Here is a 72,089-nt window from a genome sequence, read left to right as displayed (position 1 = left end):
TTTTTATTTGCAAAGCCGTTTTCTAGATTTATAATTCCCTTTGAAGAACCTGAAGACACATCGTATTTTTATTCCTTCACAGTTAGCAAGCAAATATTGACCATCTAATGTAAAGATGTGTTATTTTACCTTCAGTCTTCCTCTCCCCTCCCCCCCCCATATACTACATTCACACATGTAACACACGAGCAAAGATTATCTCTCAGGACACCCACACAACTCCCCATTTCAGTTCTCAAGTCTCTTCTAAGTTGTCACTTTCCAATAAGACCTCCTGTCTTAATATAATCCTGCTACTATAACAAGAAAAGGATGCATGGTGTCCCTTATATGTGGAAGCTAGATTTAACTTAAAAACTTATACATAAATAAATTGGGTAGTATACAAGTATACATAAACAGAATAACTGAAATATGGTAGATTCAAAGGAGAACTGAAATAGTGTAATTTCTTAGATAGGCAAAGTCAAAATTCAATAAAAATAAACCAGGAAATGGGTTGAAAATGGTGGTGTGGAGTCAAAGGGTAAGGGGTAGACAAATGAAGAGGAGAAGAGGGAGAGAGTGCAGTCATGAATTCAATGTCTATCCTACAAAATTAAGAAGAGTGAGGGAAGGGGCGGTAGTTCAGGGATGGGTGAGAACGTTGAAGGAGGTGACATTTTTCAAGACATATTGTATTCATAAACTGCTTTGTTAAATGGCATCTCCTTTGTGCAACTAATTAGATATACTTTTTTAAAATACCTTAAGATAAGAATATCTTTGCATAATAGAAATGTATTTCCCATAGTTCTGGAAGCTAGAAAGTCCCAGATCAGGGCACCAGCATCATGGGAGGCTTGCTCTGCCTCCAAAATTAGGCCTTGTTGCTGCATCCTTACATGGTGGGAAGAATAGAAGAGGAAAGGGCCTAGTTATCTCCCTCCAGCCAGGGTGTGTGGGTGTGTTTGTGTGTATGTGTGAGAGAGACAGAGAGACAGACAGAAAGAAAGACCCAATAGCTATACATATTTATAGGATTAGTGGGACATTTTAATACATCAAATTATGAATTTTGGAAGGACAACCTATAGCACCTTTTGAGCCATTGTTTCTAAAAGCACAACTTTTCTTCCCAGTCTAATAATTCATTATGCTCTATGCTTCATTTTTCTCCTCACACTCACCACTGTCTGAACCATTCTGTGTTCTACTTTATTTTCTCTATTTATTGTCCTTATTGATCACTAAAATGTAAGTGAATGAGAATTCTGTTTAATCTATTTTTGTTCATGGTTATTTTGCCAGCATCTGAAACAATGTCTAATGTATCATAGGCATTTAGCATATTTATGGAAAAAAATAGGAAATAAGCACTCTGAGATAGGCATCATTGTTACCATGTTTCCAATCATAAAACAAGTTCAGAGGGCTGGGAAGGTGGCTCAGTGGTAGAGCACTTGCCTTGCATGCCTGAGGCCCTGGGTTTGATTCCTCAGCACCACATAAGCAAAAAGAAAAAAGCCGGAAGTGGCACTGTGGCTCAAGTGGTAGAGTGCTAGCCTCGAGCTGAAGAGCTAAGGGACAGCGCCTAGGCCCAGAGTTCAGGCCCCATTACCGGACCCCAAAAAAAAAAAAAAAACAAGTTCAGAGAGGTTGGGTAATTTTTTTCAAGGTCAGAACTCCCCCTACCAAGATATGAGGAAAAATGAAGAAAAAATACTTTTAAAATACTTATAATAATTTGAATGTAGATCCAAGTTGTAGATCACAGATACATTGTTCTTTATATATATATATCTCACAAGAGTCTGATCACATGCTTAGGATGTGTTCTTGGACTGGGTTAAATATTTTGTGACTAGAATTGTTCCTCTAATGATCTGTCTGTATTGTATATCTTAATTAAAAAGACAATAGCAAATATATTCCAGGTAAACAAAAATCATTTTCAGTTCATTTAACTTCATAAAATCAACCCCTTGTGTTTATATAGCTCTTAACACTTTTTTGGTGAGCTTTCACATAGATTTAATTTTCACCTTGGTAATATGAGTTGTACCATCATTTTATCATCGGGAAAACAGAATATCAAAGCAGACACATACTCTGATCAAAACCACACACATCAATTGATAGCCCTCATGGAATATAGAAGCTGGAACTGAGAAAATCACTTAAGCCTAGAACTCAAATCAGACATCTGGATTCACACTTGTACCTCACCTCTTCCAGCTGTGTGACTAGGAAGATTATTTATCTTCTCTGTGTCTGTTTTTTGTCCTATATAAAAAAAAAAAAGGAAAACCCTCTCCAGTCACAAGGCTCTTATGGGAAGTAAATGACAGACAGCCTGTCCCTATGTCAGGGACAAAATGGGAGCACCCAGAATTACTCCTCACCCCCGTCCCTGACCCTGTCCTTGCATTTTCCCCTGCTTCTACTGAAAGCTCTTCCAACAGCACCACTATATAACTCACGATGGAGACACATATTTTTATGGACTTATTTTAAAGGCTAGTTCACATTTCTGTGAATTTATCAGTAACTCGGTCAGAGAATTCAAGGCCCAGTAGGGTATTTCACAGTCTAAATGCCAGATGTACTTATAAGAGAGCAAAGCATGTGTGATTAGAGTTGGGAGCAGCTACTGACTCTCCCAAATAAAAATCTAAGATTCTGTGGTTTAGTTGAAGGCCTCCTGTGGGGAGTATTTTTCACAATAAAGACGCAGTTCTTTGGTAGCTGGTTACAATAGTCTTAATGTACTCCAAAAGAACAGCCAGCTCTACAGCTCATTGAGCAGATTCATTTTGGTATTAATTGGTGTTTTCTCATTTTTCATCTACAATGTTTATATGCACAGTATACCTCTCAATAAAGCATGCTTAACAACATGGATCTGGTATTACAGCACTGCTAACAGTGTTTAGTCAAAAACATAGTTTGTTATAAGCACATAGTATAATTGGGTGGTTAAAAAAAAAACTTAGGCCATTTTGAAAAGCCAAAGGACTCCCATAATGGTTTCCAAAGTCTGATTCCAGGATTAAATTCCAAGAAATGCTCTTTGTGTCTCTGTCCCCAGTACTGAGCTGTGTGTTTCTATCAGCACTCAGTTTACACACTCAGTATACAGTGTACACATGATACCATTGACTCTGTCTATGGGGATTTTAGTAGCCAATAGTCATAACAAATAAACTGGTATCATTTTATCACTTTTCTAAAAACTTAATTATATCACTGCTATGGTCTGATTATGAATGTCCCTACATTTATGCTGAAATTTAACCTGCACATAAAGTATTAGAGGATAATAACTTAATCTGATGATGGAGTCTGGAAATAGATCCTTCAGGAGATGATTGGGCCTATACAAGATGCTCAGAAGGAATCTCCTGTGACTGAATACTGACAGAGAAAGAGAAAGAGATAAGAGTCAAAGAGACAGAGAACGGCAGCGAGAGAGAGGAAGAAGAAGCTATAGACACAGATGTGTGTTTCTTGCTTTTGCCATATGATGACCTGTCAAGCCATGCCAATACTACCCATAAGAAGGCCATCAAAACTACCAGAAGAAGGCCATCTCTAAATGAACTCCTTGGCTTTGAACTTCCACATCAGAGAGCTCAATAAATGTCTTCCTTTCACATATGTCTGGCTTGAGATATGTTATTACAGTAACAAAAATGCATCACATGAAATTGCTATAACTACAACACTAATTATAGCCCCCAAGAGAATAACTTTGTTAAGAAAGGAAAGTTTCTTTTACTATCGTCTTCTGGTTAAACCTTAACTTTTTCTAATAAACACCGATGAGCCTGCTCAGACTTGTGCTTCACAAACACAGTAGGCCTCTTTTCCTAAGACAATTGGATCTAGAATTCCCTCTCTGTATCCTGCTTGAACTCCCTCTCTGTATCCTGTTTTTTTCTATCTCAAGTCCATGTCCACCTCATGAGTCTGATTGCAAAAGTATCCTGCCTTGACTTTGCCATTATTGCAATGTGTGAGCAAGTCGTAGTGACCTTCCTCAGCAGTTTTTAGCAACTCTTCCCTCAACTTCCCCAAGTCCTCTTCTTTCCACAGTCTCCACATAGAAGTTACTGTGAGAGATAACAGTAATACTAGCCAAGGTGATTGTTGTAGAGGAAGAGAGGAGTTAGATTGTGTGTATTGGAGTTTAAAGATAGACCCCCACATACTTTTAGATGTTCACAATCATATATTAATTTTTTTGCCGGTCCTGGAACTTGAATTCAAGGCCTGGGCACTGTCCTTGAGCCTCTCTGTGCTCAAGGCTAGCACTCTACCACTTGAGCTACAGCACCACTTCTGGCTTTTTCTGTTTCTGTGGTGCTGAGGAATTGAACCCAGGGCTTCATGCATGTGAGGTAAGCACTCTACCACTAAGCCATATGTTAATATTTAAATAAGCTGGAAACAGCCCCTGGGTTAGCACTGAAATTATATGCCTTTCTGATGCATGTAATTGGGGAAAAGAAAGGGATAGAGTACACTGGATTTTGGTATAATATACTGGTTGTATCTATGAAAATGCATCCAACACTTAAATCTCATCCATGATGCAGGTCAAGGCAGAAGCAGAGGAGGCGGGGGGGTAGGGAGTGACTGAGACCTTCACTGTTGACCAACACATGGCCAGAAATAGCCATTTGGGTATAGCCCAGCTTCAGCCTTCCACAGTCAAATTAGCTAAATTCCTTAGGGACTTTTCCCATTTTAATCAGGGTCTCAACATGATATACATTTTCACCGATCAGAGACAGTTACTTGCTCCTCTACTCCTTGTCCCACACTTCCTGGTCTCCTCTTTCTTGGGGTCTCCTTACATTTAGACTTCATTTGTGGCTTCATATTTAGTTGTCTATAGGAAGGAAGTTCCTATTTGGAAAATCTAGCCTCACATGTTTGTTTACTACCCTCACGGGCTACTAGAAACACACCTGGGGAAACAAGGCTTAGTCCAGTGGGATGGGCATGTGGGAGGAGGGTGTGGAGGTTAAGCAGAGTCTGGGAAATGTCTATGTGAGATGCCCCCCAACTCTGACTGACTCATTCTCTTTAGGCGTCACAGCATTAGGCACTGGGGGCTGGGAAGGCAAGTGGCAAAGAGCCTTGTAGTCTATTCATTCAGAGACTCTTCTTTAAGAAATGAGCTGACAAAAGATATCCAGTACCAAGATTTATGCTAGTGAGAAACAGTAATGCATTTCAATGAGAAATGATATATCCCAAAACATCTCTTTTTTCATTACACTGAGGTACAAAGTTACTATATTTATTAGATTTTTTTTCAAGCCATAAACCATTTAGAGCCATTATCTTACAGACAGATTTGGAAATGTCATACAAGGCTTCCATAGGTATAAATTAATACACAATCTTCACTTCAAATAAAACTTTTTAGGCTCCCCAATGAGTACCAAAGTCATATTTTAACAGAATACCACATAGATTTCAAAATGTCCTGGTTTCTCCTCACTAGAGTTGCCATTTTTCACCCAGACCAGAACATAATTCTTTGGCAATAAAGGGAATGAAAACACAGTCTCTCTGCATACCCTTATAACGTGCGAATGCAGTATGGTCATTTGGATCTATCTGTACTTACAGGATTGCACTTAATCCTATGACAACTCTCCTGGAGATATCATTATCCCCATTTCACACAGCAAAGATGCTGAGGCTGACAGAATTTACAGAAATTGGTAAGGGCCTGGAAGAGATAATACAAGGTAGACTTCGTGCAGAACCCAGGATCATATGGCTCTAAACCCGCGTCTTAGGTAATTCAGAATTCAATATATTTATTTTGTAATTTGCAATTTAAACAATCTGCAATCGTTTAAATAAATAGCTTTAACAGCCCTTAATAGAAGCAACACAATTTCCCTAAATCCCCTGGACAGCTGATGGCCTCTACAGAAAGCTAAACAAGGTATCTTCTCTTTGTTCCTCCAGGTTTACTTTCCACCTTGTGCTTTGCCCCAGGAAGCTGACTTTCCTTTGCCCTCTGCCTTCCATTAGATTTGGCCAAGGAGGAGCCCAAGCAAGAGACCAGCAGAGGGAAGGAGAACCTGAGATACTTGTTCTATTCTTTCCTCTACAGGGTCGTTCCAGATATTCTTCATTCCTCAGATGAATCCTTCACTGATTAGACTGACAAACTCCACCAACCTCCCCTTCTAGCCTAAGCTCAGAAGCAACTGGCCTAGGTCTCTGTACTAGCCAAGTAATTTCTCAACATCCTGGTCCCACTTCCCTCAATAATTCTTTTATTAACCTCTCCACCAATTATCCAATTAAACTATGCCATCTGTTTCATGCTGAGACCCTCTGTAACACAAGGTGGCTTATCACTGATTTTCCTATCATATTAGGGATTCATGGGTAAATTCTCCTGGAAAATATTGCTCCTCTTAGGAGAAAACCAAACTGATAGTGATGTTGAAGAAATGAAGACAGATAGGGGAGCAATCATGGAAGCTTCACTGATGTGGAGAGTCCAGAAAGGATATCACTAATGGAGAGCAGGGTCACTTGATCACCTGTAGGGTGATCTAAACATGGGCAGCTGACTGCACAATCCCTGGCTATCTTTTAGTCTGGCCTTGTCTACATGTCTAGAGCAAATTAGATGAATATCTTCTACTGGTAACAATACTAATATGTATAGTCTCTATATCAACAACTCACTCACAAACCTCATAGTTAACATGTCATAATTAGAGAAACTGAGAATCAGAGTGAAGGAACTTGATCGTGGTCATACACTATCCAGAAGAAAAGCAAGGATTTAAACCCAGTTCAGTCTATTAGGATGCTTAGTGGAGACAGCTTCCAAGTGCTAGACTGTCCCAGAACTGCCTTTTACTATGTGGATTTTGGTTTGGTTCATGTTTTGGACACTGCTTCCCAGCCTGGAAAGATTCCTGATCCGTATTTGCCTCTTGGTCCTCATTCTCTACTAAAGCAGCTTTAATTCTTCTCAGTAATCATAATATTCCCATTTCACTCAGCTCAGTTCTACATTTTCCTGAAATATAGTATCTAGGAGTTTTTCTTAAATTTATTTTTTCTGTCAACATTGTTAAAGCCCATCCATTAAGACTTAAATCATGTTTCTTTTATTGTTATTGTAAAGGTGATGCACAGAGGAGTTACAGTTATGTAAGTCAGGTAATGAGTACGTGTCCTTTTTTAAACAATATCATCTCTTTCCTTGTTTTCTCCACATTTTCCTTCCTGGACTTCTTCCCCACAAGTTGTAAGGTTCATTTTCAACGTAGTGTCTAGTGAGTATCACCGCTGCATTTGTTTACCTTTTGTTCTGTCTTTTCTGTGCTCCCTCTTACCCTCCCCTAAACTTGCATACCAGATAAAAGGTACTGAAATCAAAACCATCGACAAAGGAGAGGGAAAAAACAAGGAGCCAAATAACATAAAACCTCTTGCTTCCATTCTTGGAGTTCATTTCAATAAACATCATTTTATATGATCATAAGTCCACAGCTATTGAATGTTTGTGATCCTCTCCTAAGAATGTCCTCCTTTGTTCCCACTCTGTGTGACTGTCTAGAGTCCTGTATAATTTATCATGTCCAAATGTATTTTTTGTCTTTTACCATTCAGTGTGTTTATTTGTAGATTATGAGGCACATTCTAGTTACAAGGAAACCATGCAACATATGTTTCTTTGCATTTGGCTTACTTCACTTAATATTATTTTTTCCAAGTCTTTCCATTTCCTTATGAATGGTGCCATATCATTCTTTCTGAAAGAAGCATAGAATTCTATACCACATTTTCTTGATCCATTCAGCTGGTGAGGGGAATCTGGATTGATTCCATAGCTTGGCCATACTGCAATGAACATGTTTATGCAGGGAGCTTTAGTGTGGGTGTGGCCTTGTTTGTGTTTATGAGATATACGCCCAGGAGTGGAATTTCTAGGTCATAAGGAAGCTCTATGTTTAGTCCTTTGGGGAACCTCCATACTGGTTTCCACAGTGGATGAACAAGTATACATTCTCACCAAAAGTGTAGTGGCCTTCCCATTTGTCCACATCTCTGCCAGCATCTTGTTTTTCTTTTTTGTAGGTTTTTATTATAAAAATGCTGTACAGAGGAGTTACAGTTACATGAGCAAGGTTATGAATACATTTCCCATTGAGCATTGTTGCCTCCTCCTTTGTTTTCCCCCTACCATCCCTTCCCTCCCACCTCCACAACTATCCCCCCCTCTCCCACGGAAGTTGTAAAGTTCATTTTCAACATAGTATCTTGTATATCTCATTGTTACAATGAGTGAACCTGTATCCTTATTTAAGCATTTTGTTTTTTTCCCTTCTCCTCCTCAAATTATAAAAATGTATATATAATATGCAGGGCACCTACTTCAAATATAGTGAAAATAGGGGTTATACCCGGGGGAGGAACAGACAAAGCAACAAAAAATCACATGGTACATTATAAATACATTAGAAACAATAGCAAGAAAAAAAAAGATATTTGTGTCCCTATCTTGGGGTTCATTTTGCTTAACATCATCGTATATGGTCATATGTACATAGCTTTTGGCCTTTTCTGCTTGTCCTACACTATTTATTCCAAATAAGGGAAATCATGGGACCTATATTTCATTGGGCCTGGTGTGTGTGTGTGTGTGTGTGTGTGTGTGTGTGTGTGTGTGTGTGTGTGTGTGTGTATATATATATATCACATTTTCTTGATCCATTCATCTACTGAGGGGCATCCGGGTTGGTGAAACAACTGCCCAATAAATAAGTGGATTAAAGACTTAACGAGAGACTTCTCTGAAGAGGAAATAAGAATGGCCAATAGACACATGAAGAAATGTTCAACCTCTCTAGCCATAAAAGCAATGCAAATCAAAACAACATTGAGATTCCACCTCACCCCAGTTAGAATGGCTATAATCAAGAACTCTAATAACAACAGATGCTGGAGGGGATGTCGCCAGAAGGGGAAAAAAAGTGCTAAACTCACTAACCCTGTACCTCATTCTAAGGAGTGTCCATAGACATGTACCCATGGAAGTTCATAAACAAATGCATAAATAAGCCAGACAGTTCTGCACTAGGTGCAGAGTACATACTGCACAACTTATAAATGGCATTTTAACAAAGTGCCAACTTTCCTAGGCTTCTCCTTTTATTCCTGTGACAAAAGCTAAGCTATGCTGTTCCTCTGATGTATTACTCACATGAATAAAAGATGTTCCTTGACATTAATTCACCCTGCCTCTGAGACTGCCCACTATGCCCTCTGCATTTGTCTGGAGAGTGGGTGGTGAGCTTTTGAAGAGCTATGCACCCTCAACCAAACTCCATTGATCACACTGTTCAGGGGCACCTCATTAAATAGTTGATACGGCCTGATATTGCAGCATTTAAGTTCCAGTTAATGGCTGTCATTTTGGGGTGGTTTTTTTTGTTTTTTTATTTTTTTGTTTTAGTTTAGCAGCAGGACATTCTTGCTTTCTCTCAAGCTTAAAGCACTAAAATTCAGTTTCTGAGAATGTTTATGCAACTGAATGAAGAATACCTATGTAAGTGAGAGAAATCCACAATTCTCTCTCATGCTTTCCTCAAGCTGGCACTAATTAACCAATAACCAGGGGTTAGACAGAAAGCTCTGCTTCTTCTTCCAAGGGTGAAAGGTTAAAAATAGAATAAAGAGAACTAGACTGAGCTCGACATACTTGAGTTTCTACTCAGCTCTCCCTCTAACTGCGTTTCTGGGATAAGGTACTTTATGCCTTTGATCTTCAGTTTCCAGTTTATAGAAACAGATGCTTACATTAGGTCATTTTTCATGGTAACACGCTTCTATAATTTATGTCCTCTCTTGGGCTTAATTTTATGCTGTTTTTTAATGCATCCTTTGAGGTATCACTGACAGGTGATATGGAGATACTATTGGTTCAATATCAGTCATCTTTCAACAGCATCAGCATGAGATTGTTTGATTTCCAGTTGCATTTACAATGTGTAGAAACATCTTCTAAACGGCACTCTGATGAACTATACGGTTGTTTAGTATTGATAGCTTTGCTAATGATCATTTATTTTACAAATGTAAAATTGCTATTTTTATTCATTAGTCTAAAAGCCATCTTGGGAACAGAAGGATAGATTATAAATTGGGAGGATAACATACCTTCAAAAAATGACTCTCTATTCCTTCCCATCCATCTTATTCATCTCAGCGTTCATCCCAAATTACAGCTAATTCCTAAGAAAATTCACTGGCAATATTATTTCTCAAGATGACTGTAGATGCAAATCACATAAGCAAGACATAAAATGGTCTGGCCTGGCAACTAGCCCCATGTTGAGACACCAATGTGCACTCTGTCAGTATGGATTGATTGATCAATTGATCAATTGATTCATTGACTAACTGATGAGTGAGTGAGTGAGTGAATGCTAGGGATCTTTATTGTCATGTCCAAGTGTGTTGAAAAGCCATGCTTCTGATGCTTTCCACTCAAATGATCTGTCTTCTCTCCCTGAGTCATAAAGTCCAGGTGACAGCATTTACTTCTAACACCTTCCCCAGATTTTCCCAGAAACTAATAGGATCATGGTTTTGAGCTGTTCCTAGTTCTCTCCAAAAGGCATAACACCCACAGAAAGACCATGTGTTTTGGAAGTATTTATGCATGCAATGGAGGTCACCATTTCCTGGGAACTGCCTCAGGAAATCAGAGAGCCAAATACTCAAACAAGCAAGAGTACACTGGAGGAGGTTCATGCATTATGGATTTCTGACCAGCTATGAATAATACATTGCTCAAATTTTAAAAGGCAATGAGTAAACTACTAGGTGCTATTAATATTATGTACATAAATATTTTTAAAACCCCATGTAAATATCCCAGTAGTCACTTTGGTTAATTGTTATCAGAGAAACACATGTCTCACATCTACACTAAGCAATGCAGGTAGTTTGGGGAAACAGAAGAATGAATGAATTGAAGAGCAATGGCAAGCTCCTGGATCTTTTGTATTTTACTAATTTAGCTCTGATTTGGATGACTCACAAAAAGCACTTAAATATTTCCAGAAGGAAATTACAAAAATAAGGCTACAGTATCAATTCAGACTCTTTAGTTTGGTCTATACCATACAAAAGTTGTTTGAGAAGTTGAAAAGTAGCTACAGACTTTCACAAGAGCAAGGCCGGAAATACCCTCATATGCACAAAGCAATTTTCCAGAGAGCACTGTCTTCTTCTCGTGGATCAAAAAGTAGGAGTCCACAGTTAATTAATTCATCTAACTCCTGAGTCTTCAACTTCACATGCAAAATTTAGTGTTTCTGTGAGAATCAGACTCACAGTCACCTACTTAAACAAGTAAAGCTCCTAAGAAACTATTACATGCAACCAAAAGGGTAACATAATTTTATGATAAAAAAGATAACGATGAAAGAGATGACATTGGTCAAGATACATTGTATTGGTATACTGCTTTGTTGAATAGCAATTCTTTTACGCCACTATTTAAAGATAATTTTTAAAGAAAATATATCTATTCATCAGGTTGGACATTTGCATTGGTCTAACTCATGTATTCTACTCCTATAGGAAAAGTAAAATATTAGAAATTTGCTTAGTGGTCTGGGACGAAGACTGACAAACTTTTTGCAATAAAGGCAAGATGAAAATGTTTTAGTCTCTGTGGGTAATGTAGTTTGTAACTTCTTAACTTCAAGCCCACCTTTGACCTAAAGGCCAAAATTTGAAGATTTTATCTAGAGAAAAGGAGGTTGACTATATTATTTAGTGCTAAATGACACAGGTTCAATTAGCATCTTATAAAGATATCACTACTATATTCTCACTCTCTTGAAAATGAGGTCTAGATTGGCCTTAGAATATTATCCTCTGCATATCTCCTCTATGAGATACATGACTGAAGGAACTTCATTATGGCATTTGCTATTATATTTTGGCAATAATAATACTTCATCCATTTTTTAGCCATTGTCCTCTGTACAAAGAATTATAGTAATTAAATCATAAATAATGGGTATTAAGTAGAAAGAATTGGAATCACAGTAAAATGGAATATTTTAAAAGCAGCACCAGATTAGGACAAGCATAGATTAGGAAAGGCATAGATTCTGACAGCAAATTTCCATTGCCTTCGAGATTGACCTCTGGGGAGATAAGTATGGAATATATGGTCAGTTGAAAAAAGAAGGAGCATAAAATGCATGTACACCTACGTACACACACACACACACACACACACACACACACACACACACACGCACACACACGCACACACATGCACACACATACAGAGATAGAGAAAGAGAGAGAGAAAAAAAAACAAATGGTAATGGATCAGCAACAGAGATTGTGAGATCAGAGCCGTTCTGTGATCCTCTAGCATCAACATGTGAATGAATCTCTCCTGCTTTTCTATAGAGTAGAGGGAAAAAATGGGCAAAAACGTGGGAATGCTGTAAGGGTTCCACTCTGAAGCAGGAAGCAGCCCTCACCAGCAACTCTCATGATTGGGTAGATGAGAAAGAGAAGACTGAAACAACAATCAGAGACACATCCAGAAGGGAGGAACAAGAAGACTCATGTTGCAGAAGTGGAAGAAGCAGCTGGGCACCCATGGCTCACACCTGTAATCCTAGCTACTTGGGAGGCTAACATCTGAGGATCATGGTTCAAAGTCAGCTGGGGCAGTCTGTGAGACTCTTATCTCCAAATAACCACCAGAAATCCAGAAGTGATACTGTAGCTCAATGTGGTAGGGTGCTAGCTTTGAGCCCAAAAGCTCAGGGACAGAGGCCAGGCCCTGAGCTTAAGCCCCAAGACCAACAACAACAAAAAGAAAGAAGTAGAAGAAGCAGAGAGTTGGGCCCTGGCGCAGAAGGACATGATAATGAAGTGTCAGAAACCCTAGTTGGCATCTAGTTGGCAGCTAGGAAAATGCCAGCAGAGTCTGGTTTCTGAAATCGAACATGGAATCTGACTTATAATTAGTGCCTAATAAATATCTAAAAAAGAAAGGAAAAGAGGAAGTGGCAGGGAAGGAGTCTGGCTGATAAGATCTCAGAATAATCAAAGAATCAATATGGTCTTCCATCATTAGCCTTGATTTTCCTTCTCATGGCTGCTACAGACTTGGAAAGGCCTGTTAACACTTCCATGGAGACATAAACAAGTGTAGGTCTCAAAGAGTTCCATCTGGAGAGGTAAATAGCAAAATAATCCATAAATACATTCTTAAATGCAGTAGGCAAAGGCAAATAACTATAGATAACTCAGCCTGATGTAGAAAACTCAGGCAGAATAAATACCAAGAAGTCAAGGATCTTTTGGATCAGCCCATGATGACTCACTGAGTTTCTAGAGAAAGTCATTCTCCATCCAGAAGATATCATCAGCCTTCTTTCCAATAGTCTTTTCAAACCTTGCAGACTAGAGAGGGAAATGGGCTTCAAACTATACATATGCATATGAGTCACTTGGATTTTTCTCTGTGTTAGGTGTTTCAAATTACACAAGCAATCTATATATGTTGGCAAGGTGAAATCGTACAAAGTTCTACAAGAAGTTAATCATCTTAACAGCAGCACCACAGCCAACTTCACCTCACTTGATTCAGCCCTTCTGCCACATAGCAGTGTTAACTGGATTGTCTAATATGTGTGTCTTCAAACCTTTATACTCATTCATTGAAATGCACTGAAGCATTTCCACATAGAAACTTCATTTTGACTTTCCCTAAATAGATTCATGCTCTTGATGTAGCTTTCTGTTTCACAAAACAATGGATCACAAGCGAACTTAAAATAATTCCCTCATAAGTACACATGCATGCAGATATAATACCACATAAGTGTGAACACAATTTATATCTAGTAGACTGCCGCTTTTCTTTTGTTGTTTCTTACATATTTTTTTCTTTCTTTTTGCTTCTCCCTTTCTCTTTCATTACTCAGGTAAGCCACATTAACAATCAGGTACTCATTCTTCTGCAATTTTCCACAGGGTCCTACAATATAATTTAATACATGCATATATGCCACTCATTATACGAAGCACCATTTTATTTTGTACCACTGAAAACAGAAAAAAAATCACGCTAGCAAAAGAATCTAATAGGGATCCCCATCTTAACAGTAGGAAAGCCAAGGTCTGTACTTCACATACTGTAAGAAGCATGCTTTCCATGAAGAACAGAAAGGAAGCTTCTGTGTGTGGACCTTGGCAATGGGAGAAAGGAGAGAACACAACCTCTCCTGAGAATTTGATCAGAAACCAGTCATTGCAAGATTTACAGCCTAACTGCACACGACCATTCAGATTTTGAAAAATAAAACTTCAGCGATGAAACTTAATTTTAAAGTGGCCATGATTTACTGATGGCACTGCTGACACTTCGCAGAAGCAAATATGAACCCACTCCAGAAAATAAATATGACCTGAATGTGAACAGTGATTATAAGAAACTTATTTGTAACCTAACTTTCAGAGTATAAACATAGACGGACAGTATTAAATATATGAAATTACATGGGTTTTGTAGTTGGTTGTTTTTATAAAGATGACTTTCATCAAGTGGGCTGTTTTATAAACATCTTTTTCTACGTCTTATATTCATTCAGTAATACTCTTCCAAAATGTCTTCAAAGGCAGCAGTTTGGTCCAATTTATTATTTGCAATAACTTTGTGATATCCATGGAGTAGCTTAAACAGAGTCTATGCAGCTATTTTCCTTTGGATGGGGTTTTTGGAGGGTTGGGTTTTTTGGGGGAGGGGTTGCTGTTTATTTTTATTCTCTATTTTTTCCACATGAATTTTTAGGTCCTCATTACTTTCCTTCTGGTTCAGCACTACATAAATGGGTTAAAGATGTGTATATTTTTTATTAATTAAAAGTTTCCAGCTGGGCACCAGTGACTCATGCCACAGATCTCAGAAGGCTGAGATCTGGTTCAAAGCTAGCCCAGGCAGGAAAGTTTGTAAGACTCTTATCTCCAATAAATCACTCAGAAAACTGGAAGTGGCACTGTGGCTCAAGTGGTAGAGCACTACCCTTGAGCTGAAGAGCTGAGGGACAGCGCCCAGGTCCAGAGTTGAGGCCCCACGATTGCCCAAAAAAAAAAAGTTTCCCATAGTGCATAACAAAGGACTTTTCCCCACCAGCCACCCCTTTCAACATTATTAATGTTTACTCATCTTGTCTGAACCTTGCCTTGCCATGGCTCATACACAGTGGGTGCCACTGTCATTTAAATCCTGGACCCAGGGGCCAAATCAAATATCCAGTGTGCCTGACTTTCTCTGGAGGGGACAAGGGACGCTGTGAAGACATTGGTCCCTGCCCATCTGACGACAGGAGGCCGTGCGCAAAGGACCCAAAGGGTAGGCCCAAGATTTATAATACTGGTCTCATTACTATTAAGACACACTCTACCTCCACAGCATAACCCCTGCTTTCACTGTATTTTATGTTGGTATAATTTGTGGAGGGGAAGGGAAAAAACAAATCGTTTAAATAGGGATACAGGTGGACCCATTGCAACAATGACATGTACAAATCGTTATGTCAAAAACGAACTTTACAACTTTGGCCAGGGGTGGAGGGTGGGGGATGGGAGGGGTGGGAGATGGGAAGGGATGGGAAGGGGAAACAAAGGAGGAGGCAACAATGCTTGATAAGAAATGTACTCATTATCTTGCCCATGCAATTATAACCCTTCTGTACAGTATTTTCATTAAAAAAAAAAGAAAGAAAGAAAGAAACACTCTAGGCCTGAAGGAATCTAGATGACACAGTGGTCAGATTTCAGGATGACAGCATCATCTAAAACTCAAAGGAGGATGAATTCTGTGTAGCTCTCCAATAAAAGAGAAGGGTTTTTTGTCTCAGAAGGTTTGTTTAAATGACTACACATCAATGAGGTTTCTGGACCACAGTCCTTTCTTGCCACTTCTGACCACAAGAGTGCAATGAGAAATTGTGAAGAAATGTTCATGGTGGTTCAAAATGAAGATTCAATATATTGATTACTCTGTGCAATCAATTCCACACCATTAATATGTCTTGAAAAGTAATTTGGGTTGCACAGAAACAATTTTTCCCAAGTCTCTGCTGCCACCCACAGTTTGAGGTAGAAACAGTACAAGAAAATTGTCATGCATGGAAATCTGCTCCAAATTGATTCATAGCAGTATTGCTGGGTTTTGTATGCTTTTCAATGAATGTACACTTACACACACACACACACACACACACACACACACACACATATTCATACACGTACACAGCCCTTTGCTAGGTGAAGAGGAAACCAGGTATTACTTGTGTTCAATTAAAACCCACACCAGATTTGGCATGTTTCCCACAGTTAAGTAAATCAGTGTTGTCGAAATGGGGCTTGTCATTTAATTAAGCCTGGGTATTAAAAGTCCCATGGCCTTCAGAGACATCTCTGTCTAACTCAGGATAAAGAGAGAGCACTTAAGAGGATGGATATGCTGCAAATGAGACCAACTTACAAGGGCTTCTGTCTAGAGTGAAAATTGTGCAATATTCTTTTATTGTAAAGATGCTGTACAGAGGGGTGACAGTCACATGAGTAAGGCAATGAGTACATTTCTTGATGAGCATTGTTACTCCCTCCATTGTTCTCCCACCATCCTTTCCTTCCCCCGTCTCCCTCATTCCTCCCCCCACCTCTGGGGTTGTAAAGCTCATTTCCAATGTACTGTCTTGTGGGTATCACTGTTGCCATGGGCCATCCTGTATCCTTGTTTCCATGTTTTTTTTTATTGTGAAAATACTGTACAGAGGGGTTACAATTACATGGGCAAGATAGTGAGTACATTTCTTTTTCTTTTTTTTTTTTTTTTGCTGTTTGTACCAAGATTCATGTATTGTTTATTACGTTGCTTTAGTGAATTTCCAGAATTCTAAAAAAGTTAATGTTGAGACTATTACCAGTGTTCTTGGTACTTTCATGGAGGAGAGAATTTTTGTTGGAGCTTATCTCAATATTACAAAATTCAGTTTCCCTTGCAGCACTCACATGTTCCAACATCATCTTCCCAGTTCCACCCCATTGTCAAAAGAAAACTACCACTAGGTGCCAGTGGCTCACATCTATTATCCTAGCTACTTAAGAGGTTGAGATCTGAGAACTCATGTTTTGAAGTCAGCCTAGGCAGAGAAATCCAAGGGAGTGAGTACATTTCTTATCAAGCATTGTAGCCTCCTCCTTTGTTTCCCTTCCCATCCCTTCCCATTCTCCCTCTTCCCCCACCCAGTCCTCCCCCCCCCCCAAGTTGTAAAGTTCGTTTTTGACATGACAACTTGTACTTCTCATTGTTGCAACAGGTCCACCTGTATCCTTATTTAAACGACTTGTTTTTCCCTTCCCCTCCACAAATTATACCGACATCAAATACAGTGAAAGCAGGGGTTATACTCTGAGGGAGGGACATACAAAGCAACAAAGAATAATCTTATAAATGTGTTAGAAACAATCGCATGAAAGAAAAAAAACATTTAAAATACATATCTTAGGGTTCATTTTCCTAACATCACCTTATCTGACCTTTTCTGCTTGACTCATACATATACTAGATATTGCAAATAAGGGAAATCATGGGTGTTTCCGTGTGTTTTTATTCCCCTTCCCTTCCCCAAATTAGACAAATGTATATACAAGATGGCAATATTCTTGTAAATATGGGTAAAGGGCTTTTTGTTTTCTTCAGTGGAACATTAATTGAGCTTGAACATTCTCAATAATTATGAGGTGAGTAGCCTAACCACCATCTCACAGATAGGAAATAACAAATTGTTGACCTTTCCAAAGGTTCCGTTGGCCAGGCTATTCATTCAGAGCTTTACAATTAATGTAAAATTTTTAATTAATAACATTTTCATTGCTACCAAAAGATAGCATATACCTCAAAATAGTTTCTCCTGAAACAAAAGGAAAGAATATTTTCAAATGGAAAAGCTTTTTTGATAACAGGATGTCTTCTTCACTCTAAGAACCTTATCTTTCACAGCTGGCTTCATGACAACCATGTTCTAACCATTCCTACAATGGCCAATGAATCCCAAACTATTATGTGAGACAGGGAAGCCCAGCTCACCATATTGGTCCATCTCTATCACTACTGGGTTACTCCAGGGAAAGAAGATTTCCATACCTTACATCTCTAGTTCTTGCTAGTTCTAATTAACAATGTCACCCTTACTTGAATAGAAAGTATTCTGAAGCTCCAGTCTCCAAATTATCGAGAACTCCAGTCTTTCCACTCCCTTCACCAAGGAAAGAAAAGTGGAATAAAATTCAGTGCAACAAATACCCAATAGACTGGTAATTAATTGCTCCCCAAAGAATAGTCATTTCTGGGTCATCTCTTATAGAAAGTCTTCCCCCGGACATCAGCATCTCAAGCTAAAAGATGTCATGTAAAACTCAGGCCAGGCACTTTTTTCAGCATGTCATTTTCCCAGTTTCAAAAAACTATAAAGTCTAGACCAACCCAGACCATCTGGTTACACTGAAGATCCTGGCAGAAGTCACACAGTGCCTCTAATACAGGCAGTATCCTAAAAGGCTCAATATGGACTCTTAGGAGCCAGAATGCTTGATTCCAAATCCTGGCCCTTCTGAGTTCTGTGACTTGGGGGTAAATCACCTAACCTTTGTGTTCCTCATTTAATTCTATTGTGGAATGGTGAAAGTAGTCTGTTGTATTTTTATAATCCTAAAGACTGACATCAGTTAATATACTTTTTTAGAACTGTGTTCTATACATGATTTATGAATGTTAGTTGTTAAAATCATTACACAAAAAAAAAATAGAAGCAGCTTCAAGCATAGGCTATTCCAGAAATGACCAGTTAACCAGTCCTTCCCCCATAGAATGAAATTAACTGAAATAACTTTCCACCTTACAGTAATGTAACCTTTGTGTATTAGGCAGGTTACAAGCCAGGCATGTCACAAGATAGTTCCTCGGGAGGCCAGTGCCTGAAGAAGGTGTGAAAATTGACTCTAGACCAGAGAAATTTAGCCTTCTGCCTTCCAAGTACTGAAGTTCTTTGCTGTGTGTGTGTGTGTGTGTGTGTGTTTCAAGCAAAAATTTTAACTTGGCCCATGTCAAGTTAACCTAAGTCAAAGCCTCCATTTTAAAATTCAGAATTCAATTAGCAAAGACAGGTAATTACTTTTACCTCACTGCCAAGTGATCATCTTCAGAGAGAGGACGTTTATACTGCACTTCTGGCAGAAGTTCCAACATCTCTTACTGCAAACCTTGGCCTCTGCATACCCAACCAGAAAGCCAGCCTGAGCCCTGCATGAACGCTGTTTGCTGGCCCTGGATGCCATCACACCTGAGAATAGAAACTTTGATCTCTTATTCCTGGCTGACAAAGTGGGCAGAATGTCTTACTAATAACTTTGCTCAATTCTCAGGGCTGATCACCTGTGAAATACGTCAATAACACACTCTCTCTCTCTCTCTTTCTCTCTCTCTCTCGCTCTCTCGCTCGCTCATTTTTGTGTGTAGATGGTTGATGTGATGACTGAGACCTAGGCTGGCTGCCACATGTTCAAGTGCATCAAACTTGTGATTATGGGTTCTGAGTGTGAGTCCTCATTCTGCCACCCACTAACTATACAACCTACTGTAATTTATTTTGGGGGATTCTTGACTTCTGCTATGTATATCTTACCTATCTCCTGGTATATGTTCAATGACTAAATGAGCTCATTCATGTGAGAAAACTTCAAAACGGGTAAAGCTTAATATTCTTATTCTGTACAGTCAGATATAGAACAAAGAATACTCCCCTCAATACACTACCTGGCATGCCATTTGATGCTACTATCTTTCATCTCTGTAAGACTAGTGTTTAATACAGTAGTTGAGACAGTAGGAGTTCAATACAGGCTTACAGAATAAACAAAAAGACAAACAATTGGCCAGGAACAGTGACGTCACTAGGGCAGCTGTCACATGCTTCTGAGGTCTTCATTTGGCATCTTGGTTTGACCCAGGCCTGAAAACATAGGTAGAATGTGTTTAAACACAAGGAGGCAGAAGATACCAATGGTTTGTGTTTAAATCATATTACAATCAAGACAATGGAGATAAAAGAAAAGACTTTTTTTCTTTAACATCTGTCTAAAACATGATAAGGACTCACTTGCTTCACAATTCAAGATCAACTCCATTCAAACAAACTGAGACTGATAGAAATAAACTGCTGGTCCAGTGTGAACCACTTAGAAATCTATTTAGGCTTTCAGGTCTCCAGGCCCAGCCTCTTCAGGTACAGCAGAGTGACCATGAAAAGATTCTCGGATTTTAACATGGCGCGCGGTACCAGTCATCCACACGACACCCCTAGCTCAAAACTTTGGTTCCTTACAGCTGGACAGCTCAGATGCCTTAGGCTCCTAGGAACAAAGCGAGCAGTGAGGGTGCCCCAGCCTCAGTAGGGAGGTAGCATGAAATTCATACACATTCCTAGTCCTGGACAGACCTATGCATGGGCTAGTACATGGTCCTTTCCTCTCCTTTCCTTCACTTCAGCTTGATACCCGTTGACTTCCGTTCCAACCTCCAGAAAAGAGATCCTGACGAGTCTCACGTTCTCAAGAGACTAAACCAGACCATAGACATTACCAATCATTACCAGTCTTCCCTCAAACCACCTTAGGCCTCTGATAATTCATTCATGATATTCAACTCTGCACATTACCACTTTGGACAATGTGATTTTGGACTAGCATGCCCACAGCTAAGTGAAAGCCTTAGATGCTGCCATCATGCCCTGTCTTCTTTCTGCTCTCTACCTATTGCAGGCTCCAAACACATTCTGACTATGAAAGGCCCCTAAGACAATACCATGTTTTATAGCCCTTCCCTAAAGCCATTTACTATAACTTTATAGCAAGAAAGAAAAAGGAAAAGTACCACTATTCTTTAAACAGAGTTTATTCACTAAAATCTCAAGTGATAGTTTATTTGGGAACTTGATACATCAGCACCCTTTTTTTAAGGCCATCAACTCCTACAAATTAAATATCAGATGGTTTTATATGACTCATGTCGTTAAGTCAGCGATGACTTGTGTTGGGCTCTTGATTTTGTCATACCAACTGTTTTCTGGAAACGAAAGTGGAACTCTTGTCTCATAAGTTTGCCCCAAGACTGCTAAAGTCCCAACGCAAATTCACAATCGTAGAGTCAGTAGGGGGCAAAGACAGCTCTGAGTACAGAGACTGACTCCTGTAACTGAGACCTGAATGGATTTGGGTTGCATCTGAGATAATCAAGGAGCAGGCCTTAATTAATGAGCTCTGGAGTCAGGTCTTCAAGCCATCTATTGACGAAGTGAGGAGCAAGAGAAGATAATAGTGTCAGCTCAACAGGAAGATGGACTATTGATTCATTTGTACAAAAGCCATGCTAATTTTCTCACCCAGATAAAACTTAGGTAGAACTCTTGTGCCATTTCAGAGCTTGCTTTGAATGGTACATAGGCTAAAAAAAATATATTCATTTTTTTAACCATTCAACAACCTCAATTGACCACCTTCTATGTGTCAGGCACCATTCTAGAAAGAAGGTAGCCCTGGCCCTACTCTCATAAGGCCTGTGCTCTTTACAAGGATGTGGAATCATTTTATATTTATAACATCATTCAAGCACCTAGATTTATTAAATTTTGACTCCTTCCTGGAGCTGCTTTGGTGGCAACAAATCAAATTATTTGGGGCCAGATGTTTCCTAATCCTACTAAAGGAAGAAACAAATAAGAAAATATAATCAACTCAGATCCTGATAACTCCCTAAGACAGAGAAAGTGCTGGGGTGATTATGAGGGGAAAGAAGAGGTCTGATCGCTATACTCTCTGAGAACCCCTCCTGAGAGAGTTTAAGACTTGAACCTGGTTTGATAATAAATATAGATATTGAAATTAAAGAGACTTTTAAACAGCCAATTTGGGTCTTCGGGAGATAAAATCTCCCCCATCCCCATTGCAGAGATGTTTAGCTGAGGACGGTTGATAGCTGGCAGGCCTTGGAGTATGCATCCTAGAATCCAGCATGGAGGATGGGGTTCCAGAGAAGCCTTGTTTCCTTGTAGTGAATTTATCACAGTGCGTGGAAGGGTTGTGTCTGAGAATCATGTGGAGAGCTTTAACGATGCTGGCAGGTCACAAAGGCTCTCATTTAATCAGACTGGAGTACAGCCAGAGAATCAAAAGTTTCCAAATTTCCATGTTATTCAAATAAGCATCCATAAATGCAAGCATTTATTGTGTCTAACAAAATCACTTCAAGCCCTAGCTTGAAACTTCCTGAAGCCTATGGTGGTGTGGTGCTGAAGGCTTAGCTGGAGCTCAGGAATATACCTACTTTTGACAGAGCATAAGCTTCTGATTCAGGGGCCAGTGGCTTACAAATGACTTGAAAGGCTCAATTAGACCAAGGGGCAGAGATAGAATTATTTTCTAATACCATCGTTACAGAAGAAAGGAAAATCTAGGTCAATCCATGAGCTAAAGAGTACCTAATGACTTGCAGAAAATTTTGGTGTGCAAGGCCCCACTGGATCTTTACCTGCTTCTTCAGTTAAATATTTAAGCTTCCTTTGTTTAATAGCTAAAATTATTAAGTGCTGGAAATATGCTATAGCAAGTCAGTACTTAAACATTTTTAATGCCCTTACCTTTAGTCTAAAAGCTCCATTTTGGCACCATTGCTCCTAGATTTTTATGGAAAAGAGAATTCAGCCAAAAAAAAAAATTGTCATTCTCAGTTTATTCCATGTAGCTGCTGCAAGAAGCAAATAGGCCTCTGCTCCTCCTTTTAGAAGGTAGCAATGTGGTTAAGGAGGAAAAATCTCAATTTCAAAGTAATTGAATCCTCATGGTTCTGAAAATGTTGAAGAAAAATTTCTGGACAGAAATGCTGCTAAATGTCCCTAGCTAACAAGGGGGCATCATTTAGGGTAAAGCAATTGGCTAAATCTTCCTCTATATTTCCTACATAATATGATAAATGTAAGGAGAAGCAAATTTCTCTTGGTATTCCACATTGTGATAAATGACAGGAAATGTAATTGTGGAATGCCAATAACACCAGAAAATTGCAAATCTCCAAATGAAATGTTCCTTTCAATCACCTAATCAAGTGACTGGCAGGGCATTCAAGATATTACCTAAATTAGAGCTAATTTGCCGTGGCAACTTTTCTGCACCTTGCTCTGCTGCAGTAGCAAAAGGTAGGCAGGAACAAAAGTCATTAATTGCATGAAAAGGAGTCTTCATAGCCTTGCTTATTTTCCCATACGATTCATATGCTATACTGCACATCTGCAGCCCTAGATGCTGTGTGGCCTTGCCAGGCAGATGCTATAGGGGAATCTTGATCACCATGGAGACAGCAGCTGGGGTTTGGAATGCTTGTTACCTTAAGAGAGAATAGAAAGAGACAGTATCATAGCTGGAAATTTGGAGCTTTGGATCAAAACTGTCCATAAAAGAGTTCTATTCCTTATAATTTTAAAATACAGAAATCTTCTCCTGTGAGATAGAACAGCTATCTGGCTGTACTTAAACTTGCAGGGGAAATACATTAGAAAGTACATCACAAATATCCTTCTATGCTTAAGCTGAAAGAGGCAAAAATCAACTACCGTTAGCTAGGTGTGAGGGGGCATTTATTGTAAGAATATAAGAATTTCTCAGAGTCCCTAAGGACAAAGGGGCAATAAGGTCTCTGGAACCTACAAAGCAGTTGTTCATCATTTTTATTCTCTGATACTTTTCTCTATGTGCATTTCTGATTTCTTTAAAGATCAGTATTTTCATCTACTCAGTGAGCAATGTGCCTGAGAGAAGATGTCTGTCCTTAAATCTTGGGTTCTAAGTCACAGTTTCAGACAATAGAGACTGGCCCTCTTCGGCCCATTTCTAAACTCTTTAGGGCAGGATTCTAAGTGGTTCTGTTGTGTCACATGCTTACCACTGATCCAATCCCTTATTTTCAAGTAGGAGTTGGGTCATATTATTCAAATGTGACTGTTAGGACCCATTTCTAAGAACGGGGAATTGGAACAAACCATAAAGGGGATCATTTTTGAGCTGGAGAAGTTCTCCACTAAGGCACTAACTACATAATTATTACACTTTTAGTTCACACAACTACCCTCTCAGGGAGGAAGCGCACATCATTTGGCAACTAACAAAATTCTCAATCAAAAAGACACATAGCTATTAAGTATTAGGGCCAAGAATTGAATCGAGGTCTTCTATTTCCAAACGCTTTGTGAAAGAGACAAACATGGCCAATTTCTTTGTCTATTTTGCTTTTATGTTTTATTTCATTGACTGCAGAAGAAAATCCAAACTCACTCACTTAACCATTAGAAAATAAGCACATGCTTTGTACAAGGCATTATGGAGACACTCTGAATCATCTCCAAATTCCATATGGAGACCATGATGCTGGACCTTCACATGCTTAGCATTAATTCACAGACACTTAAACCCATCTGCCAAGGTTCTTTGGACTGCCACATAATTCCAGGAGTCATCATTCACAGGTAAATCTTCAACAGGGCCCTTCTTGTAGTATCATAGGCCCTGAGATGTCTAGAGTATGACCAACCATTGGCTACAGGCTAACACAATTGTCCCTTCTACATACCCCTTTAGCTGATGATTAATTTCTACACGGTAGATCTTAACTAGAAAAGAATTGTATTTTTACATTATGATTATTTTCTAGAATGTAGGAGAGTGGATAATCTGTACTGTTAAGAACTCCTTATTAAACTAGCTCAACTGCGCAAGTGCCAGGGGAAGACAGCAAGCCGGTGCAGAGCCAGAGAGAGGGTGTCAGACCTCAAAAATGATAAATCCCTCTGAGGACTGCTCAGAAGGGCAAACCTGGATGAAGATGAAGCCTGCTGTCTAGGCTACTAGAGAAAGAAGACAATTTCTGAAAAAGGTTTCACCTTTTACTGCTTCTCTACGTCTCATGTTCTGACTGCTGATGTTTCAGTCTAGTCTAAAACAAGCGGGTCTTCTGGGTTAACACTGCTTTTTGTCGTTGTTGTGCTGTGTTGTTGTTTTGTTTCACAATACAGTCTCATTGTGACACCCAAACTATGTTCCATCCTTCTGCCTTGGCCTCCCAAATACTGGGATTACAGGTGTAGGCCAATATACCTAGCTAGCTTGGTTTTCTTAATAATAACTGCCATATCCATCAGATAACCTTAAGAGGGGAAAAATGTTGAAAAAGCATTGGCTTTTGGATAAAAAACTCTGGGAAGCATCTGTGTCACTTCTTCCCTCACAGACTGATTATCTAGACACTACCAAATGATAGATAGATAGATAGATAGATAGATAGATAGATAGATAGATAGATAGATAGATAGATAGATAGATAGATAGATAGATAGATAGATAGATAGATAGATAGATAGATAGATAGATAGATAGATAGATAGATAGATTCAAGGTTACAAGGAATGAACAGTCTTTCCTAGCACTGTCTGTACCTGCTCCCTGTACAGCCCATATGACTAAAACCACACTGAAGTATCAAGGCCAGGCAAAAATCTCCTTGAGATGACATTTCAAAACCAAATATGCCTGGAGACACTACTCTAGAGGATACACTGCTTTCATGAAGCATAGCTCAACAATACATCTCTTGCCATCTAGTTTTCTCATGAAAAGGGAAAGCTACAGGCACTTAACTCAGGCCCCAAAGAGTATAGCTAAGGAACACCTGGCACCATGAATAAATTGTGAGTGTATCTACTTTCCTAAAGAAAAAAAAAAGTGCAGTCGATGGCTCAGCCTGCATGTACTGCTGGTAATCTCTGCCTTGCTAAAGACCAACAGTGCTCATTACCAAGCAGTGAAAGAGCCCAAGGGAAAGAGTAAATGGGTTTTACAAACCATTGACAGTCTCTAGAAAGTCTGTAGTGTTTAGTATTTTAAAATTAAACATCTGTTTGAAAGATGTTATCCTATGATTTTTTTATACCAACTCAAAAGTCATGTTTAAATTTCATTCTTTCTCCACCGGAGTTGCAAGAAACTTTATTTCTGATCATGATAGCTCCATACGCCTTGGGCTCAAGAAAAAAAGAGAAAAAAATTCCCTCCGGATTACTCATGGTCAGTTCTATCTTATAAAAACTCCTCTAGGAGGCAAAACAAACTAGTTATGTGGTTTTCCTTCCAACAGTCAGGAGCAGTTGAGTGTGACTGTGGGTTTATAGTCCCTCCAAAGATTAAAAACAATCCCACTTAAAATGTTCAAATCAAATTCACAAGCAACCTAATGAGCTGTGAATGTAAATGTAAATGCATTACTAAGTGAGCACCCATAAAAGAATTATGTGCCCTAAGTAATTATGTACAGATGCCAACTCTCGGGGGTTCAGTTTGGGACATTTCTCGGCAATAGGGAGTCTTATGTTCATCCCTGAGTGTCAGATCCATTGCTACTTAAAAAAAAAAAAAAAAGCACCTACTTGGCAGAGTAGAGCACAAGCTGAAATTTGTTCAATTATGAATCCCTTCACATACTTGGTTCCCAAGAAGCTCTGCTTTAGTCTCCCCAGAAGGGCACACTTCATCCAGAGGGAACAAAGTTCATCATGGCATGCAACATCTCACCTGACTACAGTTCCCACAGAACAAGACAAAACCGAAATCAGAGAATATCTCTTATTTAATTCCCATATAAAGATGATAGGAGAGGGCACACAGCAGGAGATTAGTGATGTTACCTGACCTGGCAGTGCCAGGTTTCACGTCCAATTCCCATGGCTCCTCATTGGTATCCACTCGGCTCCATTCAAATCTTTAAAAAAAAAAAATCTCTCTTTCTTTAAAAATTGTTTTGATCATTGCACAGAGCTGACTTTTCCCTTTAAAACTCTAGGTATCTCCTTTCTATGGTATTTCAAATCCTTGAGCCTGTAGTATGTAACAAAATAGAACTCCTATGTGCCTCTCCTTATTTCCTTCTTTCAGTTCTTCCCACCACAAATCTATCTCCCACAAGGCATCTTGTTTTATCTCTTCCTTTTTTGAGCAAAAGGTTGTTCCTTCTTCTGCATCACTGCTTGTCCCCCTCTGGCGGAATGCCTTCCCTGAATCATTCTATTTTCATTCAAAACTCAACCCGCACTTCCTTTCTAGAGCTATTGCTACACCAATCCATGACGTTCAACTATACTAGTGAAAGCAATGTACTATATAGAGTTAAGGGGGGAAAAACAGACTGAGAGCCAAAATCTGCCATTTGCCAGCTGTAGATTCAAGGATGCTCACTTATCTCTTATGTGAGACAAGGAATTTGAATTATCCTAATGATAATGATCCTTCAGTTTTCATCTCAATCAAATCTTTGCTTCTAGGCTGGGAACATGGCTCAAGTGGTAAAGCAATTACTTAACAATTGTGAACCCCAAGTTCAGACATCAGACACACACACACACACACACACACACACATCCATCTACACACACAAGGTCTTTGATCTTTATCTTACTTACCCACAAGTAAAATGTCCAGATTTTAGTAAATAAAAATACAGCATCTCCTGGGCAATATTTGAAAGACATGGCTATCCTGAAATTTTGTTCATTATAGTGCCCAAGGTCCGTGGCTCATGACTATAATCCCAGTAGGAAGATTGTAGTCTAAGGTCAAAAGTGAGATCCTACTTGAAAAAAAAAGCAAGAAAGCAAAAAAAGATGGGGACATGGATCAAATGATAGAGTACCTGACTAGCAAGCACAAGGCTCTAAGCTCAAACTCTTGTGGCAAATAAATAAACAAATCAATGTTTACTGGACATGAAACTTATGTAGGTTTCCTGAATATGATTGGGTAATTCTTTGGGTATCTCCTATAGTCTCTAGTTACCTATCAATTTAAGCTACATGGAGTCAGTAGTTTTATCCATTCTCCAAAGTTCCAGTGTGGCACAATGCCACTTGTACAACAGTGACCAAAAGCTGTGGAATAAAGAAACGCCAACTCCTCACACGTAAGCTGACTCAGTAAGCAAAACCTCATTTACAAAGCAAGATTTTTATCCTCTTCTCAGATTAAAAACTTACAAACTGAAACTATGTTTTTCTTCCCAACATCCTCAGCCCTACCTGCTGCTGCCTGACCCACCACAGATGCCCCATAAAGGAACCTGTAAAGCAGCTCGAGTAACCAATCTCCATAAATCCCTTACTGGTTACCCTTCCCTCTGGCCAGATACACATGGGGAGCAAAGGCAGCTTCTTTATTGCTTGTGCTCAGTTTGTTTATGAGATTCTATATATCTGGCTACTGTACAATGCTCCCCATCCCCACTCTACTCTCTTCTCGCTTAGTCAAATGACAGATCCTATTTCTGCTTCCCAGGAAAATGAGTATGTCTCCCATAATAGATGGAACAAAGGATATCATTAATATCATTAATTGGGTTCTCTGGAGGTAGACTGTCTTTTCTTTACCATCAAGTCTTATAAAGGTCATTGGCTACATTAAATTAAAAGGGAAAATCAATACTCTGTCAAAGAATTGCAGTCTTTGGCTGGCAAATAAAAGCTAGACCAGGAAGAGTCCTGCAGCAACAGGTGAGAGAGAGAAGTGTCAGCCTTGTCTCTGCTATTGCCTCCGTACCTCAGTTTCCTTTCCTGAAAACGAGAACACCCACAATGATGACCTAAAACGTCCCTTCAGCTTTAATGGAGGCCATTAAGATTTATTTTAAGCAAGATTTATATGGAGGCCAACTGAGAATTTAAACTCGACTACAGGAAGTGAGATAAATGCACCATTTACAGCAAATAGCTTGGATGTCTAATGAATACTGCTTCCTCTACAAGTGTAATGGAAAAGTACCACAAAAACACCCAAATCATTCATTTATTCAGCAACAGCACTACACAAAGGGACAGAGTCTAATTGTATATTTCTTTCTTTCTTGTTTTGACCCCATGCTGAGGTATACTGATCAAAAACAGACAGCTACACATAAGAGAAATAGATAAAGACCAAAAAAGAGAGAGAGTAAACTCTGTTAGTTAGTGCTAGCCATGACCTTTTTTTTGGAATTTTCCACTCCATGGTTTATCAACTGGCTTCCTAGACAAGCATTCTCCGAAGACTTTTCTCAACTTGTCCTGCATCTCAACATATACCTACTACAAAAATGTAATCCTAGAGCCCACAGTAGACATAGTTGGAAAAATGCCCCTCAAAGTATGCTTGTAGGAATTTTCTTTGACCATAGGAAAAGAGAGACTTTAAAAGACTCTGGAGGAAATTGTCCTGCATTCAAGAATGCAGCAACAAATAATTCATCTACATGTGCAGGGGCAAATACATATACTCAAATGGACAAGAGATGCTATTCTGGTCAAAACTTCTGGGTTTTAGGACATTCGAATGTATGTCAAAGTATTTTCCACTTTTGACTTGGGTTTCTCCAGAAGAAACCACATGAACCGAACAACACTTGGCAAACTCTCACAGATATTAGGATTTTCAAATAAGCATTTTATGAAGTGAGAATCAATAGGTTCTCACAGCTCTCCAGAGGAACTATATGTCATCATCAGCTAAATTCTACTGCTATTGTTTTCCCCACTGAGCATTTGGTAAAATACATTCAATTCTCTTGCAACTATAATGGCATCATTACATGGCAGACAAGGACTTCTGGGAGCCATTCAATCTGTCCCTTTGCCCTCAGGCAAGTCCACATTTGAGCTCCTGCAAAAGCAGTGGTGTCAAATCCTAGACTAAAAGGTCCCCTAGTAAAGAGGCAGAAATTCTCAGACATACCCTTATGAAAGTACTATATAGACTCTGGGGTCATTTGCATAGCTAAGTTTCTTGGCATAAAAATACTAAATATATTCTAGAGTTCCTTTACAGCCCAGAATTCCCTAGACTTGCATATTCAAAAATATGTTCCATTCAAGTCCATAGGCATTCAATCCATAGAATGGTTTTATGAACAAATAGTTTAGGAAACATTGGTTTAAGCCAATCAAATGTTTCTCTTACTGTGGAATCTGCTCTGAATCTTTCAGTGTGCTCATATTTCCCTTCTAGATGCCCTTTCATTGGTACCATAATTAATGTATTAGAACAGATCTTGCCCAGTCACCTCCACTACCACTAACATCACCACAATTGTCCTGACCTTTACCCGATCATCCTTCTCAGATTCAGATCTCATATCAAACATCTCTCTTTCAGGAAAGCCCTTCCCAACCTGCTTGATCATGGGCCAAATCCACTCCATGACCTGTCTTATTTAGTTTTACAATGATTGAAATGGTCGAAAAGAATAAGAATAATTTTACATATTTCAATGCAAATTTCACCCTTGTCTGCTTACTTCAATAATAGCTGTCTGTTCATTACATAGAGATTTCATTGACCGGAGAGCCCCTGCCTGGGTTTCTTTTACTTTTAATGTCCAAGAACAGTGTACTTGACACATAGTGAAGTTAAGTAAGTATGTACTAGTAGGTGAATAAATACATACATACAGAATTGATGTTCCACAAAATATGACAAAGGATATGTTCTAGATGTGCGTCCTTCAGCTAATGAGCAGAGTAAAGGGATAGTGCTCTAAGGAGTATTTCAACAAGATTATGTTAGAATAAGGTCGAAAGAGAGCTTGTTTTGTCTTGAGGCTAGTTCTTACTGAGGAATCTAAAGGAACAAAAACAACACTCATTAGAGACCTATGGGGGGGGGGTCCCCCAAATCAAGAAAGAAACACCTGCAATATCAAAGAGACCAAGAAAACTGGTCCTCCTAGGGTGCAGCTACAAAACAGAAAAGTAACTAGAAAAAGCAAAAGGAAAGCCGGGCGCTGGTGGCTCACGCCTGTAATCCTAGCTACTCAGGAGGCTGAGATCTGAGGATCGCGGTTCAAAGCCAGCCCGGGCAGGAGAGACCGTGAGACTCCTATCTCCAATAAACCACCAGAAAACCGGAAGTGGCGCTGTAGCTCAAGTGGTAGAGCGCTCGCCTTGAGCTGAAGAGCGCTCGCCTTGAGCTGAAGAGCTGAGGGACAGCGCCCAGGCCCAGAGTTCAAGCCCCACGACCGACCAAAAAAAAAAAAAAAAAAGCAAAAGGAAAAATAAAGGAGATGAAATTCTCAGAGTATGTAAGGACTACAGGAACTCCATGGGAAGGAGAAACCTGTTTCTTCTAGACACCATAAGTAGTTGTGGTTATCCAATGGTTAAAAAAAAATCGTTCTAGCCAGGCACTGGTGGTTCACACCTATAATCCTAGCTACTAAGACTGAGATCTAAGGATCACGGTTCAAGGCCAGCCCAGGCAAGAAAGTCCATGAAACTCTTATCTCCAATAAACCACCAGAAAAAAAAGCTAGCCTTGAGCTGAAGAGTTCAGGGCCAGTGCTGAGGCCCAGAGTTCAAGCCCCATAACTGATTAAAAAAAAAAACTCATTCTATTTGGTAATGATCTAAATTGGACCCCCATCTGGGTGTGGAATTCCACAGGCAGAGCTACATGATTTCCTTCACTTCCTACAACTGCCCTCTGATTCCCTTCCTATTTTGATCCAAATCATTCCTCTCATCAGACTTTGTTTATGAGGTTTGATGCACAGACTTGAGTATCATCAAGAGCTTACAGACATGTGTCAGCAAGATGTCGTTTCCTGATTTTCAAACCAGCTGCCTTCAATAGTTTCTTCTGGTCTGACTTCCTGATTATAAATGAGAATACATGCCTGAGTAAAAGCACTAGGACTTTCCTTGTTTAAAAAAGGTGTTTGTTTATTTCTTCACTCACCAAGATGATTTCTCCTCATTGACTTTTCTATTGAACACAACTTCCATGAGCTGATACTATGTACCAGTCACTGTTGAACAAAATTATCCCTGAACTCTTAAAGCTCATGGTATAGTAGAGAAAATATATATAAAAGTGATCAAATAAACCAACAACCATTTTCAAACTGATAAGGATTTTAAAGAAAAGTTATAGGAGCTATGAAAATGACTTATTTTGAGGCCAAAAACTGTCAAAATATGACATTTGAACAGAGATATAAAGAATAATTTTTCAAGCACCTGGATCAATAAAAAACAAACAAACCTGATTGGCATTTCCACTTACAAATCTCCAACCATGTACCCATTTCACACTGTCTATAAACAGGATGTGAAATAATCACCAAACAACCATGCAATGCTCCAAGTTACTGAAGTTGAAAATTAGGGTCCCTCTCCCATACCATATACCCCAACCACAGTAATAGTTAAAAGATTTTCCCAATCTTCCTATGAATTTGCCTAGGATCTTTAGGTTTTTGACTCTATAGATGGAAAATTCAAAGATGAAAGAGGTCAGGTTTTAGTCAAAGTTGTAATGACATTCCTCCCTCTGAAGATTACAGAATTGAGCTATTTATTTACTACAGAGCCATTTCACTGGGCCTCAAATCAAAGAAGTCAAGTACTGGATTTGATGCTTCTCTTTTCTTTTCTTTGGCAGTACTAGAGTTTGAACTCAGGGCCTTGTCTTTGCTAGGTAGAATACTTCCTTACTTAGGATACTAGCACTCATGAAGAAATGCTCAACCTCCCTAGACATAAAAGAAATGCAAATCAAAACAACATTGAGATACCACCTCACCCCAGTTAGAATAGCTATAATCAAGAACTCTAATAACAACAGATGTTGACAGGGATGTGGACAGAAGGGAACCTTACTGCATTGTTGGTGGGAATGTAAACTTGTTCAACCACTTTGAAAAGCAGTATGGAGGTTCCTCAAAAGACTCCACATAGAGCTCCCCAATGACCCAGCAATCCCACTTTTGGGCATTTACCCAAATGCTCACAAACAAGACCACACTAAAGCTACCAGCACAACTATGTTTATTGCACCATTATTGACCATAGCTAAGATATGTAACCAATCCAGATGCCCCTCAGTAGATGAATGGATCAAGAAAATGTGGTATATATACACAATGGAATTCTATGCCTCCATCAGAAAGAATGACAGTGCCCCATTTGTTAGGAAATGGAAAGACTTGGAAAAAAATATATTAAGTGAAGTAAGCCAGGCCCAAAGAAACATAGGTCCCATGGTTACCCTTATTTGCAATAACTAGTATATGTCTGAGACAAGCAGAAATAGTCAGATAAGTTGATGTTAGGCCAAATGAACTCCAAGATAAGGACTCAAATGTTTTTTTTCTTTCTTGCTATTGTTTCTAACATATTTATAAGATGATATCTTTGTTGCTTTGTATGTCCCTCCCCCATAGCATACCACCTGTTTTCACTGTATTTGATGTTGATATAATTTGGGGAGGGAAAGGGAAAAAACAAATAGTTTAAATAGGGATACAGGACCCATTACAACAATGAGATGTACAAGACGGTTATGCTAAAAAAAGAACTTTACAACTTTGGCAAGGGCCCCCCCCCCCCCCCCCCCGCGGGGCGCGGTGGGGGGGGGAGGAGGAAGTGGGGGTGTGGGGGATGGGGGGGATGGGAAGGGATGGGAAGGGGAAACAAAGGAGGAGGCAACAATGCTTGATAAGAAATTTCTTTGTTGCTTTGTATATCCCTCCCCCACAGTATAACCCCTGCTTTCACTGTATTTGATGTCGGTATAATTTGTGGAGGGGGAAGGGGAAAAACAAGTCGTTTAAATAAGGATACAGGTGGACCTGTTGCAACAATGAGAAGTACAAGTCGTTATGTCGAAAATGAACTTTACAACTTTGGTGGGGGGGGGGGGGCGGGGAGGATTGGGTGGGGGGGGTGGGGGAGGATGGGAAGGGGAAACAAAGGAGGAGGCTACAATGCTTGATAAGAAATGTACTCATTATCTTGCCCATGTAATTGTAACCCCTCTGTGCAGTATTTTCACAATAAAAAATAAATAAAATTTTTTTAAAAAAGAAATGTACTCATTACCTTGCCCATGTAATTGTAACCCCTCTGTCCAGTATAGAAAGAAAGAAAGAAAGAAAGAAAGAGAGGAAAGAAAGGAGGGAGGGAGGGATGGAGGGAGGGTACTCACTACCTTGCTCATGTAATTGTAACCCTTGGCTGCATACCAACAGAGACGCCCCAAAATAAAAGTCAAGTCGACATTACAAGCGAGTATTATTGCTTGTGCGATCCCAACGCCGCCCCCTCCTCCCCTTAAATTGTGTTTCAAAACAACATGGTGACTTCTGGACAAGATTTTTCTGTTTCACCCACACCACAATAAAAAAATTGAAATACAAAAAATGCATGAAAAAAAGAATACTAGCACTGCACTCAGTTGTTCGTTTGGCACTCTCTTTGTAATGGCTAATGGAGGAGCAAAAGTATGCATTCAAAGAAACTCCTTTCTTTGAAATAAGTGAAATATAACAGAAAAAGCAATAAGGGAACCTGGGAAAAAAGGATTCCCAATCCTAGTTACTCAACAAAGTTGATGCTTACCTGTGCTCACAGAAAGTCAAAAGTTAAGTACAAACTTTCAGAGAACTTAGTCTAGAGAAAATATCACATACAGACATCAATACCAGTAACGTATGGATTCGATGTGAATCATAAATATCATAGAAGAGCACAGAAAATTGGTAGAGGTGTCAGAAAGACTCCATGACAACATTAACTTCTACTGAGCACTTCAGATATGCCAACAACTACTGACATTTCCTAAGCATTCGTTCATGCTTTAGACATTGTGCTATGTCTTAACATATTACCTCACAAAGATAATACAAAAGGCACTGTTTGAAAATTTAAAAAAAAATACTAAGGCAAGATAAGTGAAATAATTGGGCTGAAGCCTGTGACAGCTGAGAGGAATCCAAGATCTATGCTTCACTCATAATAGATCTTCAAGATCTACAGAGTACGGTGGAAGAGATTAGGATGTTTTCAATGCACTCAAGACAAATAAACCTTTTTCATCTTATTTATCATTATAGCTGTTGTCAATGAAGATATTTTCAGGGCAATGTTGGCCCCCAAATCCAATATATCTGTCCTTAGAAGATATACGTCTAGTTACCCTATTCTTTCTCTACTGGGAGGGAGAACAATTAGTACTTAAATAGGTGGGAAAACACAGGGAAGACCGTCTTCTACTTATTCACTGATTCAGTGCATACTTGTGCCCAGAACCATTCTGATATTCAAGACAACACTGAAAACAAAGTTTACCAGCAAGTGCCTTTTCTCATAGGCATTACATTCTGATACGGATGATCGGAAGTGAATATAAATAAATAGGATAGATTACACAAATCAGTAACTCACATACTAGTATGTAATATATTCTAGAAACTGAATCAAGCATGGTAAAAGAATAAAATCAAGGGGCTGGGGGTTTAGCCCAGCGGAAGGGTGCCTGCCCGGTGCACGCAAGGCCCTGGGTTCAGTCCTCAGCCCTGGAAATAAAATAAAATAAAATCAAGCGTGAGGTTTAGGGAATGGTTGTGCTATGTAAATACTGTAATGACAGAAAGCTGTGAAGGACAACTGCCTAGAGCATTAAAGGAAATGAGAAAGTCACATGAATGTGGAATTCCATACCAGGCGGAAGGACTACCAACCTCTTGTATTTAACTTCATTCTTCACCTAACTGGAAATCTAAGGATGATGTTCCTTCACTTCATCAAACTGGGAGAGTTCTTTGACAGAATGAATGCCCTGAAAGGTTTCTTTCGAAGACACTGTGTTCAGCGATTCTGAAATAACTGGGTTGTCTACATTCTCAAGACTTTCCAGAAACTTCCTCATATGCCTCTGATAGCCAACACTTGAGAGTTCTTTCTACATTCCTTCTCACATTTGTTTCACATATTGGAAGTTTCTATATGCCCTTTCTCTCTTGAACTATTTTGTTTGTTTTCTTTTTTGCATATGGACTACTAGAAAATCTAACAAAAACTCTCTCTTACACACACACACACACACACACACACACACACACACACACACATACACGTGTCTAGAAATTATCTATGACATACCTCAGGTCTACAGTCTTTAAGCATCCCTGTTAGAGATCCCCTGTTGTGGGAGATTTTGCCATTCTTACTCCCAGTTCTCCTTTACCATCTGCAAATCATCATCATCATTCACCAAAACATCATGAGCTTCACAAACTTCCAGGCACTGTTCAAGATGTGTTATACTCCTAACCTCACATATAGTATTGTAACCTACTTGTACAACTACTTAATAAAAGCAACAAAAATTCCAGGTGGTACAAGAACAAAGTAAAATGAACTCAAACTTATATTCCTTGGAGCCATATACTCAGACAGCAGGCAACTTAGAAACCATCAAAAGCTAGAAATGAGGAGTGCAGAAAGAAGAGCACAAGTTAGGAGAATGGCTTTATTATAAATTCTCTCATCTTTAGATTTCCTTTTTTAGGTTGTCTGTTCCCTCACCCCATAAGATAAAGCTATGGCCACAGATATCTTTGAGCTTAACAACTTTCATATCTTAACAACTTTCTAGCCAAGTTGTGGTTGGTATCTATGCTTCTAGCTCCTGTTTGAAAATTTCTACAAATATTTAACTACCTAATATCTATCTCTGGATCAAGTTCTGTAGCCAGAGAAGTGGAGTTACATGATTGGCCATTTTTTTCTATAATTCATGATTGGAAAGGGAGAAAGCTTCCTAGGTAAAGCATGACCAAGAGAAGGCTGGTGGATGGTGGCCAGGCAGACTGATACAATCACTTTTGCGAATAGGAATGTTGAGTATTGAGAACATATAACTATTTTCCACCACTTATTAGATATTCTGTTTCATGCTGTAACTGTTCAATGAGTTTGTCAGAAAAAGTAAAAAAAAAAAAAAAAGCATGCTTTGACCCCTAAATTCCCATCCAAAATGTTTAAAGCAGCTACACAACTTTGGTTCTTGTATCTGTCAAGAGAGGAATTCAGGAAAGACATGAACATAAGACAATAGAAAAGATTCTTAGAAAAGGAGATGTATTATATTTATAAACTATTTTGTTAAATGGTAACTCTTTTGTACAACTATTTGAAGATTTTTTAATTAAAAAGTGAAGTAAGCCAGGTCCAAAGAAACAGGTCCTATAGTTTCCCTTATTTGAAATATCTAGTATATGTCTAGGACAAGCAGAAAAGGTCAAAAGCTATGTACATATGACTATATAAGATGATGTTAAGCAAAATGAACACCAAGATAGAGGCACAAGTGGTTTTTCTTTCTTGCTATTGTTTTTAACATATTTATAATGTATTAAGTGATTTTTTGTTTCTTTTGTATGTTCTTCCCCTACAGTATAACCTCTGTTTACACTGTATTTGATTCCAGTGCCCTGCATCTTGTATATACATTTTTATAATTTGGGGAAGGGAAGAGAAATAAAAAAATGCTTAAATAAGGATACAGGTTGACCCATTGTTACAATGAGATGTATAAGATACTATGTTGAAAACGAACTTTACAACTTCGGGGAGGAGGGGACGTGGGGGGGGGGGGGGGTAGAGAGGTGGGAAGGGAAGGGATGGTAGGGGAAAAACAAAGGAGTGTAACAATGCTCCATAGGAAATGTACTTATTACCTTACTCATGTAACTGTAACCCCTCTGTACGGTATTTTTACAATAAAAAATATAAAACAAAGAAATATGTGGCATAGACATGCTATGGGAAGGTGGCAATTTAGCTCATGTCAGCCATCTTGTCCATCTTCTACTATCTTCCTCTTTACAGAGCTTGGATTTGGTCTAAGGAGAACTGGATGGCTTTCTGATCGGTGAGTCTCCTTTCTGTTTCCTATAGTAGGTTAGGAGCCAAAGATGTAGTGCTCAGTACTTATTTCCCCATTCCTTTGTCCTTCTTACTTCCTCATTCTTTTTTAGTCCCCAGATCCATTTAGTTGTCAGGCAGGCTTTGGTTAATCAGCTTATCCTGCCATCTTTGAGTTTCACAGGCTCCAGTCCACTGATTGACTGCTTTTCTGTCACCTTGTAGTATCAGTGGGTTGGATCATTGAACAATTGTTCTAGTAGTTGTTGATGAGGTAATATGATGCCAGACTATGAACAATATTGAAGTATAGCCTAAAACATGCAAAACTATGCTATAGATAATCTGCAATGCCAGTGATAGATTGGTATTAAAAGCTTAAAGGGAGAGAATTATGGAATAAAAGTGGTACTTAAAGACAATTAATCTAGCTATTGTCATCTCTGTCACCAACAAATTCCCAGTGGATTGGCAAAGACTGAGTCTTCAAACTCTGAGATAGGATCTGAAAGATTTTTCCCCAAACATTTCTCAATTTCTTTATGACCTATGCAAATTCCACCTTTTCTTGGTCATTAATCCTTCATAATAAAAAGCTTTGAACTGAGCAGTATTTGGGGGGGGGGGGAGGGCGGGAGAAATCACCTGTTAATTCCAGGGCTCACCTTCCAGCTCAAAGCAGAGACAAACATTTCCTTCTGGCAGTTAAATACAGGCTTCAAAATAAATTGGAAAGCAGTGAGCACATTCTGTTATTTTCCCCCTTAACAAGGCTTGATGAAAGCAATCTCCACAGAGGCTGCCTAATTGGGCAGCGAGCTCATCTCTGAGCAGCATTGTCGGAAGGAAACAAGAACCTGTTAGTACATTTTGTCTGAAGGATTTCCGCCCCCCCTCCTCCGAGGAGGAGGGATTCACTTGCAGCACCCACCACCACCATCACCATCCCACACATCCTCAAGACCCTCAAAGCAACCCTTATCGAGTGTCTCTGCTCTCCGTGAATTCTGAACAACTGGCTCCCTACTTTATTTTGCTTCACAACACAAACTCTTTGGTTTCTAATTATCCTGTAGAGGAATGTACACTGTGTACTTACTGCTCCTGAAAATATGCAAGGTCTGCTTCCTGCTGCTAAGATGCCCCGAGAAACCAATATTAGTCATCGTAGCCTCCTGGGCCATAGGAAGGAGGCTCAGAGGACAGAGACCTCCTTGCCCATCCTCCCCACCATGAGTGCCTTTGTGAACAGCAGTACTGAAGGTTGTGAAGGTTGTCTCCATGGCCAAGTTCTGGATTTAACCTTAGCCAAGCAAACCCACAAGTGCCCTCACAGCAACAAACCTCTTTCTCACTGCCCTGAGATATCCCATGTTCTCGCAAAATTGGCAGCCACCAAAGTCTTCAATTAGGAAAACAGAAAACAGTATCAATAATAATACTAATATCAATAATGTTCATATGTATGGAAGACCAGTGCCAACAGCTCATACCTGTAATCCAAACTATACACCGGAATCTGAGATCTGAGGATCTTGGTTCCAAGCCATCCTAGGCAGGCAAACTGGAGACTTTATCTCCAATTAACTAGCACACACACAAAAAAAAACTTGGAAATGGAGGTATGGCTCAAAAGTTAGATCATCAGCCTTGAGTGAACAAACTAAAGGAGAGTATCCTAGTCCTGAGTTCAAGCCCCAGTACTTGCACAAAATAGCAAGGAAGGAAGGGAGGGAGGAAGGGAAGGAAGAAAATAATATGCATGAGACATTTTTGTGCCTGGGTATCCACTTTTAGGTCTGACACAACTCTATAATTTCCTTCTTTTTTAGCAATGAGAACCTGAAGTTTAGCACACTTACATAATCCTACCCCAGGCTTGCATCACTAAAAAGGAGCAAAGCTATTATGATGTGGATAAAGCAGAGGAAGGCAGTATCTGCTCTGAACTCCTTCTCTATACTGCTACCAAGTGGAAAGGATGGTATTCAGAGAATCTCCTCTGCTCTTCTGTCAGTCAATCAATCAGTGTTTACTAAGAGCTCTCTTCATGCACGCACTATACCACAACAGCATTTGACATGTTCCCATAACTCCCATTCCAGCTAGGAAACAAGATGCATGCCCCCTAGAAATTTAATAAAAATATACTGAAGAATATTATAGAACAGAGCATCGCACACTAGAACAAACGCACATCTTAACCTGGTACCCACGTGGAAGGCTTCAGATAGGGTTAAGAATAGCCTTCAATCCTATACAAAGTCATCTTCATATGCACCTTCCTTCTGGAGGATGCATCTTTAGTTACCCTAAGTGAGGGGCTGCTACTGGATTCTGGAAGCCAATAGAGGATACAGGTGCCACAGAACATTCTGTAATGCATAGAACATTCCCCAGTGAAGTATTTTCCAGTTCAAAATGCCTCTGGCTGAGAATTCAGAATATCCGGGACATCACAGTCTACTATTTAAAAAAAAAATTAACTGTTGTTACATACTGTTGTTACATACATTCAGACCCAATAAAGGGTCTGGATGAGAAGTATTTTTGCAGCTCTACAACTTCTTTCTGAAAACCTGTGGCATATACACACTGCCAGAATTGCCTTCCAAAGACTCCAATATCTTTTAGCCCCCTACATGACTTTACAAACTCTATGCATGCATTTCATTGCTAAGGCTCCGAGGATTGCAATGCTCCTAGGTACCATATTTTTATCTTCATTAGATTATGTATCACTTTGCACAGTAGCCACTGAAAACTGGTGAGCCTATCATCACAGTCAGAGGCCCAGAATGACCTTGTGACCTTGTTGAGAACTGGATTCTAGACAACAGGAAAAGTTTACAGGCCTGGTCTGAGCACCTGCCTCTCCTGCTGATCAACTCTGCACACTGAACTTGTTTCTTTCTCTATAGAATGAGGGGACTGAGATCTGTACTGACCTCAGTACAAGGAGGCTGCCAATCTCAATGAATTGATCAAAAGACATTCATTTATGCACGTGTAAGACCAGCCAGGCAAGCCATCATGTAAGGTAGACAAAATACCTTCACAGCAATGTGTAATTGAATAACTTAGTAGTCCAGGGCATACTTAAAACTAGCCATTACAGATTTCATGATGACTCAGTACACTTTGTAGTTTTAAGGAATGTGATATTATTCTCACTGAACAGCAATATGCCAGTCAGGGCTGACATCTCTCTATACCCAGACACACTAAAAGAAGCATCTTATGGCCAAGGTTACTAGGCCACTAGTCATACTACTACAACATTGGCATAGGAAATAAGATGCAAAGAGATGGGTCTGGCCACAGCAGGGCCAATCAAGGAAGGTTTAGAGGAAATGTTGCTAAATAGATTCTTTTTTCCAAAGTGCTACTTCCAAACTCCTCAACCTGCATAGAAAAAGCTAGACACAGATTTTTTTATATTTTTTATTGTAAAGATACTGTACAGTGGGGTTTACAATTACATGAGTAAGGTAATGAGTACATTTCCTATCGAGCATGGTTACCCCCTCCTTTTTTTCCCCTACAATTCCTTCTCCCCCAACCTCCCCAACTCCTCCCCATCCCAAGTTGTAAAGTTCATTTACAACATAGTGTCTTGTAGGTCTCATTTTTGCAATGGATCAACCTGTATCCTTGTTTTGGCATTTTTTTATTTCTCTTCCCCTCCCCAAATTAGAAAAAAATACACACACACACACACACACACACACACACACACACACACACACACACACACGATACAGGGTACCAAAATCAAATACAGTGACAACAGGGGTAGGACTTTTAAGGAGCCAGTTATTTGCTGGGTTATAGCATCTTTGTTCATGTGGAAGGTTGATAGTCTTCATGCACCAAAAGGGCAGCTTTGGTACTTCTCATTCATGCTGGACATCTAACTCTGAAATCAGCTCACTCTACTCACTCAGCCTTTGAAATCTATCTCTCATCGGACCATATCTCATCACAACCACAGCTACTAAGTTGAAATTCACTTCTCCTCTGAGATAATGTCTCCTACTTGTCTTTCTGCTTCTGCTCTTGGTCATCCTTCCCCCTTGAAGCTTATATGCCTCACCTCAACTACAGTAACAATTTGAATAATCAAATTCCAATCAACTACCCATTCAAAACTTTTTGATTATCTCTGATCATACCTGCAATAAAATAGATTCAAACACTTTTTAAAAAAGGAAAACAATATTAGAACGGAAGCCATTGTGAGTTTGTACCATTTATCCCTGAAATTAGAGTCACAGAACTTTCAAGCAAGAAAGGATTTCAGAGATAATCTTGTCCAGCTTATTCCTGTTACAGATGGAGGGACTTGAAAACCTGACAGAATCCTGAAAGGCGATGTCAAGAAACTTCTTAGAATCACAGCCAGAGGAAAGGAGGCACTATGATTCCCAGGCCAAAGTTCTTTGGACCACATCTGCCTGCAGCAAGCCAAGGAAGGCTTCATCAACCTAAAATGTAAGGCTTCTACCTCCTTGGCAGAGCCTGCAGGCAAGCTCTTTATGGCTGGCATTTTCTCTGACAGATATCAGTAACTACAAAAGGCTACGCTGTTAACGCAAGATGACAAATTCTAAAATTGGCTTGTTTTCACAACTGTCACTGCTTAAGAGGTGAACAACCTTTCTCTGGTTCTTTAAAAACCTCAGGGTTTCAGCCAGTCAACATTCCCACCCTTCTCCCACGATTGCTTACTATGCAAATGTCATTATTCTATTTTGAAAAGGAGCAGGGGGGAAGAAGGGGAGAAGGATGTCATTCTGCAGATGCACCAAAGGAATTTTTTTAAGAAATAGAAATTGTTGTTCCAGCATTTGAAAGCTGAGGCTATGGTGAGTTCAAGGCCAGCTAGGAATACATAGTGAATCTCATGACAGCCTGGGCTCCATGATGAGACTCTGTGTTAAAACAAAATTTTTAAGGCAATGCCAAACCCCATACAAAGATGGGATCATTCTATCCTCTGAAGAAAGATCTGTAGATTTCTTCTGCTTTCAAGACCAAAAGAAATAGCTTGCTGCAGGTACACAAACCCTCTACCCCGTCAACTACCTGGTTTGAGTGGCTAAAACACTTCTCCAGCATCCAGCTCCAAATTTTGTCCCAAACCCTATCAATCAGGAATCTTTTACTAGCATGAAACAAACAAAACATGGCAGAAACACTAAGCAAATAAGCAGATCTCATGGGCATTTAAATTTCAGAAATCCTTAATAAGTTGGTTATTATCTCTGTGATAGTTTTGCTCTAACAACTAAGAATCATTAATAAAAGGGTCAATAGTAAAAAGGTATTTTCTTTTTCTCCAGGTTAAAATCAACCAATACAGAGAAAGAGAGAAAGAGACACATCATGTGCTGTGTTCTACTCTAGCTGAACCTCCTAACACCAGAAGCCCAAATGTGATTATCAATAGCCTATTGAACAGGAATCAAAGCAACTCTCCCAAGATGAGGAAATAGTGCGTGGTTTTCCCTGTGTAATGTGGTATCTTCCATTTAAATTTGGATATAGCCTACCCTAGGTCGTAAGCCAATTGCCTGGATAGAAAGGGATGAGTGAAGCATCTGAGGTAAAACATGAATAATCCCTGTGGGTTCCCCTTCTCTCCTACCAGTCCATGGTGTTTTCTGGTAGATTCATCTCCTAAGGAAAAAAGGCAGAGTAGTAGCCAAAAGCATAGAATCCTTAAGAAATAGCCATTGTATTTGAATTTGTGTCCCAGCTCTATAACCTCTATCAGGCACAAGGCCTGGGCAGATGACTTAACTAACCATGGTTTCCCTAATTTCTTATCTTTGAAATGGAAATCATAAGAGAATCCAACACATAAGACTTCTGTGAAAATTAAACAGCATAATGAATGCAAAGCACATAGAAGGACTCAATAAATATTAACCATTACCATGGGTCAAAACTTCCTAATCTTCTTTATAGCATACCATATTAGGCATTTCCGGAGAATTAATAGCTGCATGGGGACTAGGGACTGGCCATGCTGCTTTTAGACAAAATGAGAGCTGAAGGGATATTCTTCTTATCATACCCGCAACCCTCTCTTACCTTCAGCAAAGTAGTCTTCTCTCCATGCTGGGTTTTTTTTTTTTTTTTTTTTTTAATTTTATTTTATTTTATTTGAGAACATACTGTACAGAGGGGTTACAATTACATGGGTAGGATAATGCATACATTTCTTACCAAGCATTGCAGCCTCCTCCTTTGTTTACCCTTCACCTCCCTTCCCAGCCTCCCCCCTCCCTCCCAACCAATCATACCCCCCCTCCCCCCCCCCCCACCAACATTGTAAAGCTGGTTTTGACATGACATTTTGTTCTTCTCATTGTTGCAACAGGTCCACCTGAATCCTTAAACGACTTGTTTGTCCCCATCTCCTCCACATGTTATACTGACATCAAATATAGTGAAAGCGGGGGGTTACACTGTGGGGGAGGGACATACAAAGCAACAAAGAAATAATCTTATAAATGCGTTAGAAACACATGCATGAAAGAAACAAAAACATTAAAATACATTATTGAGGTTTTGTTTTCCTAACATCACATTATCTGACTTTTTCCGCTTGACTCATACCTATACTAGATATTGCAAATAAGGGAAACCATGGGACCTATGTTTCTTTGGGCCTGGCTTACTTCACTTAATATAATTTTTTCCAAGCCTTTCCATTTCCTAACAAATGGGGAAATGTCATTCTTTCTGATGGAGGCATAGAATTCCATTGTGTATATATACCACATCTTCTCGATCCATTCATCTACTGAGGGGCATCTGGGTTGGTTCCATGTCTTAGCTATGGTAAATAATCCATGCTGGGTTTTTATTGTTTTACGGACATTTCTCTTCAAACGCCATCTTGGCCTCTGATTTTTATTCAACACACTTCTCTTTCCTCTCACGGGTAAGAAAGGAGGCAATCATAAGCCATTATATGTCAAGCAATAGGAATGGAATTCTCTTCTAAAATATTTACCCATGAAATATTTCTAGACACCCATTCAGTAACCAGGTCCCATGATTAGGAACAAAATGGTGATTCTCAAGTATGTCTAAGGCTTAGTGGCAAAGTGCTTGCCTAGCAACATCCTGGGCTCGACCCCCAGTACCAAAAGGAATAAAACTATTTAAATCAAATATATCTAACTTAGCTTGAGGTAAAGGCCATGTCCAGGAAGGTCAGAGCACAAGATAAATCCACCAGGCCTCCACTAGTGTCTTTCCTCTGCCTTTCCACCTAGCCATTGCATTCTCTCTTCTCCTTCACTAATTTGCCTCCTTCATCACTTAGCAAAAATGATTGTCCATCTATTTTCAAGGTCCTATGATAACCTGGCAACACCCTGGTTCCAAATTCAGATATGTTGAGAACCTACTTGAACCGGCTTCACTCAGTTACCTACTTCTAGTATCATCACCATGGCAACTGGTGAACATTTGATACAAGCAGGATACATTCCAAGACATAGTGCAAACATGTGGGGAGAAAGATAAACTCACAAAGAAAGATCACAGATAAACTCCCAGGCTGCTCCATTGCCATTCTACCATCAGAAGTGACAATCCCACCACAAGTCACTCCTTGAATAAACACTCTAAAGACCAGTCTTAAAGCCCATAGGGTTTTGTTGTTGTTTATTCTGTTTGGGGTTTTTGTTTGTTTTTTAGCAGCCTTGGACCTTGAACTCTGGACCTGGGTACTATCCTTAAGCTCCTACTACTTGAGCTCCAGTACCACTTCCAGCTTTTTGGTGATTAATTAGAGAAAGATTCTCTAGGCTGCCTAGGCTGGCTTAGAACCGCAATCCTCCAATCTCTGCCTCCTGAGTAACTAGGATTACAGGCATGAGCAGGGATCACCAGCACCTAGCTCCATAGGTTTTTCTAGCAATATTATACTCTAAGATAGTTTTAGTCATTAACAGCAAACAATGAATGCTTCTATTTGATATTGAGCAGATACATTTTGACAGACAAGGTGCCAGAATGCTTGTGGGGTCAAAGGTCATGTGTAGGATACAAACAGTTCTCCAATGCAAAAGTTTCCTGAAGAGGGAGGAAGCTGTATCTATACAGGTAGGAAAGTTGGAAGGAAGAAAGAAAAGAAAAGAAAACCAAGAAGAAAGTGGCGATGAGAAAGGGACCCTGGAAAGGAGCAGGTAAATCTCCCTAATAATTTTGTGCACAGCCAGATCTGTTCAAAGGCCATGGTGTGAAAAGCTGTTTTAAAACCAGCATTAACTAGTGACCCAAGTTCTCTCTCGAGAATGAGGATGAAATGAAAAACCAGAGCTCGGTAGAGGGTAAAATTGTTCTGCCTTGTAGGAAGGAGAATTTACCTACAGAACTATAATTTCCAAATGAAAAACTAAAACATATAGTTCAACAAAAGATTTTTTTTCCTTTTGCTATTTCAGAGTGATTGGCTATGCAAATACAAGAAACTACTAGATGTTTCTGTACTATATGGGAAAAATAAAAGAATAAATGGGAGCCACAGAGGAGACAGCAGCAATTTAGGAGCTGGAAAGAGAATATTGAACCTGTTTTCAATTTTAAAGAACAATATTACAAACAGCAACACATTAAGCTGGGAAAAATTTTCCATAGACTGATTGAGGTTACAATTCTGTGGGACTGGAACTCACCTCAAACTATTAGTCAATGAGCTGATATTAATTAGGAGGTCACAGAGTGCTTCCAGCAGGGTTTTTTTTCCCTCCTTTTCACTGTAATCAGACAACATTAATTTGACTTATGGCTGGTTAATGAATTGCTTTCAAGGTTGCCTGAGTTTCCAACATCTTTCAACCCTGTACCAAACAAGGGAAAATGCCTCCGGCTCATTCAGCTCCCTTAAAAAACTTAATTAATTAAATTTTGTAAAAGGTTTAAACTGTCATATCTCATTCACCTTCTTGAAATACACTTACTTAACCTTTGCTTACGACTTATGATACTCACCATATATGTTATGATTTAGAGGCTAGTGACAGAAAATAACTTGTATTCATTTAAAGTTGAGACAAGAGTTTAATACTAGACCAGAATGCTGTGTCAAGGAAGAAAGTACGGTTGCTTCTGTCCACTAACTATGGGCTAGAAAGCTATGTTTCTTTTGAATGTCTTGTGTAAATCACTTTCTACAAATATGCTTCACTAATTATAAGTGGAAGATGGCCACCCCTCAGCTCTTATGCATACCTTCAAATGATTTTCTCATACTAAATGAAAGCATTTAATCTTCCTTCCAGATTTCTAGGAGGGGGAATGAAATCAAACCAACCTGAATCACCTGTGGTTAAGCCACATGTGGCCATCCCTACCCCCCTCAATTTTCCTACCTCCTTCCTCTGAATGTTCTGTGCTGTTAATTCCTCTAGTAGACTACCCCAGCTCTCAGAAATATCCCCAAAAGTACCTGCTCCCCCACAAACTCACTTCCTTGTTTCTCATTGCTCTATGGAAGTACCCACCACCCTAGAAGTGAATGTGACTAATCTGCCTGCCATTTTGCACAAGTATCTTTTCTAGCTACTTCTTGTCGTTCTTTGTAACCCCTCCTTTACTGCTGTCCTGGTGTATAGCTTCAGTTATATCACTCCTGAGGTCAAAATTCTTCAAAGCTTCTCCAAGGCTGAGAATACAAACTCCTTATCCAGAAATACTGAACAGTATTCATGTTGTGGTACAAATAACTCTTTCCCAAAAACTCTGACAATCTACCTTCTTGAAACTAATTGTTCACTCCAGAGGTTCTCTTGCTGTTCTAAAGATAGTGCCACATTCAGTTTTCTTCTGCACCTTTGCTTGTTTCCTTCCCGCCCCTACCCCCCATCTTGTTGCATCTTCTCCCAACTCCATCCCCAAGGTTCTGAGCCACCTTGATGGTCTGGATTTTTTTAATAGTTATATTTGTTTTTCAATGCAGAACTTCCCATGACTTTCAAACACATAAAAATTTTAGATGATGAGACTAGGAAGTATCTCAAGACCACTCATCAGATTCATGTGCAATGTCTTCCATAGGAAAGACTGGCTAGCTTCAATAGCTAAGGTTGTTCCATTGCCTTGTCCAAAGGCTCCTACACTAGAGATGGACATTGAAGAGACTGGTGACTGGCAGCAGCCTCAAGTAGATGAATTTCTCCCAGTCCAATGCCAGGTGTATCAATTCCATAGTAGACTTCCCACGACGGGAAGCCAGATTCTCAACCGGTGACTACTTTAGCACAACTGACCCCTTTTAGCTCGACCAGTTGTCTAAAATTTATGCTCTTTGGTTTTGCTTTCTTTTATTTCTCCAAACCCTTTTCATCCTTAAACTTTTTTCACTTCAGCATGTTACTTCCTGTGATTTGCTTTTTAATCTCATCTGCTTTTATCCTCCTAACTTTTCATCCTATCTCCCATATTTTCATTGCTCATCTCTTTTACTTTCATAGCTTTAACCTTTTATCTCATTGGCCTCTAGCCTTTTCTCATTTATTTTAAATCTATTCTCTTCATCTCTTCATTATTTTTTAATGCTTCATTGTTAGCCATTATTTGAAGTATAACTTTCTTATATTTTCAACTTCTACTTTCTCTATATTCATTTTCTCTTTTGTCTTATTTTTGCCCCAATTTTATAAATTACACTTCCTCCCAGATACCAATATTTCTTCATAAGGTGAGAAAAATGCTCCTTCTTATTTCTTTATGATTCCGGATTTAAAATTTTTATATATTATATATTTTTATATGTATGACATAAAAAGTAAGGCAAAAGTATTATCTTCACACAGTGAGAAAGTTGAGGGCTTCCTGAGTACTTCTGCACTGGGCCTCCAGATCTCAGAGGGTCCTCAGACTCCTGTTGTGGAATTTCTAGTCCTATTTACAAGTTTCAGACAATTCTCATCCAGAGAGAGAGAGAGATAAAAAAAAAGTACAAAGAATCCTTCCTAGGGCTCTTATTCTCCATACAATGGACTCACTTCGCTTTATGGAGCTATGTCAATTCATCTGCATTTTTTTCTTTTCTTTTTTTAATTGTAAAGATACTATACAGAGAGGTTACAGTTACATGAGTAAGGTAATGAGTACATTTCCTATAGAGCATTGTTACCTCCTCCTTTGATTTTCCCCCACCATCACTACCCTCCCCACCCCCCCAATTCTTCCCTCTTCCCCCCCCCACATTGTAAAGATCATTTTCAACATAGTGTCCTGTATATCTCATCCTCACAATGGGTCGACCTGCATCCCCATTCAAGCATTCCGCTATACCACTCCATTTTATATAGGACTTTACAATTACTGTTTTTAAATTCATGGGGATGTAAGAATGCCAAAGCTAGAGATAAACAGAGAAAATGATCACAAGAAAAATTAAAGGGGTCTTTTTCTCTTCTCCTCCCCAAATTTGAAAAATGTATATACAAGATGCAGGGCACCAGAATCAAATACAGTAAAAACAGGGGTTATACCATAGGGAGGAACATACCAAAGAAACCACAAAAAAAAATCACATAGTGCATTATAAATAAGTTTTAAAAAACAATGGCAAGAAAGAAGAGATGTACAAGACACTATGTTGAAAACAAACTTAACAATTTCAGAGCACAGGGCAAGAATTGAGGAGGTGAGGAAGGAAGGGATGGTAGGGGAAAAACAAAGGAGGGGGTAACAGTGCTCAATAGGAAATGTACTCATTACCTTACTCATGTAAATGTAACCCCTCTGCAGTATCTTTACAGTAAAAAATATATATTAAAAAAAGATAAATAAGCTTAAAAAAGTAATGGGGTCAGAAAGGAGAAAAGGAAAGGAAAAAATTAGCTTTATTGGATTTAAAGCAGAAAGAAAGAAGAGACGAGGGAAGGGAGGGAGGGAGGGAGGGAGGGAGGCAGGGAGGAAGGAAGGGAGGGAGGGAGGGAGGGAGGGAGGGAGGGAGGGAGGGAGGAAATACCAGATGTACTCTATCAATCAGTGAACCTGCAGACAAGAATTCTTCTCAGGAAAAAGCCATTTGCAGTGCTCTGAACTGCTTGAGACACAGGCTGTGAAGCCTCCTAATGGCGTGGTGGCCATTTTGTTCATGACCCTATTGAGGGAAAACAGAGAGAAGTGTCTAAAGAATAGGTCATCTCATTCTCTTGCGCATTAGAACCATCTTCTCCTGAAGTCACACTCCAATAAGCATTTACACAAGACACAATGGGCTGTACTTTGCTTGTCCCTTCTGAGAGATCTATCCACATACCGTTTTCCTAAATGATGGAAAAACTGGACCCCTCTAGCCATGCTCACCAATTATCCTCTATACTCTTGAAAACACTTCTTGATTGTCACCTCCACAGTGAAAGGAGGAAGAATCAATAGACAATCTCATCTCCAGAAAGTGCTTTAGACAGATTCTATTGTCCAAGAAGCAGTTTTGTTGGTAGCATTAGCAGATAGTGAGATGTGTTTCTTTATGTCTGAAGTAGGCCCTGTAACAACTAACATTCGCCTCTCAAAATATCTGTTGGATTCCAAGAGGAGAAACAATGAGATGTATTTGTATATGAAAATCTGGTTTTTGAGCTGGGTGGCAGTGGCTTATGCCAATAATCCTAGATACTCTGGTGGCTGAGATCTGAGGATGACTGTTCAAAGCCAGCAGGAAAATCTATAAGACTCTTCCTCCAATGAAGCTGGACGTGGAGCTGTGTCTCAAGTGGCACAGCACAAGATTTGAGCAAAAAAGCTTAGGGACAGTGCCTAAACCCTGAGTTCAAGCCCCAGAATTTGCCAGAAAAAAGATCTGTATTTCAAAATATTTAGCTTCTCACATTTGTAAGTTTAATCACTCCAATTAAGGTAGAAAACATTTGACAAATACTAGATATAGGGTGACTTGTTGACCTCTACAAATTGAAAGGATCATGAATTATCTGTTTTATATTTGGGGGAGGTTGATTTTTTGGGGGGTGGGGCTTTTAGTGGGAGACCAAAAGGTTAAGACAAGGTCTTGCTATATATAGTCCAAGTTTCCTCCAAATTTGCAATCTTCCTGCCTCAGTCTCCAAATGCTGGGATTACCGGTGTATGCCACCATGCCTCACTTAAAAACTCTTCCACTCACCCCAGATTTGGTTTCCCACATTGAAGTTCACTGTGAGATAGGTTGTTTCTTTGATTATAGGATACCTGCTTGAGTCCTTGGAAAATGAGGAATAAAACGCCTGAAATAATCCTACCAGAGGCATTGGGAAAATAGGTTTCTATTATATCTATTAGCTATTAACCTAAATAGAAAATTCCTAGATAGACGATTTAATGCGCAGAACCTTGTGGTGTTGAATAGCAGCATATGGATGAATATTTACCCAACTTACCCTAAGAGCAAGCATAACAGATTGTATGTGAATCAGTTTTCTTTTGTATTATTATTATCCTCAAGAACTATGCCACAAACTGTCAATTCCGTTTTTTTCTTGTTTTCATTTCCTGGAGTTCATTTTGGTAAACATTATTTTATATGATCAGAAGCACATAGGCATTGTGCCTTTAATTCTTCATGTAAATGTATGAAAGCCATCCTCATTTTGGTTTCAAACACATGCATTCTAGTAAATGTCTGTACCCTAATTTCATTTCTGCCTCAATGCATTTATTCCATAGATAATCATTTCCCTCTCTATTCATTTATTCTGCCAGAATTATGTACTTAATTTTATCTTGTATTATTTATTGAAAGATATTTTCTAGAGTAAGTTGGATAATAGCTGATCAGGCAAGCAATCTTCAGATCTTATGGAAGTAGAATTAGATGTAGTATATTGATGCCCACTGGAGCATCAATATGAATTTTAAGCATAGGAGTTACATGATGAAAATAGTTTTGCCTATCTGGCTGGTGCATATGCTGAGATAGACTGATGATAGGACTTCCACTTATGAAATGCCTTTAACCATTCATCTGCACTGAGTGATGAGCAGATGAGAAAATAATGAAAGGCTAAAAAAAGACTACACCAAGGAAAAATCCACTGTTGGGTAATGGTCATCAAGTATACAATAAAAACTGGTTTATGTAAGCTCTCAGGTCTTGGATAATTGACTTAATGCTTCAAAGTCTTTTGCTTCCTCAACCACAGAATGAGAATATTAATACTTATTTTACAGAGTTTTCCTGATAACTCACTGAGATAATAATGCATGCAAACTGTCCAGCATAATGTCTTCCATACAGGAAAATATTCCAACCATTATTACTTGTTTTTAGAATATTAAAAAAATTCAAGATAACTTCCAGTATTTGAGCCATGGTGACTGAGAAAATGGTGATGTCAATGAAAAAATTTGGAGAGTTGATCAGGGACAGAGAAAATGCAGTGAAATATTGGGATGGAGTTAGCATATTTGCTGATGCTATGGGCATAAATTGGAAAATAAAATAATACAAAGGCATTTCACATTTATTTCCTGTGTCATAACCATGTCCAACTTTTTCCTCATATCCCCACCCATTTCATATGGATATTACTCCTGAACATGCTTCTCATTTGCCTTGATTTAGAACCTGCCCAAGTTCATTTCCATTGATTCTCTGCTCATTAGCATCATCCCACATTGATGCATCTGCTTGCTTTATTTACATGCTGTTTTCTATCTCTCCTGATTATTAATGAAAATGTTCATTAAACTCATCCCCTGTGGCTTACCCCCAGACACCTTTACTCAAAACGGGGCACACCATAATTTATCATGACTCTTTTTACTTTTTTTTCCTCTCCATCAGTTGCCAGAATTACAATTGGCTTTTTATTTTTTTTTTTTTTTTTTTTATTGTAAAGCTACTATACAGAGGGTCACAGTTACATGAGTGAGGTTATGAGTACACTTCCTCTTGAACATTGTTACCCCCTCCATTGTTTTCCCCCGACCATCCCCTCCCTCCCTCCCTTCCCCGAGGTTCTTTTTTTTTTTTTTTTTTTTTTGATTGTGATTAAATGATTACATAATTTCAAAGTCACAAGTTCATTCTAACTTCCCTGGAGCAAATTGTCTACCACAGTCTGTAATATATAACAGTGTTCACATGTTATATACCATATTTGTGATCAGCAGCATGAGGATATTTAGTAGTGGTTCAACCAGATGAGCGGGAGTTCTTTGTTTCTTAAGTCCTGTTAGTTTTGTCGTATCACTAACCTTTTGGATTTAGCATCCACTTATGAGGGAGACCATGTTTGTCTCCGTTTGTCACCGTTTGTCTCTTCGTTCTTGGCTTACCTCGCTCAACATGATTCCTTCTAGCTCCATCCATTTCCCTGCAAATGCCATTATTTTGTCATTTCTAATGGCTGCATAATATTCCATTGTGTATAGATACCACAATTTTTGGATCCATTCATCTGTGGTGGGGCACCTAGGTTGTTTCCATATCCTAGCTATTGCGAACAGTGCTGCAATAAACATGGAGGTGCACGTGTCCTTGTATATTACAATTGGCTTTTTAAACAAAGCAATTGGAGTTAATTCACAGAGTATATTAGAATCACATCTGCCACATCTACAAATGGCCATGAGATATGTGGTGGCTATAAATCCCCAAATCAGAAAAACCAAAAGGAGATATTATGGACTAAAGGGAACTTTGTAAGGGAAAAGCCTAGGATAGTCTATATCTTTCAAATGGCAGAATAAAATGTGCAACACATGGTCCAGTTAGAAAGCTCACGTTTTATGAGCTCTTACCTGCCCCTAAAGAGAGCTACTGTTCACAACTGCAGAGGACGTTGAGTATCCAAAATGATATGAGATGCTCCTAACCGCCAAATGCAGCCAATTAAAGTTCCCATCTCATGACACGATTGTAAATCTTTATTTTCAGATTCTGAATGTGTTCTTTTCTTGCCTTTTAGGTTGATTTGAAATTATTTGGAACTTTTCTTAAAATATTTTTTTTATATTTCTTCCTTCTATGAGACTTAAAAGCTGTTCACATAGTTAGAAAGCATCGAGCAATACCTGGGATTTATAGATCAGGGTTTGCTGTCCTCTGAGGAGAGTGTATAAAACCACAGAGGACTTCCTCAGTGTGTGAATGAGCAGATGGAGAGCCCTCATGGAATAGAAGAAGAAAGAGATATTTTAGGAAGAAAATACTTGGAGTCCAAGTTCACATCCTACTAACTCTCATCTGTTCCTAAGAGCAGTTGTAGTGGCCCTAGAATTACAAAGTTGGATCATTTAGGAGGGAATAAATGACCGCTTTATTCTTTTATTATACAGTGGGATTTTTTATGGGAGGTCCTTGTAGGTACATGTGCCAGAATGCCTATTCCTTCCTTAGAGTCACAGGGTTTATGGCTTTATCTTAGTCATGTCAATCATTGCGAAGCAGGCTGATGTCAAGAATAGGCTTTCATATCTTGGCTCCATTGTTTAGTGGCTGAGCCTCAGCAAGCCAGACCCAAAGAAACACAGGTTTCATGGTTTCTCTCATTTGGAATAACTAGAATATGTCTAGGATAGTCTTAACAGAAGATCACAATAGCTCAATAGCTATATAAAACTACTGTATATGAATGACTATATAAAATGATACTTATTGTAATGAATCCCAGGAAATGGAAACAAGGTTTTTTTTTTATACTTTGTATACTATTTTCAGTTATTTTCTTTCTTTCTTTTTTATTTCTTTGGTTTATTCCATATTGTTACTGTTTTTTATTTCTATACCCTTTGTCTTGAATATAAATTTATCTGATTTGGGGAAGGGAAGGGGAATCACAGAAACAGTGGGACAAAGGGTGAACCAATGCCACAGCAATACTCACCAGACACTATGTTTACAACTTGGGGAAAGGGAGGTTGGGGGAAGGGAAATGGGTAAAATGAGGGAGGAGATAACCCTGTTCCAAAAGAAATGCATTCTGACCTTACTGATGTAGCTATAACCCCTCTGAGCATCATCCTTTATGATAATATTTTTAGAAAACTGGAAGGAATGCCTACTGAAAAGATTGCTGAAATGATTCAGAAAGGCCACTGAAGTAAAGCAGATCCAAGGCCCTTGGTAGGTAATGTCAAAGGCAAGAGGTCGGTTGCCTGCTTGTTCCAGCGAGTCTGCTCAGAAAAAGACAAAGCTTTAATTATTTAGGTCATATGTGTCGATACCTTTGGCAACGTAGGCAAAAGGCTAAAGAGGAATGATGACACTGAAAAGAGAGTCATGGATTCTAGAAAGGACCCACCCACTCTGCTTTAATGTTTGTCTAATAAGCATCTATGGATGCCCTCTCGCTATCCAGAGAGAAAGCAAGAAGTAGAAGTTATTCTTGACACCATCAACCCTAGATTTTTAAGGATAGAATAAACCTCATTTGTTTCCAGAACCATCAAACAATCACTTGTTTCTGCCTTTCCAAAAGAAGACAATGGAAGTTGAATTTCCTTTAGGACATTCTTCTGCAGTGCAAACACAACTTTGAAATTTCTAGGTATGAGCTCCATCTGTCAACTTGAGAAAGCCTGGAGTTAGTAAAACCAGAAGGAAGAAAAAAAAACGTGCAGAAACCTAGCTCTGCTTCTGTATTGACTTCCCTTAGTCTTGGTCCTCTTCCATGGTAACCCTGCTCCAATTTCCATCCAGCAATCACCTAGAAACTAAACAGAGTTTATAAAGCTCTGCACTGAAGATAAAGCTCTCTTACCATTCTGAGCCCTGTCTGTTACATATTCAACACTTCCCTTAACATCCCTTTAAGCATTTTAATACTGTTGTATTGCAAAAGTGACCTTCCAGAAACAGGGAAATAGTACCTCCAAGTTAGTAATCGCCTGTTACATTTCCTCTAAAATAGCCAGGCAGGCTCTACAGATTAAAAAGAGATGTGTTCCCCCTCCCCATTAAAACTGCCAATGATCCCCTGAAAGTGGTTCTGCTTATATTAAGGGGGAAAAAGGTGTTACGAAGGTTTGACCACCCTAATGTGAGAAATTACAACCATTCAACAGAGGATGTAAAAATGGGGCCATTTTTTCCCCTCTTCTTTACATGCATTATCCTGAAGGAAAGCTAAATCTGGGGAGGGGCAAGTCCTGCAGACAGCAAAGATTTCAGGCATTTGAAGAACAGAAATCTCTTCACTGGATGGAGCTACAAAGTAGATCAAAAGCATAGTGTCGCTATAGCTCTTACAACATAAAAACCATTACAATAAATCATTTCTCCATGGAAGAATCTCTCATATATATGAAGCTGTCAGGGCCTTTCTTATACAATAAAAAGTACTACATTACATACAAAAAAAAAGAGTACAATAAAACTACCTTGAGAATGGAGAAGATAAATGAACACCTTACAACAGAGGTTGAGCAATTCCTAAACAGCAAAGGTCAGGAAAAATTCCTGGAGTGGGAGTTTGATGTATTTCCATTCTCTTCCGGAGTGTGACCCAATAATACCCATCAATAAATGTCCACTGGTGTTTTATAACCAGCTCACTTTTGCTGATTCTACTTTCCACCTGTCCTCAGAATACCTGCTTGTCCCTGCTGCTACAAGGAAACCACCAGCTCTTTTTGTTTCAGCACTGGTATCTGTTTATCTATTATTTTTAAATGCTTCATGGTTTCTATGAGCATCTCCTACTTGGTTGGTAAAGTTAATTTTTGTTCTGCTTCGAATGGTCTCATTTTATAAATGTGTAATTAAAGAAACCACTAGAGAATGTGGCAGTCCCAAGGTTGGGGTGAGGGTTCTTCGTGTGTGTGACATGGGTCCTATTTCTGCTCCTTTTGCCAAATGATATTGAAATATTCATGGAAAATTAGCATAAGGCACATCCTGTTTTATGGAGAAATGTTGCAGAACAATATCTATAACTGATGCATAAAATATAAGTTTTCTATTTTCACACACAAATGCAGACTCACATAAATCAAGGGTTTATTACTTGAGGTCCCTCAGTCCCCAAAACTTTCCCAATGGAATCCAGAACATAACAAACTCAATTAAGTGTTTTGAGGTTTAAATAATTTAGGTGTTTAAATTTGGATTGAATATTCCTGAAAGCTTTTTTATTATTATATAACTTTGAAAGAGAAGACACCAAAAAGATGATGCCAAAAGAATTTATATTTATGAGTAGTTTTTCTTCCCTCGATATTGACAAGGAATGCTTGGAATCACATGGGCCAAAGCTTTCCATGTGTTTAAAGGTTAGACAGTAAGTTTGGGATCTGTGGACACAGTGAACATATAACTGGTGTGCAGTATCAGAAAAAATAAAAGAGGAAAGTAATTCGATTTATCAAACTTTCTTTTTCAAGATGAAGTGATTGCGGTGAAGAGAGTTAACCCCACAATTCTCCCTAACTGGAGCTTAGAAAAAGTAAATCTTTACTTTTACTATACAGCAAATAATCCATACCACTTGGTATAGCCTATAATGGATATACTAAGTGGAAGTTTTGTGTGTGTGTGTGTGTGTGTGTGTGTGTGTGTGTGTGTGTGTAAAAGAAAGAGGAGGAGGGTGGAGGAGGGAAAGATGGATAGGAAATGGAGGGAGGCAGGGAGGCAAGAAGGGAGGGAGGAGACCAGTGAAAAGGGCATTCTGCTTCACAGGACAGGAATTTGGGCAAAGCTTGGGTGGAATTGCACTGGTGGCTTGTGTGCATCTCTTCCCATTTTTTTTTAATCTTAATATTTGTTTATTGTGAAAATACTGTACAGGGGGTTACAATTACATGGGCAAGATGATGAGTACATTTCTTATCAAGCATTGTAGCCTCCTCCTTTGTTTCCCCTTCCCATCCCTTCCCAGCCTCCCCCTGCCCCCCCACCCTGTCCTCCCCTCTCCCCCTCCCTCCCCACACCAAAGTTGTAAAGTTCGTTTTCGACATAACGACTTGTACATCTCATTGTTGCAATAGGTCCACCTGTATCCCTATTTAAACGATTTGTTTTTCCCCTTCCCCTCCACAAATTATACCAACATCAAATACAGTGAAAGCAGGGGTTATACCATGGGGGAGGGACATACAAAGCAACAAAGAAATAATCTTATAAATGTGTTAGAAACAATCTCATGAAAGAAAAAAAACATTTGAATACATATCTTAGGGTTCATTTCCCTAACATCACCTTATCTGACCTTTTTTGCTTGTAACGCCCAGTGGCTGTCAAGTTGAGAACCTCAGCCCAGCCATAGTGAGAATGCTTACACCAGCAAAATCTGCAGGCACTACACAAGCCAGACTTCCCTCTTCCCTGCCTCCCTGGGCCAGTTGTTAAACACTTTCTAACACAGGGCTGGTTAAGGATGACTGAGAATGATCTCATCAGGTCCCAAGCTGTGGCATCTGTGTAAGGTCTGCATGTATTTATCCTCCGATTGGGATGCCCTGAGTACAACCCCACCATCAGGTTTATATGAAGGAACTCACACAGTCATAGGAGGACCTGGTGACACATCATGCCTACCATGTGCAGGGTGACCAGAAGCCTAGTTCGTTTCTGTTTATAGTTTGATTAATATGTAGAGTTTTCATCTTGTAATAAAAGAATTGTCATTCATCATTGTATTTAAAGGTACTGGATTCTACAGATTTCCACTTGGAACTGACTTCTAGCTTTTATCATGGTCTGTCATGCTGTCTGAGACACATAGACTGTAAACAGAGTTCTCATATTAATTAATGGGGAATCTCAATCATGGTTTAATACAGCAAAACCACTTTAATACTTGGTTGAATCTGGAAGATGACCAGTAATAATCTCATTTTCTGACCCTTTTCAGACCCTTTAAAGAGCACAGAGTTACTAGTGGTAACACAAAATGTGATCTTACCTAGGTAATCAGGGCCTAGTGCCCACAGCAGCCACGTGTGTGGTTGAAGAAATATCTGGTGTGGCTACTGGAAACTGTCAACTAGTGGATGGACAAATGCCATAACCTATCTACAAGCTACACAAATCTATCAGACTGGGAAAGGGAGGGCTCCATGGTAAATGCAAGAAACCATAGCTTAGAGCTATGAAGACTATATAAGACAAGTAGAGTCTAAGCAGGCATGCTGCAGAGTATCTAAGGTCCTTTTCAAAGATTATTATTAATTTTTAGAGCCCTGTACCCAAAGTCAATTTAACAAATGCAGCTGCAGAAAGTACATTTGCATATCACTATGCAAAGCATGACTTTTTTAAGCCAAAAGTCATTTAAATTAAGTTTTCCCATTTTCTATCTTGCATACATATAAAAAAGGCAGTAGCTGTCAATGTGCTGACTCTGCTAGCAGAGAAAAGTTTTGCACACAGATGATACTAACTTGATAACTTTATAACCATGTTATCAGATGTTTCAAGTTTTAAACATCCATCATCTTAAAACCTAAAGTTTCCCAATTTTTTTAATCCAGTTCTTAGAATCAAAGTAGTAATGGCCTATGAGGCCTAAGCATAGTGGAGAGCCAAGGACCAGAGCATCGATGTGTACAAGCCACAGCAGCTTCTAACATCCCAAGCATAGAAGGCAAAGAGACAATGGCTTTCTAGGGCCATGGGTGTGCACTACACTTAGCAGCTGTTGCCCACAGACCCAGGTGGGGAGTACAGAAAATGATCTCTCTAGGATACAGAAAATGATCTCGCTTTCTGGGGCAGAGGCTCTGATATCAGACAAGTGAACACTAACTTGGAGAGAGGGGATTGTGTGGGTGCACACAGAGTGACAGGAATTCCAAGGACCCAGTTGGGGCTTGCTCCTAGCAAAGGTATCAGATACAGATGCATGTCATGCAACCAGTAGGCAGTGTCTAAAGCGTGGCACAAGGGACTCCAGGATCTGGAGTGCACAGGATTTTGGGAGGAGCTGCTGCTCTGGAAACAGAAGCCCTGCTGAGCCTCCTTCTTCAATAGCTGAGTTACAGCCCTGTCTTCCTTTCTGAAGCATCCAGGATGGATATTGTTTACCTTACTGGTAGAAGATACTTATGCCCTCTGCAGAGCAGGCCACTGGCCACACTGGTGTCACTATCCCTGAGACTTATAGAGATGACTCCCCCACCCTCTTCTGTTGCTAGCTGTTTCCAGACATCACAGGAAAGTTACTCTTCCAGTGGTCTTTTTTGTTCAAATATTCTCCCCTTTTAGTTTTGATAGAGCTTGGCTTGGTTTAGCATCGTGGGTTTGGATGGGTGTGTGGGTGTGTGGGTAGGTTGCTCCACTGTATTCCAGTGGTCTTTAAATAGCATCTTGAACCCACCCAAGGCTATTTTATTCATAAGTAATCATTTGTCGTTTTCTGGGGGGGAAAGGCAGCTTATATCCTACCAACCCCCAACTTTGCCCTCTTGCTAATAACACTGTGAAATTTGTGGAAAGAATAATTTAATGGACTTTCATTTTTAATTGGACACATTGTTAGTCTTTATATCAGAAAGAAATTGAGAAGCAGTATAGTTTTAACACATTTAAGTTCAGTGAGATAATAAAAAATATTGGAAAAACTTACTGGTAAGTTTTTGTTTTGATAAAGTTTCATTTGATAAAATTAGTTACTAAAGAACTGAGTTCAAAATACTCATAAAAATAAAAATACTCAGGTTGAATGTTTCAACACCAAATCCCAAAGATATATACTAAATGTCTGCCTAAACTTTCTCTAATTTTATCAGGTACTTCAACATCTATAAATTATTTTACTTTCTGGATGAGAAATGTAATCTATCAAAAAGAGAAACTAAAAATAATTTCAAACTTATTTAACATTAAATGCAACTTGGAAAACAATAGGTAATTTATTAAAAAATAGTCAATGAGATAATATAGAAGTAATCATATTCTTTGATGATTCCAATGATACAGTATTTGAGACAGATACAGCTAGTAAACTGACAGGCATGTGAATGTGTACCAGTAACAATTCAGATCATTAATTTAAAGAAGGGTTTTTTTTTGCTTTGGCATTTACAGATATATTATTTTTGAATACCTTCTGAATAAATCTATGGATCTGAGAATTGAATTAAACCATTTAATGGGTCAGCAAATTCTAAGAATATAGTTTCAATGATAATTAACATTCCTTTCATTTTTGAAAGTCCCAAATTTGAATAAGAAGTTAGTTGATCACTCTAGTCTCTCTATATCTCATACTAGAAAAAACAATGAAGGGAATTTTCTATTTGAGGCAAGGATGAGCGAATATAGAGTTCAGCAACTAGTGTCAGAATTGTTTTTGTTTTAGACAATGAAAATAGAGGATTTCTTTTCCATTTAGGTGCTCAGTGTTTTGAGGTGTTTGTTGCGCTTAAGCTTGTAAGTAGACTCAAGAAAATTGGAATAAGTTCTAAGTAAATTATCAAGAAACTCCATAGAAATCATTCATCAATAGCAGTCACATTTACCATGCAAGGCCTCATCTAAATATTTATTTTTAGAGCTGTAGTTTTCTTTTTTATATTTTATTTTCTTGAAAAGATGCTGTACAGAGGGGTTACAGTTGCATCAGTAAGATAATGAGTACATTTCTTGTTGAGCATCGTTACCCCCTCCTTTATTTTTCTCCTAGTATCCCTTCCCTCCCTCACTCCTCCCCTCCCCAAAGTTGTAAAGTTTGTTTCCAACATAGGGTCTTGTGAGTATCGTTGTTGCAATGGATCGTCCTGTGTCCTTGTTTCAGCATTTTGTTATTCGCCTTCCTCTCCCTCAATTCAATAAATGTATATACATGATGCAAGGTACCAAATCACCATAGCTAAGATATGGAACCAACTCAAAGGCATTTCAGCATTTTGTTATTCCCCAGCCCCTCCTCAAATTAGATAAATATATATATACAAGGTGCAATGTACCAAAATCAAATACTGTGACATAGGAGAAAGAACATACAAGAGAAACAAAAAAATCACATAAAGTGAACACTGGACCATTTGTGCTGGGCTGTAGTAGTCAGCCATAATAACAAAGTCTCTTTTGTACTTTTTTCATGTTTAAAATACAAGACGAGGTGTGGTTCCATATATGCTTTCCCGGCAAGGGTTAGGAGGTGAGCCTTAATTGTACTGTGGAGCAGATCATCTGATGTGGATGATGTACTAGCAGTGGGGCGTCAATCTCCATTAATCTTTGGTAGTGTCTATTAAACTTGAACTGGGGGAAAAAAATCACATAGTACATTAAAAACAACACGAGTTGTAGCTTTCTTACTGACAGACAAAATAACTGCAATTGAACACATTTTTTCCCTTTCAAAACTCCTCTCTTCACATCTTGTAAGATTAGGTATGAGGCGCAGAAATAGAGGGACCAAGGGTAAGCAAATGCAACAGTGGCATTTTCAATTAGACACTATGTTGGAAGCAAGCTATACAACTTGTGGATGGGGATGAAAGGGAAAAACTGGGAAAGAAAGAGGGAAGGAATGACATTGTCCAGAAAGAAATGTACTCATATAACCCCTCTGTACATCACCCTTACAATAAAATAAAATTTAATTTTAAAAAAAGAAATCTACTCATTACCTGACTTATATAACTTCAATGCCTCTGTACATCACCTTAACAATAGTTTTTTTTTAATTTTCACATAAAAAAGACCAGGGCCAGGTACTGGTGTCTCATGCCTATAACCCTAGCTACTCAGGAGGGTGAGATCTGATAGTCATACCTCAAAGCCATTCAGGGCAGAAAAGTCCATGAAACTCTCCAACTAACCATCAGAAAACTGGAAGCAGAGCTGTGGCTCAAAGTGCTAGAGCACTAGCCTTGAACACAAAGGCTCAGGTACAGTGCCGAGGCCCTCAGTTCAAGCCCCACAACCAACAAAAAAGAAAAAAAAAAAGACTAGGAATGGTAAATGATATGGTAAATATAGCCAGCAGCTTTGTATATTCCATTGAATATCTGTGTAATTCCATGGTAAATAAAATAACAAAAATTGGCTATGGTAGTTTTCTGTTTTACTAGTTTCAAAGCAGTGAGTGGAAGAATGATTTTCATTGGTGAGTCAGGAGTTAGTTCTGAGCTTGTCCAGACTTTGGGCATACTATCTAGTTGGGGTTGAACTGTGCTCTCTTGAAAGTATGTTGAAGTTCTCATTCCTAGTTCTTCAGCATGAGACCATCTTTGTAAATTGGAACTTGACAGAAGCAATTAGCAGTGTTGCGAGGTCTTACAAGAGCAGGTACTGAGATATGTTATCATGGGTCCTTATAAGAGGAGGGAAATTTGGCTGCAAACATATAAAGGGGAAAAGCCAATAGAATGAAGCATGCACCAGCAAGGACTGTTAGCTACCACCAGGAGCTAAGGGTGCTAATCAACCTACATGACTGCTGACAACATAAATACACATACAACAAGAACATCCAGTGGAGGTGAAGGCCAAGACTGGATAGTGCATCTCCAAGATAAGAGATGTTAAAGATGGCCAGCAAACTACTAGGAGATAAGCAAGAAGCACAAATCAGGTTCTAGAATCAATGCAGCCAACACCTTGACTTCAGACTTCTAGAAGGAAGAACTGTAAAACAATCTATTTCTGTTGTTTAAACCACCTAATTTATGGTACTTTGTTAGGTGGAGCCCAAGCAATCACCCAGACACTTAGAGCTACCATTGAATCAGAAACATCTGTTCTGTTCCTTTGGGAGCATAGGCACTACTTTAAAGTATGTAGGTAGATGGGTAGATTGTTTGCTTGCTTGCTTGAAACCAAGACTTATTATGTGCCTCGGGCTAGGCTGGAACTTGTGAACAGGAGTGAACCACCATGCCCAGTTTTCTTTCTTTGTGGAGACTATGTGTCCACTGAGAAGTCTTTCTGCGTTCTTTTGTTCACATTTCCCCACACAATAACCTCAATGACCTTAGGTAACTTAAGCTTCTTGGTTCCCAGGAACCTGACAGAACTTTGCTAACCCGGTGGGTTGTAGCATCATGTTTAGGAATGAGTCAATGAAGCAGTTGGAAGTCAAGAAGTGGCTGCTTTGGAACCCTCAAATCAGAGGATCAGGAAATTTAAACAACTTTGCCGACAGCTTCAGGGAGTGGCACCCAGCCAACAACTCTGCTGCTTGGCAGAGCACAGGAGAGTAGCAGGTGACACTGGGAAACTTGCATCCTGGCCACTTCCTCCCAGGGACAGGACTCGCTGTTCCCAGCCAAGCCACTCTCTCCAACCAGAACAGCTCCTGAAGGAACTAATCAAGATTCACTTCTCTCTACAATTCAGCAAATATTAAAGAAGCTAGCTTTCATTCTAAAAACGTCCTTCAATTTCCCCCAAACAATGCGGGGCCAGGGAGGGGAGGGGGGCGCAATCCATGACCATACCAAGTGAGCAATTTTTCTGGATTCCTTCAACTCTTGTCCTTCCCCTAAAGCTTATTTTTCCACAGCCTAGATTCACTGCCTGTTTGGAGCAAGGAAAGAACTGGCAGTTGTCCGGATTCAGCCATCTGTGCCTCCTCTCCTCACCAGAGTGAGAAGACATTCACAATCAATTATTTGGAGAGCAACATTCTCCCCATTCAAATTCTACTTGATGACCTCGAATAGGGGTTCCTCCAGGATGCTCTCTGCTGGCAGCTGTTGAATGGGGGTGTTGAACAATACCTTTGGAAATGGCTTAGAAAGACAGATTTAGGACAAAAAGCAGGTGAAAGCTCCTCTAACTTCAGAGAGAGACAAGATCCAGAGTGGCATTGCCTTCCAGGTGGGCAAACTGCATTATCATTACTTGAAGTGAACAGACAATTCCTGCCCAGCCCTGTACATGAGGGCAAAGTATGCACATGTTGTTCACTGCTGCTAACTCAGTGTTTAATTGCACATTTTGTATTTAAGCCATTTTTAACTTTGCTTACCCTTTTCACACTCTTTCCTTTCAATAGTCATTCTGGAAGGACTTACAGAAGACAAACTTTTTTGTTACTTTCTCTTTGTCTTATCTATCACACAGTGGAGTCAGTTTATTACATTTTATCTTTACAGTCTCCCTTTGAGGTGGATATTTTTGTCCTCATTTTAAAGAAAAATAATACAGCTAAGAATGGTTAGGTAATTCCATGAGGGGCACACAACTAGTAAGGAGTAAAATTTAAATATAGATCTTTATCATGAAACACTCTGCTGCAGAAAGCCACGGGATGGTTGTCAGGATCAGAGAAGAGAGAGGATTTAGATGCAGTGCTGAAATTATCTCCTCTATTATTGGCTCTTTATATTTCTAAGATAAATCAGTTAGCATTACTGTCAGAATATAAAAAGTGTCTAGAATAATTCTGTAATCCCAATTACTAAGTAATGTAAAATCTGTTTCTCTTCCCTTGCTAGACACCGAATCTTTTGGTACATTGATCCTTTTTTCCCCACTTTTAATTGGCATTTATTAGTTACACAAGAGAGTTTCATTTTGACATGTTCTTATATAAGGTGCATGCAATGTAGCTTGACCAGACTCACCTTTTCTGTCAATCTCCTTCCTCCTCCTCCCTCCTTCTCAAACCAAGCTCAGCAAGCTTCATTCTTCCACTCATAAAATCTATTTTAAAATTGTAACCATTGAGGACTGGAATGGATTTGTAAATGATTTCGTGCAACTGCATTTCCAACTAAAACTCAAGCTAAAAGGGCTCCTCTCTTGCATCTAATAGTAATTGTCATTTTTATATTGTTCATTTGAGAAGAAAATTACAAAACAGAATACAAAGTATTGCATTTAAATGAATTTATTATCTTTTATTGAACAAAACAAGATTGACAAACATGCTAACTATTTGTAGTACCTATGCACAAAGACATCTTACTTACTCCATCTGTACCAATGATTGGCTTCATATGTAGATTCAAGATGCCTTAGAAAAATTCCTCCAGGTTGAGAAGGCTCTATGCAGCCTCACGGAAAAACGTCTAAGAAGCCCAGAGAAGGAAAGTACATGGCCAAGGTAAACAGCAACAAAGCCAAGGCTAATGATCTAAGTCTCATGACCTTGCACTTCAAGTGTTTCTACCAGCTGGGAAAAGCCTACTCGGTCATTTACTTTTTAGTGCCTTTCCTGATTATTAACGGTGAGGGGGAGGGGAGAAACAAATTGAAGCATGTCAAGTTCTGACTCTACTTTTTGAACACTGAATGTAATGTCTACCTTGAATCTCTACTTGGTTGGGGATAAAGATGTTCATCTGAGTCAATTGTGTGGAAATTCAGTCAATTCAAGATTCCCCTCTTTACTGAGTTTCATCAGGTAGAGGGTGGAGGAAGAGAGAAAATTGCTTGGCTGGAAAGACATGTGAGACGTGATGGCTTAGTGTGTCACCCATCCATCTGCACGAGCCATCTCTGACATGCATCGCCTGAGTTCCAGGATGGGACTTCTATCCTGAATGCCCTGAGGCTGACAATTGTGTTTCTTTCTCCAGGTTCCTGCTCATATTGCTTGTGCTAGAATCCAGCCCTTCTACCCATCCCTCAACTCTGAAGTCTTCTGCTTTTCCCATGCTCTCTTGTGCACTTCTCAAGGACAGCACAAACGTTTGACTATATATACGTCCATGCCTTTTCCCTCACTATTGCTTCTGCCCTAAGTTCCCAAACTGCAATTGATACTCAAGAGTAAACATGTAACATTTTACTTTTTCTCTCATCACTCTTTCTGTGGCCTCTGATAACACCCTGGCGACAACTTCAAGTGCTGCCTTTTGCTTTGCAGTGACGAGAATAGTTACAAATGGGGTTGATCTCACTATTAACATCTCTATTAAAATCTTAAGTCATTAACATCTTTTATATAAACCACTCCCTATGATATAACTGGCATCATTTCTGGACAAAAAGAAAGTCATGGAAAATCTTCAAGAGAAACGTGAGAGAATTAAAATGAAGAAAGGAGGAGGAGGAGAAGAAGGAGGAGAAGGAGAGGAAGAGGAAGGAGGAAGAGAAGGAGGAAGAGGAGGAGGAGGAGGAGGAGGAGGAGGAGGAGGAGGAGGAGGAGGAGGAGGAGGAAAGAAAGAAAGAAAGAAAGAAAGAAAGAAAGAAAGAAAGAAAGAAAGAAAGAAAGAAAGAAAGAAAGAAAGAAGGTACCCATGCCCCCACTACAAAAGAAAATGATACTCATAAAGTTGTGAGGTGAGATTGCTATGCATCAGTTAAAGTGTGGAAATGCATAGAATAACAAGTACTCTCAGCTCAGTTAAGTTGCAGCTTCAACTGCCTGGTTTAATTGCTCTTTAAAGTTCCTCTTGCCTAATACATCTCCTTCTTTGGTCTAGCATGACCTGAAATAGCCACGATCAGTGAACTAGAAAAATAAGGCCCAATCATTGCCTCCAGACCACCTCCCTAAGTGAGAGCAAAGCCAGACATCAGCAGACCTTTCTGGTCCAAGAATAAAAGCTAAGTCAAATAACCTCAACAACCTGAATTTTCCATCCTGACCCGCACCCCCTCCACTGCACTCAATAAATTGCTAATACCTTGACCCAGGCCTCATCCCTGACCCAAAATGAACTTCTCAGGAGCTAAAATACCAGTTTATATCATCCACCACAAATACCAGGCACTTTTCCTTACTAGAAGGCCCCTAATGAAAAGGATTTCCTCCACCTCAGCTCCAAAACTTTTGCCATTATTCTCCTTTTATCCAGACCACTGAATGTCAGTCACTCTGCTTCAAACTATTATCTGACAAGTATTCTATAGATCATACAAGCTCTTATGAGCAGGGATAGAGATGTGTCTCAATGATAAAGCATTTGCCTAGAATGTACCATGCTGTGGATTCAATACCTTCTACTGGGAAAAAAAATAATTCATATCTATTGATCCTACTATGGCTCTCCTGTAATCCCAGTGGTTAGGTGGGTAAGACAGGTCTATGTAAAATCAAGCCAACCTGGGCTACATTAACAAGTTCCAGGTCAGTTTTGACTAGTAGTCAAGACTGTAATTTCAAAACAAAAGTAAACAAAGCTGTTACAAAGCTTCCCTAAGCTTGGTTATCCAATTGACTTCAGTAAAGACGAAATCCCGAAGTATACGGGAGGATGAAAATCTCTACACTGCCAAGCCCAGATAATGAGCCATCAGTGCCTCAGTCCACGCAGAAAAGAACTCCCAGTGAAGTTGGTGGTCTGAATTCTGTAAGGCAGATACAGTAAGTAACCTCAGAGTTAAGTTTCATCCAGGTCAAAAAAAAATCTCATTATCAACCAGCTTATCATTTATGATCTCAAAGATAAACTTGTTATTCATGTCCTGTTGTCCCAATTATTTTCAACAAGCAAAGGAGAGAACATGTCATCAGAAAAATCCATCTCAATCTCCAAATTGTGTGACCCAGAGACATCTCTAGTTCATCTCCAAACTGCTATCATGGCTGTGTGAGATAATGAATGAGAAATTGTCTCATAGTCTGAAAGGTATATACAAGCAAAGCTGTTATTCTCAATAGATGCTCACTAACAAATTACTGCTCATTTGGGGAAAAAATCCCAAAATGATCTACAACACCCTCTATAATCAAACCCATTCATTTCATTGGCCTCGCCTCTTCCATTCTCCCCTCTTACCCCCACCTCATGAGCATTCATAACACTTTATATTCACCTATCAACAGAGAACCCAGCCCTTTTTGTTGTCTCTGCTCCTCTGTGTTGGTAAAGGCGTGCTGCAGAGGCTTACTATCACTCTTAAAGAAAGTTTGTATTTAAACATATGGGAAACTTTGGATTCTCATTTGTTTCCCATTATCTGACTTCATCCTCCCTAGGCAGAATATCTTAATAGACAAATATTTGCATAATGCCTTTCTTTTTATGTCTTTGAATCCAACCAATTGCTTCAGAATATTTCCTCATCCTTTTAACAGTATCAAATCCAATTAACTGATATGTTAATTTTAGGCAACTTGGGATGTTCAGAGCACTTTGATGAATGATTATGAATCATAAACTAGTAAAGAAGGCAAGACTTCTGGACAAGAAAATGTCAGACATTTTTCCTCCTCCTCTTATCATTTACAAAGTTGTAAGGTCATAGGAAGAGGCTATATTGAGGAAGTAATTTATAGTAATCATCACCAGATGTTGGTGACTCAAATCTATAGTCCTAGCTACTCAGGTAGCTGAGATCTGAGGATCATGGTTCAAGACAGCCTGGACAAGAAAGTTTGTGAAACACTTATCTCCAATTAATCACAAAAAAAAAAAAAAAACAGGAAACATGGCTCAAATAGTATAACATCAGCCTTGAGCAAAAAAAGCTAAAGAACAGTGTTCAGACCAAGTTCAAGCCCCAGTACCAGCACAAGAAAAAGAAAAGCAACAAATTATGTAAAAGTTTAAGAAATATTTGTGGACCGTGGTGCTTTGGCCCAAAGTGGTAGTGCACTAGCCTTCAGCAGAAGAGCTCAGGGACAGCGCCCAGATCCCTGAGTTCAAATCCCACAACCAATTAAAAGAAAAGAAAAGAAATATTTGTGAAGGTTTTCTAAAACGTCTTGTTCTAGGGAATGTCTTATGACCAACAAATCTCCCAACTCTTTGAGGTAAAGTTTATGATCTGTACCAATAAGTTGTAACAATTAAGCATCCTTACCATCACATTCTTTCTCCATACTTTCAAAGACTGTAGCTCTCTTCTCCACCAGCAAACTCGCCTCCTTCAAAGAAACTGAGCTGTCCCAGCTTAAAAGCATCTTACTTGACACAGAATCATGCCCACCAGCCTCAGGGCTTCAACAATATCCTCAAAATTAGAATATTTATCTATTACGTCTGTAAAATACATAAATATTTGTACAAAGGAAGGTTCCATAAGGCTTTGAATCTTGTTTATTCATCTTTGAGCCTAGAGTTCTCAGCACAGTATCTGGCAACTAATAGCTATTTTTTTTAATGTTTGTTTAAACATTGGGAAAAAAATTGTTTACTAAGCTCTTGAATGTAGATTATCCTTGGAGGTATCTCTTTGATTTCAAAGCTCAGACAAGCTCAAAAATTTTAATGAAAGTCTAATTAGTGTTTCAGAGTGCCATGCTCTTTCATAGTAAAATTCTCAGATGCCTAAGAGGCATGGGTAGACTCCCAAATACAACATTTTATCACATACCTGCCTTTTCTTCTGCATATTGTGATGACAAGGTGGAGATGAAACTGATGAAGAGAAAAAGAAGTAATTGACTGAATAAAATTACCACTAAAAAGTCAGCCTTGAGGATACACTACAGCACCACAGTTACTCACTATTTGAGTAAATTAATCATCTGAAGATGTTTAGTAGACTCTAAATACTGCCCCTAAATGATTAAAAACTCCACTTTTTGACTCACTCACTGATCCAAGGGCCAACTGACTTCCAATAAGGCATACTAGTGTATGAATTCAACAGCTAATTTAGAAAGAAAATACTTGAACTTAGTAATAAAGTACACATAAGAAGAGTCTGTATATACATAAATATACATGTCATCTATCTACATAGATAGGAGCTGGGAATGTGGCTTAGTGGTAGAGTGCTTGCCTAGCATGTGTGAAGGCTTGGGTTTGATTCCTCAGTACCACATACACAGAAAAACCCAGAAGTGGCACTGTGGCTCAAGTGGTAGAATGCTCACCTTGAGCTGAAGAGCTCAGGAACTGTGCCCAGGCCCAGAGTTCAAGCCCCATAACTGAGCAAAAAAAAAAAAAAAAAATAGATAAATATCACAAGAAAATACTTTTTATAACTTCTCCTACTGATTCATACTTTACCCTGGAAATTTTTAATATAAGATTGTCACTGGATTTTGAAGTCAGTAAATTCACAAAGCCATTTACATACTGTAATTACTAGTTTTCTCTCTGATCTGCCTAGGTATGAGGCTCTTTGAAGACAAAAATGTGAATGCTGCTAATCTCTATATCCTTCCCTGAGTCCTTGTCCTGACCTATTAAACACTTTTTCAATTCTTGAATAAATTAGAATGTATTATTCATGGTTAAGTCTTATAATAATAGTTAACTTAATTAAGTTGTTCTCGATTCTGAGGGTCAATTTCAATCAGGCCACACAACAATCTCTTGAGGCAGGTACTATGATTATCTCCATTTTAGAGAAGAAAAAGATAAACACTGAGGAAAGCAAGTAACTATGCCAAAACCACATAGCTATGTATCAGACAGTGTACTAGACTTCAGTTAACTCTGTTTTCAAAGCTCTTATACATGTATTAAACCATTCTTCTATGACCTATTTCCATATTTGTGTCCATGTATATGGAAACTATGTAAGCCAGGCCAAGATTACTATTACAACAAACAGCAGGAATATTTAGGTGGCTTTCACAGTAGTAATTTATGTCTAATTTAATGTCAGCAGCTCTGAGGTAGGACAAAACCCCAACATGGAAGAAGGCTTGGAGTCCCCTGCCTGACCCTCTGCATCTATTCCAAAGAAAGAAAGAAGAGAGTGAAGACAATGAATAAGAGGTTATAACAGACTAAGCCAAAGAGTGGTGCGTGTCATCTCCACTCTGTCCTGTTGGACAGAACTCAGTCACATGACCATGTCTAGTTGCAGGACAGGATGGGAAGTATGCTCTACTTGTGATGTAGGAAGAAAAGAAGGCAGACATTGGTAAGCAGTAACATCCAATACCTCGGAAAGTTGGGGGACGATACATCAATATCACTATCATATGACTTGAGGAGCATTCTTGAAAGCATTGTTGGGGTTTTTTTGTCCAATCCTGGGACTTGAACTCTGGGCCTGGGTGCTGTACCTGGGCTCCTTTTGCTCAAGTCTAGTACTCTATCACTGTGAGCTATAGTGCCACTTCTGGCTTTTTCTGTGATTAGCTGGAGATAAGAGTCTCATAACCCTTCCTACCTGGGATGGCTTCAAATCGTGATCCTCACATCTCAGGATCCTGAGTATCTAGGATTACAGGTGTGAGCCACTGGGACCCAGATGAATTTTTTAACTCTAAAGTATTCTGACCCATTAGTAACTACCACATTTTCTGCAGCCTTGCTCTGTTATGTGAAGAGATACAGTTAAATCTCTAAAATATTGATATGGATCATCTTTATCTTTCACAGAAAAAATATATACCAAAAAAATGCATTTTGCCCTACAGGAAGCATCATTTCCATTCCACAAAGCTG

This window comes from Dipodomys spectabilis, unplaced genomic scaffold, assembly GCF_019054845.1.
Source record: "Dipodomys spectabilis isolate Male_0828 unplaced genomic scaffold, ASM1905484v1 ptg000207l, whole genome shotgun sequence".
Classification (NCBI taxonomy): Eukaryota; Metazoa; Chordata; class Mammalia; order Rodentia; family Heteromyidae; genus Dipodomys; species Dipodomys spectabilis.
This window is presented reverse-complemented; position numbering follows the sequence as displayed.